Source organism: Humulus lupulus, chromosome 2 (genome assembly GCF_963169125.1).
Source record: "Humulus lupulus chromosome 2, drHumLupu1.1, whole genome shotgun sequence".
Lineage (NCBI taxonomy): Eukaryota > Viridiplantae > Streptophyta > Magnoliopsida > Rosales > Cannabaceae > Humulus > Humulus lupulus.
This window is the reverse complement of record NC_084794.1, coordinates 239,614,752-239,686,840: the sequence shown is the minus strand read 5'-3', so window position 1 is coordinate 239,686,840 and position 72,089 is coordinate 239,614,752. Positions and strand designations below refer to the sequence as shown.

Genomic DNA, 72,089 nt, shown 5'->3' with positions numbered 1-72,089 from the left:
TGGAGCGGCAATTCTCCCGGTCAAACTTTGAACATCCTTAATCTTTTCTGGCGATTTCATATCTATCAGGGCTTTGATCTTCTCGGGACTAGCTTCAATTCCTCTCGAGTTAACTATAAATCCCAAGAACTTCCCTGATCCTACTCCGAAGGAGCATTTGAGGGGATTCAGCTTCATCTAATATTTGTTCAAGAGGTTGAAGCACTCTTGCGAATCCTCTATATGCCCTTCTGCCTTCTTCGACTTAACAGGATTTCGTTGACATAGACCTCCATGTTTGCGCCGATCAGCTCTTTAAACATGTGGTTGACCTGTCGCTGGTAAGTCGCACCAGCGTTTTTCAAACCGAAGGGAATTACTTTGTAACAATAAAGCCATGTGTCAGTCCAAAAGCTAGTGTGATCCTCATCGGGGGGATGCATACTAATCTGATTATACCTGGAGTATGCATCCATAAAGGAGAGAATCTCATGCCCTGGAGTGGCATCAACCAGTTGGTCGATCCTAGGGAGTGGGAAACAATCCTTGGGGCAGGCTTTATTGAGGTCTGTGAAATCCACGCATTTTCACCATTTGCCATTCGGCTTGGGAACTAGCACGGGATTAGAGACCCACGATGGATAAAACGCCACCCTGATGAACCTATTCTCCTTCAACTTCTCGACTTCTTCTTTTAGGGCCTTTGATCTATCTTTATCGAGTAGCCTTCTTTTCTGTTGTACTGGTGGAAAACTCTTGTCGATGTTCAGGACATGGCTGATGACTGCAAGGTCTGTTCCAACCATGTCTTTGTGCGACCAGGCGAAGACTTCCTGATTCTTCCTCAAAAACTCCACCAGTGCTTGTTTTGTTTTTGTCTCTAAGTTTTTACCGACTTTCACAACCCTGGTCAGATTTTCTTCATCGAGTTGGACCTTTTCAAGGTCCTCGATGGGTCATATTTCTTCCTCAAAATCCCCAAAGCGAGGATCCAAGTCTCTATCCTCACTTTGGGCAACACCCTATTTGATGACATTATCACCTGACTGGGCCTGAGCATCAACTTCCATTCGCAACTCCTTTCTGGAAACATCTCTCGACACACATTTCTTTGCTTTGGTTATCGAGGCATTGTAGCCTTCCCTTGCTTCCCACTGATTTCCCAATACGCATCCTACCCCTGCGTCTGTTGGGAATTTTAGGGCAAGGTGCCATATTGAAGTGACGACTCGTAGGTCGACTAGAATTGGCCTCCCAATTACAGCATTGTATGTCGAAGGACAATCAATTACTATGAAAGTAGTGAGTAATGTCCTGTTAGCAGGTGCAGTACCTGCTGTAACTGAAAGCCTAATTGACCCAGTTGGGGTGAGCCCTTCACCGAAAAAACCATAGATGGTTTGGTTGCATGGCTCCAGGTCCTTGACGGGCAGCTTCATTCTCTTCAGTGAAGACTTGTATAGGATGTTGACCGAACTTCCTGTGTCGACCAACACTCTCTTCACCATCATGTTGGAAATTTGTACGTCTACGACCAGCGGATCGGAGTGTGGGAATCGTACGTGCTGGGCATCTTTTTCGAAGAAGGTTATCAAATCCTCCTCTGTTCGAGCCTTCTTCGGTGCTCGATCCTCCACACTCATCATCTCGATGTCCTAGTCGTGGCGTAGGGTTAAAGCGTATCGTTCCCTTGCCTTCCCACTGTCCCCTGCAAGATGTGGGCCTCCGCAAATGGTGAGTAAAGTGCCTGCCACAGGAGCTGGCTGTAAAGGTAGCGAGCGTTGACGTGCAGGCGCCTACTCATTGCCACCTTGAGCCTCTCACTGAGACCTTCCTGAGGCTCACACATATCTTCTTAGATGTCCCTGCCTAATCAGGAACTCAATCTCGTCTTTCAACTGGTTGCATTCGTTGGTGTCGTGCCCGTAGTCGTTGTGAAAACGACAGAACTTCGTCGTATCTCTCTTGGAGATATCTTTCCTATAGGTAAGTCGTTTATAAGGCACGCTGGAGCTGGTCGCCTAGTAGACTTCCGCTCGACTTTCGACAAGTGTCGTGTAGTTGGTGAATCTCGACTTGTATCGACTGCCTTTGGGGCGTTTATTCTCAAAAGCTGAAGGTCCATTGCTCGCCCATTTTCCACCATTCCTACCATTGCCATTCTCGTTTCCCTTTCCGTTGCCACTAGGCTTTTCCGACCCGTTGGCAGCCTTGGCGGGTTCTTCCTTTGGCCCCTTGTCTTTTGTTGGCGATTTCCCCTCATTGGCAATCGCATCCTCGAGCTTGATATATCGATCAACCCGATCCAAAAACTCTTGGGTACTTCTTACCCCATTCTTTCTGAGGCTACTCCAGAGGGGTGAATGGCGCCTAACCCCAAAAGTTAGGGCCATCATCTTACCTTCATCTCCTACTGTCTTGGCTCCACCTGCTGCTCGCATGAAGCGTTGGACATACTCCTTTAAGGGTTCTCCCTCCTTCTAGTGTATCTCGACCAGCTGGTTAGCCTCTGTGGGGTGTACACAACCCGCATAGAATTTTCCTTAAAATTCCTTTACGAACATCTCCCAAGATACTATACTAGCAGGAGGGAATTTAAAGAAACACTCCTGGGCGGTGTCAGATAATGTCGCTGGGAAGTTCCGGCAGTGGGCATCTTCCGACACTTTCTGTATATCCATTTGTATCTCAAACTTATTAGCGTGAGATACTGGGTCTCCGTACCCATCAAAGTTCGGCAATGTTGGAATCTTGAACTTACTGGGGGTTTCAACCGCAACAATCCTCTGTACAAAGGGAGAGCCCCTCCTCCTATCATACTCTATATGGGACGTCCGTCCCCCGACCAACTACTGTACTACCTGGTTCAGAGCATCAATCTGAGCTTGAACCGCTTCTAGGATCGCAGGGGCGACCGGTGCCGAGGGAGCGTACTCATCATGCCTTTCCCGACGGTCATTGAGTACATCCCTTAAATCTTCATCCCTACGTCTCTGCTCGCTAACTCCTAGCCGATCAAAGACATTCTGCTGCCTGGGTTGCCCCCCAGCGTTATGGCTAGTTGGCCTATTTTCTCTAGGCGGGGGGCTTCTGTCTCCACCTCTTTCCTCATTCCTCTGACCAGCATTTCCTCTACCAGAATCGGCTTCATTATAGTCATGGTCATCTCTAAAATGTGGCTGACTACGGCGTGACCGGCTATTTACGCTATATCCTCCTCGGGCTAGCATTTCTCAAGGGTCAGGGGGAGGCCTGCACTGGTCGTTGGGTCCCTGTGCATCGTTATGCCATGGGGGACCCCTAACCACAGAGCCTGACTCGATATTCCTTCTGTTGGCAGAAGGACGTTGTCCCCTGCTCAGTAGATTTGGATCTTCATCCCCTGGGCGTCTAGGGCTACGGGGCAGCTGCCCGGCCCTATTCTGCCTCGGGCACTGGGGATTGCCTTGACCAGCCTGAGATGGAGGCTGCTATAGGCAGCTGCTCTAGCCTTTGAGGGCTTGCTTGCTGGAGCGGAGGGCTAGGATTGGGACCTCTCTGAGGTGGCGCATTCGGTGGTTGATCTGGCTGAGAGGCTAGCGCAGCCTGACTCCGAGCCAATTATATGGCTGCTTCGAGAGCGGCCATGGCATCCCTGACGGTCCATGTCTGCCTGCCGCTCATTCAGCTCCTAGCGCTGGCATTCAATTTCCCTCTGTTGCATCGCCATTGTCTATGCGGCATTCTCCTGATTGTCCCTCAGATTAGCCAACTCGTCCTGCAACACTCCCAATGCTGCCCGCAGCATTTCAGAATCTAACTCCTCCTCTTCAAACTACAAATGTTGTTCATTCTCTGCCACATTTGGGGGAGGTTGGGATGATGCAGTGCCAGCGATCTATCCAGCCTTCTTGGATGTCTTCGCCATTAGATTTTCTTACAGTTTTTTATCAATCTCTCAATGAAAGCACTAGAATGTTGACCCTCGATTTGGCCAACGACACGGAGTCAAATATACAACAGGAAATGAGACGACAATTAAGAATTTAATCTAATGGAAAAGAAGAAAACACCAACAATTTATAGTGGTTCGGCCCCAAAGAATGGTAATGACCTACGTCCACTTAGTGCTATTATTAATATTGAGTCTCAAAGCCGTGATCAAAGAACTAGGGTTCTTAAGTTTCAAAAACTTTGGGAGAATTACAATAAAACGATGGATAATCGCACTATATCTCTCTCTCTCTCTCTCTCTCAATATTCAGGAAAAAGATTCAAAGATCAAAAGTCCCATCCTTAATCTAGTTCATGCATATTTATAGGCTCAAGGGGGGTTACATGGGCCATTGGGCCTTAACTCTCATTAATATCTGTGTATCAAGGTAATAAAGATGAAATAATAAATATAATTATTACAAGATCATAATCTTATAAGGGAATAAACTGAATCATACGACCAGTCTGGTCGTACCTAATAGCCAGTCTTAGTTAAGCAATGTGCATGTGGTCGATAACCGAACAGTACCTTTTTACTTCAACTCTGCCACGTGTCAACCACGTGTGAGAAATCTTTGCCATGACATCAACAGTCGTTTTTGGGTAAATAATATGAATTCCAATATTATAAATATTATTATAATAATATTTAATACAAAACTCGATATTTAATACTTATATTAATATAAATTTAAATATTGTAAAATAACATATAATACATAATCTTAATATTTATTATATAAATTATCATTTATATTTAAAAAAAGATTATCATATTATACATATATATAATTTTTAAAAATTATCAACAATGTTTTGCTTTAATTTAATTTTTTTATCTCATTCTTTTATATAATATTGTTTATTTGTTTGAAATTTGTATATATATGACAATAATACAATTTTAATAAATTTTATAAATAAAACTAATCAAACGTGCATTGTAAGTTGCTTGTATCTAGTATAAATGAAAAGATAAAGGAGGAAGATAATTTTTTTTGTTATTTTACCTTGCAAAGAATGTCGCACTCGATGAAATCCTTTTTGATCGAGCAGAACCATAGTGTGGTTACCATAAATCCTTCCCCATTAGTCACAAATATCCTTACTCTGCTGAAACCATTACAAATCTTTCCCAACTTACAATTGAAATCAAACAAAAACAATTAGCGATCTTTACAATTATGTACCTATAATATAAAATAATTACAAAAATCACCTACAAAATTTTATTTACAAAAATATATTTCCACGTTATTAAAAAAATACTGGATTCTAAAAGTAATATACGTGAATTTGAAACTTTCTTGAAATCATGATTTTCTCGTTTTTCTGGATTTAAAATAGTAACATTTTTGTTACTTAAAATGTTAATAATAATAAGTTACCAATTAGTTACTTTTTCATGAAAAAAATTATTTTTATAGCATATTTTTTTATATACATTTTGGTTACCTCCAATTATTCATTTTTTGAAACTTTTTTATCTTAAGACACTGATTAGTCATTTTGAAGTTATATTATGGTGTCTTATTACTTAAGAAAATTTTATGTTGCTGATTAGTCATTTTTTAGAAACTAATGAGTTAGATAAAATATAACAAATTACTATATAGATTATTATTAAAATTTACTTTTAGTATACCATATAGTAATTTTTTTCTATATTCTATTTAAAAGTTACCAAACAATATCCTAAAGAACCTATTTTAAAAAAGTTACTTGGAATATTTTTAAATAAATTTAACTTGTTTAGAATACAATATAATATCTTTTAAATGTAAAATAAGAATACAAATTTTAGTATATTAAATTTAGTTACTTTTTGGTCAACACAATATAAAAAAACAAACTAATATGATTGCTTTTTATTCTGGTCATCTTCTCCGGCGACAGCCAATAAACATATGCTTCCCACATATCAAAATGATCACTTTGAAGAGTAGGTCGCGATGGTACCACTTTTGAGCCTGACTGACTAGCAGTGTGGCTGAAATTTTATTTTTAAGTTTTGGAAAAGAGAGAGAAAAGAGAAATGTATAGATTTGAATAATGAGAAAAAAATTAAATTTTTTTTTAAGGTATAGATTATTTATATGTGATTTTTGAAAATAAAATTCAAATCATGTTGAATTTATGTTTAAAATGTGTAAATAATTATTTATATGTGATTTTTGTAAATAAAATTCAAATCATGTTGTATGATGTAATTAATCCAAACAATTAGTATATTTAAAGAAAATAGATTTTAGAGGATTAATTCGGTAGTCGTCTTTCGAGAAAAACAAAGTAGTTGTCGAAAATTATGTTTGTACATGGAGATGAGATTTCACTATAATTATAAATGGGAAATTTTACACTATATGTCCGATAACATACTTAATTATTTTAAAATGCCAACATAACTTACTCTCCCAAACATATATCATTTCTAATTTTTTGGACAAAAACACACCTAGCATTAAACACTCCCATCCCAGCCGAACTCTCTCATTTCTCTCTCTAAAGAATTTTCTCTCAACCTCTCAAACCCCTCACTTTCTCACTATCTCTCTCATGCGAAGCTCTCTCTCTCGTCACATCCGCCGTCGCCACCTTCTTCTCCATTGCCGACAACGGTAAGTAAGTCTTTATGGTTTTTTTTTAAAAAAAATTGAATCGTAATGTATAAAATAGATGAAATGGGTTTGATTTTTAATCTTTATTTTGCAAAAATGTAGCTTTAAATGGGTTTGATTCTATGTGCATCATTTTGGAAGATTATGTTTAAGTTTTGCAAAAAATTTGTGGGTCGATGTTCATTCGATTCCACATCGATGCAATTTCGATGCTTCATCGATGGTAATTCGATGACATACGATGCATGTGTATATTTTTAAATTATGGAAAAGTTTTTCATCGATGCGCAATCAATGCTCCATCGATAGTATTTCAATGGACCATTAAATGAAGGTGATAGTCAATCGATGGTATATCGATGTCATTTCGATGCTTGCATGGTTTTCATTTTTTTTTTTTTTTTGTATAAAATCGATAAAACTTTGATTATATGTCGATTGTGACTTTGATGCAATTTCGATTATAGTTCGATGGTATTTCGATGCTTTCTTGGTTTTAGTTATATTTTGATAAATCTATTAATTTTGATGCTATGTAGATGCCATTTCAATGGTTGTTCGAGCACATTAACTTGATGGTGATGCATCGAATTAGCGATGCTATGTCAATGCGATGTCGATGGATTTTATATGTTATCTACTTGAAAGATATTCGATGCTCCATCAATGCTATGTCGATGGTATATCGATAGTTTTTCGATGCTGATTCGAGGGTGGCTTAGTAAGTTGTTATTTCGATGTTTTTCGATGGTATATCGATAGTATTTCGATGCCATTTCGACGGAACATCGATGACAACAACAAACTGAGTATTTTTTGTAAATTCAACTAATTCTCTTTTCTTTTGGATATTTTGCAGATACCATCCAAACGTATCCCACCGCTTGAGATCCCTATAGAGGATCATTATGTCGGTCGTAGGACCTATAGGGGTTCTAGGAGGTTAACAAAATTGAAGAAAAGGTTTGAGGAGCATTGATTGTTGGGGAGGGTGAATGAGTCTGTTTTTGGACCATTCTTCACAGCCCCTACCATTTCGTTCTCTGGGGCATTGGTGCACACACTAATTTTGCAGAAGGTGAAGTCTCTGTGTGGCGATGAGGTGCACTTTTTTATGGTCCCAAACTTATGTAAGTTTGGGGTGCACGAGTTTTCCATTATCACTGGCCTGAGCTGCTCCTGTCCACCACTTGCCGCTGACATTCAACCTCACCTTACTTCCTCCTGCCTAGTTGATACATATTTCAGTGTGGAACCCGAGAAAGACATTAGGTTCAATATGTTGGAACAAGCTTTTAGTATGTGTGATGTACCTGATGATTTGTACAAGCTCGGTTTGGTTTACTTTGTGGAGGGGATACTATTGGCCACTGAGAACGACAATGCTATTTGGCGAGATTCATTGTTGATGGTCGAGGATTTAGATTATTTTCAAAAGTATCAGTGGGGATCCCTTTCATTCGATACAACTGTGAAACAATTCAGTAGAGATATGAAAGCGATTGGTGCTACAATACCTGCTAAGAAGGCGAAGAAGATCATTGAGGTGGAGTCTTCTAAGGGTGTTGGTGGAGGCAAAGTACACCTGCAAGGGGTATCCACCAGCCTTGCAATATTGGGCATACGAGATGATTCTTGATTTGTAGAAGGAATACGCCAAGCCCTGTGGATTCAAGTTCCCTGTGATGCTACAGTGGGAGAGCACAGGTCAGTCGAAGCATTTGCATTTAAAGGATGTACTTGCGAGGAGACATGTAAGTTATATTAAATTTAAATAATTCAAGAACTTTTGAATTATACTAATCAACTTGTGTCATTTCTAATTTGCTTGTATTGTTTTCATTATAGCTGTCATGCATTTCTATCCTAAGGCCTCGACCAGACGAGCGAGACTTCTTCGGCTCCATATATCAGAGGACAGAGGATGATGCTCCTAGGTATGCAATGCTGTAGGATATGATCCAGCCTGCACCAGAGGATGGAAGACCTTACGATCCTGAGGCAGAGGCTGCTGCGGTGGCTGAGATAGTCATGGAGGTTGGCATATTTGTGGAGGATGCCCCGATGGAGACTACTCCAGATACTAGTGCAGAACCTACTTCTGCTCCTGCTCCTGGGGCTTATGAGGTTGTGTTGGGTGAGATGGCCAGACTATCAGGTGCAGTGGACGAGGTTAAGACCACTCTAGGTATTGTCCTTAAGAATCAAGAAGTCATATTAAAGAAGCTGGCAACACTTGGTGGTATACCTACTCCTGCACCTACTCCACCAAAGGATGTAGAGTATGACATTCTCCCTACATGTTATGAGCCTCCTGTTGGAGAAGCCACACCTTCTCAACCAGTGCAGACGGTCTTAGGTACGACTAATCCATGAGATTTTACATGTTTTAAAGAGATTAAATACTAATTGCTCCTGTTACAGGTAAGCACACTAGACAGAGACCAGCAACCAAGAAACCAAAGTTCAAGGACCCAATTACGATCCATCCTTTAAAGGTGTTGGATCAAGATATGTTGACAACTTTTAACCGATGAGTACTCGGTGAGATTGACAACAACAGACCGAGGAAGTTGGAATGTTGTGATGGCACCCCTGTTTGGTTTCTGAAGTTGAAGGTGGCAAAAGAATGGTTGTCAGAAACTGAAAGTCTTTTATATTTGCAGTCAACGCATTCATCTCATTTTAACAATCCACTCTTCCTTAACGATACTCTATTTATTTGCAGCATCTCGACGCTGCGAATTATCTTATACGAAGACGTCTTTTTGAGTTACCGAAGACGTACCCCGTGAAAGCCACCATAGTTGATCATCATTTGCACAATATATTCCTGCTAGATATGAGGACTTCAAGACCAAAAGCAGGACTTACCAATGGGATGAGGACATTATTAATTTCATGAAAGGAGATGCTCAAAAATACAAGAAGCCTTGGGGTGATTGCAACGAGGTCTACTTCCACTGGTGCTTGGAAAATCGGCATTGGGTCCTTTGCAAAATAAATTTCATTGATTGGATGATCACTGTATTTGTCTCAGATCATTCCAAATTTAGCCATAATAAGTTGTCTGAGTTGATCGAGCCTTGGACTAGGATGCTTCAATCTTTACTCAACGATTCTGGTATGTTTAAAGGCACCCAGGTTGAAAATAGCTAGATCGAAGATCACCGTTCCAAACTTTGATTGGCGGCGCATGTCCACTGATATTGTCCCACAGTCTAGAACCAGGTATTTAGACACACTAACTTCAGTTTTTCATAACACTATTCTCCTTTAATTTTCAATACACTCACAAATGCGATTTCTTGGTTTCAGCGGAGATTGCGGCATATTCGCCATCAAGCACTTGGAGTTTATTCTTGGAGACATTCCTTTATCATATGCCATCAAGGACCACATTCAGTACTTCAGGGATAAATTATGTATCGACATCTTTTACGAGAATGTGTAGTCTTGACTTTTTCTATATGTTAGAACATTTATTTTAATTTCTCCTTAGTTCTGTATATAAACAATGTCATTTCGATTAACAAAATCCATTAATACACACATAAAAAGAAAAGATTAACAAAGTCCATTAATGCACAAATAAAAAGATTAACAAAGACCATTAGTACCCAAATAAAAAGTTTAACATCGATGCCATAAATTTCAAACACGAACTTTACAAGTTGCCCTATTATGGCCTAGGCCTCCACATATGTTGCACTTGCGTTCTACAAGCACTTTCTCTCCATTGGAAGGATGATGTTTCTTCTTAGGCCTACCTTGTTTCTTCTTTGGACGACCAACTGCATTTTTTGTGTGCAGGTGTTCTCACTTTTATTGTCATAATGTCATGTGGACCAATCCACTCTTCCTCGTTACCAATATGATATATAGATTCTGTGTAAGAGGACCTCCGTGTCTCAATTTTAAAGTAATCTGAACACAACGAATAAAAGTTCACTCCTCGCTTAAGGGATCCAGATAGTGCATGAACACATGGGATACCAATAAGCTGAAACACGCCACATGTGCATGTCTTATTTAGGAGGTCGACTTCACCATTCAGCTCACCATCTAACACATGGAACTCATGCCTCCCTATTTCATAAGGGATCAAGAATCGATCTTTCTCAGCCATATCCACCAAATCTTTCTCATAGGTCGGTGCAAGAGTTGTAGTTGTCTTCTCGCTAATTTCTCTCCTATCTCAGAACCAAGACTACAGTGTGAAGCGAATAAATTCGACAAATATAGTTATCGGAAAGTTCCTAGCGTCCCGGGTCTTATTGTTGAAACTTTCAGCGTAATTGCTTGTCATTATATTATACCTAGTATCCAGGAAAACTAACATTTAATAGTAATGTACATTTACAAGATTTCATAAATTAAAATACAACTCACAATGACATATTTATTTCCAGGAAAGTAAGCATAGGACCACTTATCAAAGCCCATGCCTTCTAGGTATTGAGCTATAGCTAGGTCTTTTGATTTGATTTTTTCGAAGTGAGCGTGGAACTCGGATTTCCTAAAAGCATATGCCACATTATACATCAACACATGACAATGATCAGTCTTGAATTTAGCAACCACATTCATACTGATGTGGTGGTAGCAAGCACCATAGCAGGCATCGGGGAAAATAGTTTCCAAGGCATGTGTAATACTTGCATGCCTGCCAAATACAAATGCCAAGTCCTCAACTTCCCCAATCGCTTCCTTTAGCTTTGACATGAAATACATCCAAAAATCATGATTCTCACTATCCACAATACCAAACACAACTGGATATAGATGGTTATTTGCATCTAGCGCGACTGCACATAACATCTACCCACTGTATTTTGTCTTTAAAATAGTGTCGTCCACACATAACATAGGACGACATGTACGAAACCCTCTTCTACTATCTCCGAGTGAGAAAAAGCAATATTTGAACCAACCCTCCTCAATGACAAAATTTTTCAACGTCCCGGGATTTTTTTATTTAAGCATGAACAGGTACGATGGTAACTTCTAGTAGGATTCTTCCAGTGTCCCTCTGACATAAGAAAGAGCCTTCTCTCGGCATCTCCAAGATTTTCCATATGACAACTCAATGCCATAATCATTCTTAATGTCTTCTCTTATGTTGATTGCCATGTAAGCATTCGATCCAGTTTGATATTTTTTCTTTATGCAATGACCAATAACCCAAGGTGCAGTTTGGCGATGGCCTTTATGTCGAAGGTCAAGTGAGCAAGTGTGTGATTAGTGCCCAAAAATGCATATTTGTTGATTTTAATTGTCGAAATATATTAAGTTTTAATTAATATTTTCATGAAATTAATATGATTTATTTTATAAATGAAAATATTTGATTACGATTTAATTTATTGTTATTTCGTAGGAATTAAAGATGCATTTTGTCATAAAGAAAAGAAAGAAGAAATAAAGAAATAAAGTTGAAGAAAGGAGGAAAAGTTGGCATTTTTGCAAAATTGAAGCCCAGAAATTCGGCCCAAAGCTTTCCCTTCTCTCCAGCAGCTCCCAGCCTGCCACACGTCCCAGGAGCAACCCAGTGCGCGCCATGTGTCCAGCTCCTTTCCTTCAACGTGACCAGCTCCTTCCTCCCTTCAATATTACTTCAGCCTTGACCCATGTACTCCTTCAATTCTCTCCAACGTAGCTTCACTCCAACACCACACGTTCCTCCTCTCTTCTCTTCAGCCTCATTCTAGCCTCAGCCCAGCTCTTCCAAACAAAGGCCCAAAGAGCCCAGCTGCCCAACAAAGTGAACAAGCCTAGTCCGAAGCAAGCCCAACGCCAGCAGCCCTCTTCCTTCAGCTCCCATGTTGACGTGGCATGCCCTCATTGGCTGAGAATGGGTCAAAACCCACTTCTGCCACAGCCACCTTCAACCCATATTTTGTGGGTACTGGGCCTTGCAAAATTACCATTTTGAGCTTTAAAGCTCATTTTTTTTTGTGCTTTTGAAAAAGGGCATTTTGACCATACACCAAAATAACTAGGTTAATATTTATAATAAGATTTGATTTTTCAAAATCATATTTTATTATTAATATTTCAGATTTATTTTGTAAACCCCAAATTGTTGTTTAATTTCTTTTTAGTCCTTTTCTCCATCTATAAATAGGGACACTTTCTTCACATTTGATATGTAATTTTTAGGTAGCAAAACTCTACCACATTTTAGTCTCATTTCTCATATTTTCTCTCTAGAATTTCATGAGAATGTCTAGCATAATAGGCTAACCTTCTTAGGAAGGTTAGGATGATCCTATATGCACTATGACTTTGTTTGGTATTTTTGATTCACCGTGTGCTTAAAGTTTATATATTTTAGTGATTTATTTTATTTCATCTCTACTTCTTCATCTTATTATCTATATTTATGTTTACTAATAGTATATAGATTTTGTCATGCACTTTCTATGTATTATCAAATTAGTGAAAATAATATAGATAATATCTTTATCATTTTCTCCATCTCACTCATATATATGTACTTTTGCTAAAATCTATATAGAATTAGTCATGCTCTTTCTATGTATTTTATAAATAGTAAAAGTAATATTTGTGTTAGATTTTATGTCCAATCTTTTATTGCATTATTGCCAATGGTATAATGTCATTTTTAGATTTCTCATAAGATTTATCTCATCATTCCATGGTAAAGAATAATAATCACTTGAATACATTTTTGTAAAATATATTTGTGCATCAATGTCAAATCTTCCAAATGAATAGTTGAGATGTGAACTTTTCATTTGTGTAACTTTTGTGAATCAAAGATCCAAATAAATAAGTATGCATATTGGTGACTCTTGATCATTCCTACTTGTCACTTATTGTTACATCACACTTTATTCTATCTTTATTTATAATCTTTAAATTTCAAAAAACAACAAAAATATCACTTGTTCTATTTTCCTCACATTATTTATCTCTAATATTTATTTATTGATTAACTTGTTTCTTTACCTCCTTGTGGAATCGACCGCCCATCTATAATACGACTACCGCTAAGTGGAAGTCACGTTTGGGCATTAAACAAATTTTGGCGCCGTTGCTGGGGAGGTAATAGTGAAAAAAAAAAGTTTTTCAATAAATTTTGCAAAACAGGTGAGTAATTCTATCATTTTCTTTTTGTGTATATTTCTCTATGATTTTTTTTAGATTTATCTTATTTACTCAAAAAAAAAAAGTAAAAAAAAATCACTATCATTTTTTTATTACTTATTTTTAGTTAGTTTGTCAATTTTTTTTTTTTTGTCATTGTTGTAAAAAAATTGCTATCATCAATTTTCTAGGATTTGTTAGTTTTTATTCTTAGTTTATTTTGTTATTATTTTTCTTTTGTTGGTTTTTTTTTCTTTTTTTTTCTCTTTTTATTTATTTTTGTTGGAAAAAAAAGGGCTTGTTGTGATGTATTTAGTTTTTTTTTCTTTTTAATTTAATTTTGGTAACTTATTTCTTTTTTTATGGTAATTTTGGTAACTCTTTGTGTGTTTATTTAGTCTCTTTTCTTTAGCTTATTTTACTTTATTTTATTTAGTTTTTTTTTTCTTGTAACTTATTTTATTTTATTTTTTTGTTATTTTTTTTTCTTCTTTCTCTATTTTTTTTATTATTGTTGAAAACAAAAATTAAAAAAAAAACTTGTGTGTGTATTTTTTTTTTTTTTTTTTTGGTATCTTATTTTATTCTATTTTTCTTTTTTTTTATTGTAGTAAAAAAAAATTAAAAAAAAACTTAAAAATATATATATATTGGTTGCTTAATTATTTGTTAGTTTAGTTTTAATTTATTTATTTTTCTTTTAATTATTGGTTCCTTAGTTTATTGGTTGCTTATATTTGGTTAGTTTAGTTTTGTTGGTAAAATATATATTTTGTTTAAATATTTTTTTTTTTGTGTTATTTTCTATTGTAAGATTTGTATCTTTATTTTATTTATTTATTTTCTATTTTTTTGTTACTAGTTTTTTTTTTAAGTTTTAGGTTTCAAATCTTAAAAAAAAATCATAAAATACAAAAAAAAAATTTTAACAAAAATAATAATAATAAAAACAAAGCTTGTTTTGTCAACATAAGCAATTTTTGCTTAAAGGCCAATTTGAGTAAAGTTTCATCCTTGCTTACTTAGTAACCTCGGGGAGTTCTAGTAAGTATTTGTTGTAAGAGGACCGCTTTTATGAATTGTGACCCCTCCACAATTATCTAGTAATCTCGGGGAGTTATAGATAAAGTGTGGGTTTTAAGTGGGACCGTTCTAAAATCCTCAAATCGACTTGGAAACAAGTAAAACCAAAAATAACAAACAAACAAACAAAAATCAAAAATCAAAAAATCAAAAAAACAAAAATCACAAAAGCCAAATAAAAAAAAATGAATGAAGAAGAAAAGAAACGTTTCGAGATGTATTTTCCCATGTATTATTCTTCATTCGGAAATAATCGTAATTCTAGTGCTACTGAGGGTACTGGCCATTTTAGGAGTGCATGCAAACTTAGTGTAAGAGAATACCGAGAACTTGAGGTCTTAGAAACTAAGCTTGAAAAAGAAAGTTACGAGGTTCCCGAGGTAGATTATGATGAACGTTATTGTGACTTTGAAATAGTCGACCATAGGAATCATAATTCTAGTTGGACCAACCCCGTAGTTTTTAGTTGGAAACCTGAGTACAACTACCATGCACCGCATCACATGAATTTTGAGCAAAATTTTCCTAACTTCCCACATGAACCTCCATATAATGTTTGCACTAATACGAATTCCTTAGAGGACACTTTACACACATTTATAGAGGAGCAAAGAGAATTCAATAGACAATTTGTGGAAGATTTTAGGGAAACTAGTACTCAACTTTCAGAATTGACCAACGCTATTATTTCACATAATTTAAATCAATTCCCGTCCCAACCTGAGGCTATAACTCCATCCCCTACTCCTAGTTCAAAACTCGATGAGGATGATGTTATTACCATTTGGAGTGAAACTCTTTCCAATACCAAAATTATTCCAACCACTCCAAAGAAAAATGGAAGCTATCATACTGATGTGATAGACTTAATCGTTGAGGAAATCATAAACATATTTGCAATGAAACTTTCACCCAATTTCCTTCACGATTTTGATACCAAACATTTTCTTTATCCTGAAAATGTTACTAACGCTTCTATTTTTGAGACGCAGGATAAAAGAAAATTCATTTTTGATACAGGATAGTACGCAATATATGCAGTTGGTAGACTTACCTGAGAGCGATGCTTTTGTCTACCAAAGACTGATCAAGTTTTATCTTTCCTTTTAGTGTGTTTTATTTTAATTTGTGTCTTTATTTTATGTTGCAAATTTTACTTTTTGGGGTTTTGTTTTTGTTGGTGATCATATTCCCTTTTTCTTGCACAATGCGCTTAACGTTAGACATTGAGAACAATGTCTCATTTAAAGTTGGGGGTAGTATGCATATTCATGCGTTGAAATATATTTTGATTACCATTTTGAAATTTTGAGTTAAATTTTTCAAATTCATGACAACAAAATCTTTGTGAGATAGTTTTTGCTATTTTTACTATTAGGAAGTAATTTTTTAGAGTAATTTCATGCACAACCAAACATTGAAAAAAATTGTTATCACATTCAATTGAGAAAAATCCCAAAGTTTAAAGCTTTTAATTTTTGTGAGAAGTGAGAATGAGAAAACAACTTTGAAAACTTCTATTGATCATTTGAGTTGGTAAAATTAATTTTTGGGATTTAAAACATGACTATTACTAGAGGGATATATTTTTGTTTTAAAGAGGCTTTGTTATATTTTATTTTTCCTTTTAATTTCTTGTATTGTTAATGTTGTCTCTTGTCAAAAGAAAAAAAAATTATAAAAAAAAATTAGAAAAAAAGAAGAAAAAGAAGAAATATATATAAAAAAAAAAGAATGAAAAAAAGGAAGAAAAAGAAAAGAACAAGAGCAACATTTTTCATCTTCATCTTTTGTACTTTTTCATTTCTTAAAAAAAAAATTGTCAACATTACTACATTTATTTTCAATTTATGTCATAAAAAAACAGAAAAAGAAAAAAAGAAAAAAAAAAGTTTTTGTATTGTTTATTTTTATCTAATTTTGTTTTGTTCTCTATTTTGGCTCTTGATATCATTTTGAAAAATCCTGAAGGTTCTTATGTTATTTAGATTCCAATTAATTGATTAGCCTATCTTTTGATCAATATTCGTTAACATTGTTTGTCCTAAAACGATAACATCCATTTTTTAGTGTTAATTGACTAATTTTCAACTCCAAGAGTGTCAACCTGTTGACGCCGTTTTTCGTCAACAGATAAAAGAAGAGAGCACGTAAACAATTAAAGACAATGGCCAAAAGAAACAAACGAATCAAACACACGGTTTTTTACGTGGTTCAGCAGTTAAATCTGCCTAGTCCACGAGTCTCTGTTATTAACCTCAAGATTATCTCTGAACAATTCTTTAGCATGAATTCTATAGAGTTTTCTCTCAAGGATCAGAACTTCGGTCCTTTACAATGGTGCATGGCTTCTCTATTTATAGAGAAGGATGCAGAATACTATCCCACATATTTTGGGTAGTTACTCTTTTGTGAATAAAAATAAATGGCTTTAAATGCCTTTAATCAGATAAAAAAGGAAACGTCCCTGATGACCAGGGAACGCATAACTGACTAAATAATATCCCACGATTCTTGGGGATTTACATCAATAAATGAGGATTACATCTCATGTTTACAATACTTGTAGATATTCAAGGTGGTTATAGCGTATCTCCAAGACTTTAGCATTTCAGGTTTCATGTCATTATGCGAGCCACTGACATCTCCCGAGCTAACGTTGCTTTCGAGATGGGATATCGAGCTCAAGACCCATGCTCCGAAGTTCCTGAAGATGAAGGTATTCTCGGAACTACCTTTCGAGATCGAGATCATTTCAAGATCACCGCATTCGAGATCATATATCATACTTTGCAGGCTCGACTTACAATCCTAGATCACTCTAATCCTCACGAGACCATTTGTTGCGAACTCAGCTTTCGAGGTCATATTTACTATGGCTCGAAATCTGGGTATAACATCTTGCCCCCTCAAAAGTATTTGTTCGAATCCTAAGAGAAGGAGACTTTTGAACTACTCTTTCTGGGAACCATACCGTCACACTCTTGAAAATGGACACGTGCCAGATGGGTATTGCTCACTTTAGGTACTTGAGTACCTTGGGAACACGCCCACGATCGTTCGTCTGACAACTTTTCGGCGCCATCTTGTCACCGATCCCCATCCATTCGATCTGTTGAGGATTTTAATCAACGCTCCTGATTAACTTAGTTTTTCCACCTATATATACAAGACCCCCCTCTTCGTCTTCTTCTTCACATTTGTTCATCATAAACAAGAAAAGAAAAACAACCAGAAAACCTGACTCTCTTAAGAAGCTTCTGTCCTGCGCATGTTTTCTCGACCCAAGAAACAAAGAAATCCTGGTCTGTTCGAGTCAGTGAGTTCTTTCTTGCAACCTCTTCTCCAATCGACGATTTCGCTGCAATCACCATCACTGTGTAAGTACGCCATTTTTGTTGTTCTTTTTATACTGTATTTGCTGTGTATGTTAGTTTACGTTCTTAGCATGATACGATAGGAGGTTTTGAACCGATAGGTTTTTATGCTTTCTGGATTTTCACTCTGGATGTTCGTCTCTGGTTTATACCCAGTTTCAACGTTTGAATGTGGTTCCTATTTTCTGGGTTTTGAAATTCTTAGGCAGCGTTTCTTGTACATTAAGCTTTCGGATAAAAACATGAGCTTTGACAAATGCACGAAACCCAAAAACGCTTTTCCTGGCTAACCGCCACTCTTCTTTCCCTTGAATTTCGGGATTTTCAAAAAGTTATCCATACTCCTTTTCTTTTTCGTGGAATACACGCCCCTGACACTTCAATAAAGGGTCTTAGTATTTAGTCTCGTTCCTAAATCTTCGAGCTCATTCCATCGAGCTCGTGACTCTTGCATACATGGCCCTCACCATTTTTTCTTTCTCGTTAGATGTCACAGAATCCGAAAAGACAGTGGGGGTCATTACGAGCAATCCCTTACGAGCCCAAATCTCCGAGCCCGGAATCGGTCTTTGCCCGGAACCAACGTCGAATAAAAGAATACGAGCTTGCGCGTGAGCAGGAGGACATTCGAGCCCACTATCGTCGTCAGATAGACGAGGTCATTGAAAAGAAGAGAAGAGTTCTTCGGGAAGCCATCTATCCGGAGCCCAACCCTGGACCTAGGCCAATTCCCCTCGACCTAGCGTTAAAAGTCACGGTTGCATACCACCCAGGGGAACTCCAGTTTTCCTTAATGGCGGAGCCTTCGTCTTCGCAGCCTAGGAGGGAGATGTTTGAAACCGAATTCTACCAGAGCTCGATTACCACCACCGACCAAATAACTGATATCTTGGCCCTCCATGGCCTTAGTTCGTTGGACACACTGAAGTGTCGAGCTCCGACAAGGCATGAACGGAGCTGTTTCGCTCCTGGGGGCCGCGATTCCAGTGTGAAATACGCGACCTAGAGCCAGGAACATATAAGGGCAGGAGCTTTGCTGCCCCTGAAGTCCTTTTTCAGAGACTTCATTGATTTCGTTGGGTTGGCTCCATTCCAACTCAACACCAACTCATACAGGGTGCTGTCTGCCCTGAGGTCCTTGTTCCACGAGCTAGGGTGGACAGGGCCTTCACCCCAAGAGATTTTATATCTCTTTTGTTTGAAGAGTAATCCCTCCCGAGCTCGGGGAGGAGATGGTTTTTACTATCTTTCGAGCTACCCCAAAGAGACAAAGATCTTTGAAGATCTTCCGAACCACCCTCCTGACTTCAAGAAGGCTTTTTTCTGGACAGACGGTCTGTCCCCGTCTCGACACCGTTCGTTCAGGCGGATTCGTAAGTGTTCTCGTTACTTTCTATTTTTAAGCTCAGAATTTTAGCCCTAAAATCCATATTTAGTTGAAGTGTACCTCGTCTTTTAGCTAACTTTCAGCGTCCCACCCCTGACAAAACAATGAAGGAGCACAGAGAGGCCCTGCTCCGACTCCCCTACAGCAGGAGGTCTCTCTCATTTCTATTACATGAGGACAAGCTACGAGCTTGTGGGTTGTTGGGACAGGGCCAGTCAACCTCTGACTGGTCCAGTAAAAAATATTAACGCTGGGAGGAAGTGCCACTGCCCACAGGCATCCTTCCTCCGAGGAGAGAAAGGAAAGCATCTCTCCCAATTCGCTCGAGAAGTCCGCGGTCGGGAAATGAGGCCAATGACGAAGCCTCGAGTTCGGACTCCGGTGGAGGTAAAACCCTTCCTACTTCGCGAATGTGGTCCCCCACTTTATTAAAACACAGGCCCAATAGACTAGTCTCGTGCCCACAGGATAGATACCACTTCTACATATGGAGTTGGGTAGATGACTGTGTCCATAGGTTTGATAGTGGGCTCGGGAAATATGATACCATGTACACCACGGACGAGGTGTGGAATGGGATAGCGGTGCAGTACGGGACCAATGACTATAGAGACCTCTCGAGGTTATCACCAACTTATAGGGAAGGTACTCCCCCCGCCTCTTCTGAAGACGAGGGAATTTCATGGTCCCCAAGCTCAAGCTCGGGGGAAAGTTCCAGTTAGGTTTTTTCTACCATCATTCTATACGTCTGTGATACTGAAGTAACTTGTACACCTCTTTTACTGACTCACTGTGTTGACTTGTGCAGGCGATATGGACTCCGACCTCGACGCCCTTATCGACAATGCGGGTGCCAAGAGGAGCAAACGCCCCAGGGCAGGGGGACTGAAAACCAGCCAGCCTGGGAAAGGCTCCAAGAGATCTAGGAAAACGCCTCCTCCTCCCCCACCGGCTTCGAGCTCTGCTGCTGCGTCGACTGGCCAGACTAACGCCCCCACGACGATGCCATCCTCGCAGGCCGTCGTCTCTGCGGTGGCACCGGCCTCGCAGGCTGGTGTCCCTGCCGTGGTCGAATCCCAACCTCCTGTGGCGGGTCAAACGTCTTCTGCTCAGCTCGCCAAGAGACCTTCTGCTTCTCGAGCTCAGAAGCTAACCATCTCCACCCATATGGACTCATATGTGGTGGATAACGCTGCCGGACCTCATGGATCTACGCTGATTTCGGACGTCATGTCCCGGATCGGCCAGAGCTACGGCAGTTTCGAGGCTCCTCAGTGGCAGTGCCTAACTGGCACCCGAGACCACACTGTCCTATACGAGATGAGTATCGAGCACACTGCCGCGGTAAGTATCCTTCTATATTCCTTTTGCTTACATTCATACTGTCTCGAGGCTAATGGTGGTTTCTTCCCTTTTTCAGGCTCTTGCTTTCACTGCCCAGCTCAATTACGAGCTGAACAACGAAATCCATTCGAGCAGGACTCTCGCCCAAGAGGAGAGGGACCTCCACCTTAGAGCGAATGATGATCTGAAGGCGGCGAATACTAAGCTCGAGGCAGTGGTTAAGGAGCGTGAGGAAATGGCCAAGGAGCTCAGAAAGCTTAAAACTGAACTCGAGGAGCAAAAGAAAGATAACATCCAACTTCGGGAGACCAATAAGAAGCTTGAGGAAGACAAGACCGCCACCTTCGACCTTATAGAGGATGTCAAATCTCGCCTTACTGCCGAGTACAAAGAAAAGAAGGAGACGGCGGTCGACTCAGCCATGTACCGGATGTGGGCTTATAACGAAGAGCTGGACACCAGCTTTTTGGGTCCCCTCGAGGCGCCGTTCCTTGAACAATGGAATGCTCGGCTCGAGAAGGAAGAGGCTGAACGGCTTGAGAAGGAGAAGGCTGAGCAGCTCGAGAAGAAAAGGCTGCTCCGGGTACCATTTTGGAGGAAGCTCAGGAGGATAGTCATGCTATTCGTCCCGAGGGGTCCGGTGCCACTGATGCTGAGAAGGCCAAGGAGACTCCTCTTCACTGAATCTGACCTCGGGGAGATCAGTTATCGGGGCTGCGTCCCCTTATGTAATTATTGTAATTTATGCCCATGGGGCTGATACAATTTCTTTTAACTAATTCTTTTACATGCTTTACATTTCTTGGCTCGAAATATTTTGCACATTTTTATAATTGATGAACCGGTTATGTTTATTTGTGCATACAAACATAGTATGGATTTAGGCTCGAAATTCGATGCATTCATGCATAGTTTATTCGAATTATCCGTTTCCGACCTCGTTACTTATCAAGGTCGGATATTACTTTAACCGTGAACTCGAAAGTACTTATATGGTATGTAATATGAATGATTTGGTTAATCTTTTTTAGGTACTTTTCCTCATCCTCAGTATTTTGGCTCCGAGGTTAAGAGTTCGAAACTATATTTCTAAGATATTCCAGCCTCGTTCTCGACATATTTCGTGATGGGTTTAGGCTTGCATTTATCATCGATCGATAATTTGGCTGGTTTGTTCCAAACCTGTTAAGCTTGCACATCTGGTTAACTCCAAACGTTTTAGGTTTTTGGTAGTTCGGTTATATCCGAACTATCTAAGCCCGCGTATTTGGTTATATCCAAATACTTCGTATGTTTTTGATAACTCAGTTAAGTCCGAACTATCTAAGCTCGCGTATTTGGTCATCTCGAAATACTTCATGTTTGATAATTCGGTTGTGTCCGAACTACCTAAGATCGCGTACTTGGTTATATCCAAATACTTCATGTTTAATAATTCGGTTGTGTCCGAACTACCTAAGATCGCGTACTTGGTTATATCCAAATACTTCATGTTTAATAATTCGGTTGTGTCCGAACTACCTGAGCTCGCGTATTTGGTCATCTCCAAATACTTCATGTTTGATAATTCGGTTGTGTCCGAACTACCTAAGATCGCGTACTTGGTTATATCCAAATACTTTATATATTTTTTATTTTTTAAGCTGGAGGTATGTATACTAATGATGCCCCCTTAATATCCTATGAGTGTGACCATAGGTTATTAAATTAAGAGAGTTTGCAAAAACAAAAATAAATTACATGTGAAACAAAGTTGACATTTTATTTGATGAAATTCAAAAACAAACTAACATAGATAGAAAATCATGGTTACAGGCAACAATTTTCCTATACTATTGATAATAAGGTCTAAGGTGTTCGCCATTCCATGCTCGTGGTATGAGGCTCCCATCTAAGCTCGCAAGTTTGTATACGCCAGGGCGGATGACTGATTCTATCTGGTATGGTCCTTCCCAGTTTGGCCCGAGTACTCCAGCTGCTGGATCTCGGGTTGCTAAGAATACGCGTCTCAATACCAGATCTCCTACTCCGAACTTTCGATCTCGAACCCTTTTATTGAAATATCTTGTGGTTCGTTGCTGGTAAGCAGCATTTCTCAGCTGAGCCTCCTCCCTTTTTTCTTCGATCAAGTCTAGGGTTTCCTCGAGCTAAGTATGATTGGAACTTTGGTCGTAAATCTGAGTTCGAATCGTTGGAATTTCGAGCTCAATGGGAAACATTGCCTCGCAGCCGTATGCTAGAGAAAATGGGGTATGCCCAGTTGATGTCCGAGCTGTAGTTCTATATCCCCAAAGGACTTGAGGTAATTCCTCAGGCCATCGTCCCTTTGCTTCTTCCAACTTTTTCTTCAAAGAACTTTTGAGAGTTTTATTAACGGCTTCGACCTGACCATTCGCCTGAGGGTGAGCCACTGACGAAAAGCTCTTTATTATACCGTTCTTGTTACAAAAGTTGGTAAATAAGTCGCAATCAAACTGGGTTCCGTTGTCAGACACAATCTTTCTTGACACTCCATATCGACATACGATGTTCTTTACCACGAAATCTAGGATCTTCTTCGAAGTTATGGTCGCCAATGGTTCAGCCTCCGTCCATTTTGTGAAGTAATCAACTACGACCACAACATACTTTACTCCTCCTTTGCCAGTTGGGAGCGAGCCTATGAGGTCGATGCCCCACACCGCAAAAGGCCATGGGGATGTCAACATGGTCAGTTCGGAAGGTGGAGCTCGGGGTATCGTGGCAAATCTCTGGCATTTGTCGCACTTTTTCACGTACTCGAAAGAGTCCGTTTTAATGGTTGGCCAGAAATATCCTTGGCGTATAACCTTCTTGGATAGGCTATGCCCCCCGGTATGGTCTCCGCAGAACCCTTCATGAATTTCTTCAATAATCTTCTTTGCCTCGGGAGGAGTTACACATCTGAGCAATGGCATGGAATACCCTCTTCTGTATAGCCTTCCATCCAGGATGGTGTAACGAGGAAGTTGATACATTAGTTTCCGAGCTTGATTTCGATCTTTTGGAAGAATTCCATTTTCGAGGTACTCAACTATCGGGCTCATCCAGGTCGGCTCTGTCTCGATCATACACACATCTTCCTCGTCAGGCTCAGTAATGCTGGGTGCTGACAGGTGTTCTACGGGTACAACATTCAGCTCCTCCTTTTCGGCGGAGGTGGCGAGCCGAGCTAAGGCATCTGCATTTGAGTTTTGTTCTCGGGGAACCTGTTCGATCGCATAAAACTCAAAAAACTCTAATGCGGACTTTGCCTTCTCCAGATAAGCTGCCATTTTTGTGCCACGAGCCTGGTATTCTCCCAAGATTTGATTAACCACGAGCTGGGAGTCGCTATAGCAATGTATATCTTTGGCCTTGAGCTCTTTTGCTATTCGTAGTCCCGCAAGTAAAGCCTCGTACTCAGCTTCATTATTAGATGCTTTAAAGCCGAACCTTAACGCAGAGTGAAATTTGCTCCCTGCAGGGGTGATCAGAATAACTCCTGCCCCCGCTCCATTTTCATTTGATGACCCGTCGACGTAAAGTTTCCACAGCTCGTGGGCCGTCGTTGTTACCTCGTCGTCGGCTATACCGGTGCACTCCACTATGAAATCCGCCAACGCTTGTGCCTTAATGGTCGTTCTCGGATGGTAGGTGATCTCGAACTGTCCGAGCTCAACAACCCACTTTAGGAGTCGACCAGACGCCTCTGGTTTAGACAAGACTTGCCTTAATGGTTGATCTGTCAGTACATGGATAGGATGTGCCTGAAAGTAAGGGCGGAGCTTGCGAGATGAGTGGATTAGACTGAGGGCGAGCTTCTCCATCAGTGGATATCTTGATTCTGCCCCCAGTAATCTTTTACTGATATAGTAGACGGGTTTCTATAATTTCTCTTCTTCTCGTACGAGCACCGCGCTTATCGCGTGTTCGGTAGTTAAGAGGTATAGGAACAGTACTTCCCCCGTCTCAGGCTTCGATAGGATGGGCGGTTCGGCTAAGTGCTTTTTGAGCTCTTGAAAGGCTAGCTCGCACTCATCTGTCCATTCGAACTTCTTACTTCCTTTTAATAAGTTGAAGAATGGGAGACCGCGGTCCGTTGACTTCGAGATGAACCTGCTCAAAGCTGCCATCCTGCCAGTCAAGCTTTGAACATCTTTATGTTTCCGAGGCGAAGGCATATCGATCAGGGCCTTTATTTTGTCGGGATTAGCCTCGATCCCACGAGAATTGACAATGAAACCCAGAAATTTTCCTGAAGACACCCCAAAAGTGCACTTCTGAGGATTCAACTTCATGTTGTACTTTCTGAGCACGCCAAAGCACTCTTCAAGGTCTTCAACATGGTTCTTGTTAAGTTGAGACTTTACAAGCATGTCATCAACATAAACTTCCATGTTGTTCCCTATTTGCTCTGAGAACATCATGTTTACGAGCCGCTGGTATGTGGCTCCGGCATTCTTGAGTCCGAATGGCATGACATTGTAGCAGTAGAGCCCTTTATCTATGATGAAGCTCGTATGCTCTTGGTCGGGGGCGTGCATGGGAATCTGGTTATATCCAAAATAGGCATCCATGAACGACATCAGACCATGCCCCGCCGTGGCGTCTACGAGCTGGTCAATTCTTGGCAGGGGAAAACAGTCTTTTGGGCAGGCCTTGTTGAGGTCCGAGTAGTCAATGCACGTTCTCCACGTCCCATTGGGCTTCGGGACCAACACTGGATTGGCCACCCAGTCAGGGTAAAAAGCGTCCCTTATGAAATTATTTGCTTTCAGCCTGTCCACTTCCTCCTTTAGCGCTTTCTTTCTGTCCTCATCCAGCTGCCTTCGCTTTTGCTGCTTCGGGGGAAAGCTTTTGTCTATATTCAATGCGTGGCTCGCTACATTAGGGCTTATTCCCACCATGTCAGAGTGTGACCACGCGAAGACATCCTGGTTTTTCTTCAGAAATCAAATTAATTGCTATTTTGATTCGTCTTGGAGGTGTTTTCCGACCTTCACCTTCTTTGAGGGATCAGCTTCCTCGAGTTGAACCTCTTCGAGCTCTTCCAAAGGTTGGAGGTCAACCTTTTCCTCAATCCTCGGATCGATCTCCTCATCAATTTCTAAAACTGTCCCATCTTTATTTTGTATGACAAGGAGTGCTTGAGCGCTCGTTTGTTTCTTTCCCTCAAGGAAATGCTGTAGCACTCCCTTCCTGCCAATTGATCTCCTTTCAATGTTCCGACCCCGCTCGGAGTTGGAAACTTAAGGGCTAGATGCCTTACAGATGAAACTGCCCCCAGCCCGACCAGGGCGGGTCTCCCGAGCAATACATTGTAGGCAGATGGTAACTCTACTACCACGAACTCCATCATCTTGGTCACCGAGACTGGATAGTCTCCCAAGGTCACAGGGAGTTCGATGGACCCCATACAGGCGGTTCCTTCTCCAGAAAAGCCGTACAAAGTGGTTGCACAAGCCTTCAGGTCGCGAAGGGAGAGTCCCATTTTCTCTAGTGTTGCTTTATAAAGAATGTTTACTGAGCTCCCATTGTCTATGAGAACTCGGCGCACTCTTTTGTTGGCAAGCTGCAGGGTGATGACAAGTGGATCATGATGAGGGAACTGGACATGGGAGGCATCTTCCTCGGTGAAGGTTATAGGCTGAGTTTCAACCCTTTGGCTTTTTGGTGCCCTTGGTTCGGGTTCATAAGGAGACCCGTCCCCTGTCTTCAGCTCATTCACATATCGCTTTTGAGCATTTATACCCCCTCCTGCGAGATGAGGACCTCCCGAGATGGTTATTACGTCCTCTCCATCTATCGGCAGAGGCCTGTCTTCTTCCCGAGATCGGGAGTTATTATTCTGTGCTGCTGGAAGCGCGGCTACTCTCTGGCTGGCAGTAGTCTGTCCAGTACTCTAGTTTTTGACATACTGACGGAAATAACCTCTCGAGATCAACCCTTCGATCTCGTCTTTCAGCTGTCGGCACTCATCAGTTGTGTGTCCGGTGTCCCTATGAAACCGGCAATACTTACTGGAATCCCTCTTGGACTTTTGATTCCTCATAGGGTCCGGACGCCTGAAGGGGACCTGGTTTTCATTAGCCAAGTATATATTTTCCCGAGACTCGTTGAGCTCGGTGTGTACTTTATATATGGAGTAATACCTTTCTCCTTTCTTTTTCTTTCCCCCTTCAGCCTCGGGGTTATTTCCCTCGCTCTTTTTCCTCTTACAGGGATTCTCTGAGGTAGGCTGTGAAGTTACTAGATCAGCCGAGGTTGAGGCAGAGTTAATGTTTATCGTTGTAGTTTCGGTTTGCGAGGTTGCTTTTAGTGTTGACCTCGCCTCCTCTACATTGACAAATCTCTGCGCCCGCTTGTTAAACTCGGTTATTGACCTCACCGATTTTCCTTGCATGTCATCCCAAAGGGCACTTCCAGGCAACACACCAGCTCGGATAGCCATCAAATGCCCACTGTCGTCCACATCTCGTGGTCGGGCGACCTCTAGATTAAATCTTGTCAGGTAGCTTTTCAGTGTTTCGCCTGGCTGTTGCCGGACGTTAGTCAAAGTGGACGCCTCTGGTCTGACTCCCATCATAGCCTGAAACTGCTTCTTGAAGTCTCTAGACAATTGATCCCACGAAGTTATCGAGTGTCTCTTGTACTTCTCGAACCAACTCTTGGCAGGTCCGGCCAATGATGTCGGAAACAACATGCACCTGAGCTCGTAACCTACGCTACTGGCTCTCATAATAGTGTTGAATGTACTTAGGTGGCTACATGGGTCGGTTTTTCCTTCAAACGCTGGGACGTGAGGAATCCGGAACCCTTGAGGAAACTGAGTGTTAGAAATATTGGGAGCAAACGGCTCGAGCTCCTCATCAGAGTCCTCGTACCGACCACTCCCTCGTTCATTCTTCAAAAGCCTAAAGGCTTTTTCGAGCTGATCAATCCTTTCTTGGACTGGGTCCTTAGGTGGTGCCTGGAATTGAAAGTCATTAATCGCGATCCCAGGCTCGCGTCTCCATGAGGGATCTCTACGCCCATTCAGATGATTCCTTAGATCCGGATTTGTCTGATCTCCTTTCCCCCTGCTATGATTCTAATGATTTCGCAAGTCAGGATGTCTCTTGTGATTTCCGGTATTTTTACGACCCCGGTCGTGTTTACTGACAGACCTAGTTTCTCCGGACTCATCACTGGTGAAACTCATTGATCGGTCATTTCGTGGTGGATCCTTTCTACGTCGCCTTGTCTCCGCAGTGCGAGATCGGGACGTCTGACTTCTCTCAGATGGCGCGCCTCTCCGCTCCTGGAACGTTTCCCTGTTTCCTTGTCTTTCCCCCGCACGCCCTTGATCCTGATCTCGAACAGGTTGAGCGTTTCTGCGGGGAGGTGAAGGATATCTTATGGGAGACAGAGGGAACCGTATTGGTGACGGTGGTTGTCATCCTTGCCTCGGCCTAGAGGGTCCAGAATTTGCCCGAGATGGGCCAGTTTCGTTCGGTGCACTACCAGGAACCTGAGTCCGAGCCTCGGCAGGAGCTCGGTTGTTCTCAGTTCCTGCAGGCACTCCCACAGGTGGATTAGGCGGGACCCGAGCTCGGGTACTCCTCTGAGGCCTAGAAGGAGCAGATGGCTCTGCTGGTGCTGGAGGTTGTGCCGGCCTCCTTGTGGCAGCATTTTTTCGTGGACGTCCACGGGGCCTCCGAGGAGGAACGTGCACGTCCCTTGGAGGAGGGACTTGGTCTTCGCGCGGAGGCGAGGGCTGAGCCACCTGCGCCTCTATGGCTATCCTAGTCAACTCCTCGTTACGTTTGTTGGCTTCTGCCAACAACTGTTTCAGCTGCCGATTCTCCAATTCTACAATAGGGACATAACGTTCAGGGTTATAGTACATGTCCTTATCCCTTGGTTGTGGAGGTGGTCCCCGGGAATCAGAGGACCCACTCCTTTCATCAGCGTCCGGGTTCTCCATTGGCTGTTTTCCAGGACGCCTTGGGTAATTTTCTTCAGGAGTGTTTTGATTGTTTGCAGCCATGAATCTCTCAGGGATGGATGCTTGAGGCTCTCAATGAAAGCACCAAACTGTTGACGCCGTTTTTTGTCAACAGATAAAAGAAGAGAGCACGTAAACAATTAAAGACAATGGCCAAAAGAAACAAACGAATCAAACACACGGTTTTTTACGTGGTTCAGCAGTTAAATCTGCCTAGTCCACGAGTCTCTGTTATTAACCTCAAGATTATCTCTGAACAATTCTTTAGCATGAATTCTACAGAGTTTTCTCTCAAGGATCAGAACTTCGGTCCTTTACAATGGTGCATGGCTTCTCTATTTATAGAGAAGGATGCAGAATACTATCCCACATATTTTGGGTAGTTACTCTTTTGTGAATAAAAATAAATGGCTTTAAATGCCTTTAATCAGATAAAAAAGGAAACGTCCCTGATGACCAGGGAACGCATAACTGACTAAATAATATCCCACGATTCTTGGGGATTTACATCAATAAATGAGGATTACATCTCATGTTTACAATACTTGTAGATATTCAAGGTGGTTATAGCGTATCTCCAAGACTTTAGCATTTCAGGTTTCATGTCATTATGCGAGCCACTGACATCTCCCGAGCTAACATTGCTTTCGAGATGGGATATCGAGCTCAAGACCCATGCTCCGAAGTTCCTGAAGATGAAGGTATTCTCGGAACTACCTTTCGAGATCGAGATCATTTCAAGATCACCGCATTCGAGATCATATATCATACTTTGCAGGCTCGACTTATAATCCTAGATCACTCTAATCCTCGCGAGACCATTTGTTGCGAACTCAGCTTTCGAGGTCATATTTACTATGGCTCGAAATCTGGGTATAACACAACCATCTCCCATCAAAATACTTTCAATACCTTTGTGAGGATTTGGAGTTGAGACTTTATTCTTTGGTGATTTTTCAATATTGTTTGTGTTAATTTTGGAAAGAACGATATGGTTTGGTGCACACATATAAAACTCTTGAATTACAACTTTGATAGTTTTCAATAGCATTTTCTAAATTCTTACTAAACATTTTGTTAAATAATTTTGCATAATTTAGCTCATTAATTCATCTTGGTAATAATTTTTACCCGCTTGAATTGCTAGGGACTAGCAATAAGCTAGTTGGGGGTTGTGATTAGTGCCCAAAAATGTATATTTGTTGATTTTAATTGTCAAAATATATTAAGTTTTAATTAATATTTTCATAGAATTAATATGATTTATTTTATAAATGAAAATATTTGATTACAATTTAATTTATTGTTATTTTGTAGGAATTAAAGATGCATTTTGTCATAAAGAAAAGAAAGAAGAAATAAAGTTGAAGAAAGGAGGAAAAGTTGGCACTTTTGCAAAATTGAAGCCCAGAAATTCGGCCCAAAGCTTTCCCTTCTCTCCAGCAGCCACTTGTCGCGCTCCCAGCCTGCCACGCGTCCCAAGAGCAACCCAGTGCGCGCCATGTGTCCAGCTCCTTTCCTTCAACGTGACCAGCTCCTTCCTCCCTTCAATATTACTTCAGCCTTGACCCATGTACTCCTTCAATTCTCTCCAATGTAGCTTCACTCCAACACCACACGTTCCTCCTCTCTTCTCTTCAGCCTCATTCCAGTCTGAGCCCAGCTCTTCCAAACAAAGGCCCAAAGAGCCCAGCTGCCCAACAAAGTGAACAAGCCTAGTCCGAAGCAAGCCCAACGCCAGCAGCCCTCTTCCTTCAGCTCCCATGTTGACGTGGCATGCCCTCATTGGCTGAGAATGGGTCAAAACCCACTTCTGCCACAGCCACCTTCAACCCATCTTTTGTGGGTACTGGGCCTTGCAAAATTACCATTTTGAGCTTTAAAGCTCTTTTTTTTTTGTGCTTTTGAAAAAGGGCATTTTGACCATACACCAAAATAACTAGGTTAATATTTATAATAAGATTTGATTTTTCAAAATCATATTTTATTATTAATATTTCAGATTTATTTTGTAAACCCCAAATTGTTGTTTAATTTCTTTTTAGTCATTTTCTCCATCTATAAATAGGGACACTTTCTTCACATTTGATATGTAATTTTTAGGTAGCAAAACTCTACCAAATTTTAGTCTCATTTCTCATATTTTCTCTCTAGAATTTCATGAGAATGTCTAGCATAATAGGCTAATCTTCTTAGGAAGGTTAGGATGATCCTATATCCACTATGACTTTGTTTGGTATTTTTGATTCACCGTGTGCTTAAAGTTTATATATTTTAGTGATTTATTTTATTTCATCTCTACTTCTTCATCTTATTATCTATATTTATGTTTACTAATAGTATATAGATTTTGTCATGCACTTTCTATGTATTATCAAATTAGTGAAAATAATATAGATAATATCTTTATCATTTTCTCCATCTCACTCATATATATGTACTTTTGCTAAAATCTATATAGAATTAGTCATGCTCTTTCTATGTATTTTATAAATAGTAAAAGTAATATTTGTGTTAGATTTTATGTCCAATCTTTTATTGCATTATTGCCAATGGTATAATGTCATTTTTAGATTTCTCATAAGATTTATCTCATCATTCCATGGTAAAGAATAATAATCACTTGAATACATTTTTGTAAAATATATTTGTGCATCAATGTCAAATATTCCAAATGAATAGTTGAGATGTGAACTTTTCATTTGTGTAACTTTTGTGAATCAAAGATCCAAATAAATAAGTATGCATATTGGTGACTCTTGATCATTCCTACTTGTTACCTATTGTTACATCACACTTTATTATATCTTTATTTATAATCTTTAAATTTCAAAAAACAACAAAAATATCACTTGTTCTATTTTCCTCACATTATTTATCTATAATATTTATTTATTGATTAACTTGTTTCTTTACCTCCTTGTGTTATCGACCACCCATCTATACTACGACTACCGCTAAGTGGAAGTCACGTTTGGGCGTTAAACAGTGTGTTTATTGGTGATACGAGTTATCTCGAACATATCAGATTTAGGAATTCTCTTCCCCCTCAATCTCCACCCACAATTAGGATCCTTGCAAGTGATATACCAAACTTCAGTACCTGACTTCTTCACCACAAACTCGAAGTTCTGCTTCATTGCATACAAGTGTGCCTTCGTCTTCAACTCTAACTTGTTCTCAAAATCCTTCCCAACTTCTATTACTCCATAACTCACTCCAGATAACGTGGGGATGACATAAGAGGGGCATGGGATATCTTCAACAGTATATGCTGGAGAACTCCATCTATTTCTATCGTCTTGTGTAGTTGACGAATTCTCTCTAAGTCAGCAGTCAGTAGTCCTCCGTCCTTGGCTTTCTTAACGTCTTGGCAAGGGTCGTACATTTAAATTATCTACCGGAACCATAGGTAGCATAGACAACAGATCCTCGAAGTTATCATCAGAACTACTGCACCCCTCAACTCTTTCATCATCATCACCAAAATGGGCAACTAGATCGTCATTGACATAAGGCTCATACTCATACTCATACTCATCATCATGCGGGAGATTTGTTGGGGGAAAAAAAGTTTCATTATGACTAAGACCTCCCATGCATACACTTGTCCCAGGAGCTGTTTATGGAACAGCCATGTAGGATTGATTATGATTTTCCATATTAACACTCGCTCTAGGAGATGGATCAAGAAGAGCAATGTTCTTTGCAATCGAACTAACGCATAAAGGAACCCGATGTCTTAAGGAATTCGAATTGTCAAGAATAAGAGCACTAACTCCTTCATCATCTGTGATTTCAATGGGATCTACGCTAAAATCATTGCATGTAAATGCCACTTCCAACTTTAAGTCAAACAATGACCTATCCACTTTCAGCTTTGCATACAACTTCTCCAATAATTCTATGTAACCAACATCAATTGGTACGTGTATTATAGTGTTCAAACCAGCTTTGAAATTCCATTTTCTCATTGTCGTTCCCAAACACCGTTGTAAGAAACAATTTATATTAACTCTGGAACCTGCAAATTTACAAAAAAAAAGCATAAGAAAATTAAAAAAATAAAGTGTAATCGATGATGAATCGATGCCTATGAAAATCTGTATTGTAATTCAACATTGATGCCACATCGATGACATTTCAATGCATAATCGATGCTGATGGTTGCCATTTGTACGCGATTCTATTTCGATGGTATATCGATGCTGAACCAAATCAACATATATGGCATCGATTCATCATCGATATTATATCGAACATAACATCTAAATTATATGTTCTCCCCAACATCGAAATTTCATCGATGTACCATCGATATGGCATCGATGTACCATCGAAATGTCATCGATGAATAATCGATGCTGATGGTTGCCATCTGTACACAATTCCATTTCGATGGTGTATCGATGTCATATCGATGCTGAACCAAATCAACATATATGGCATCGATTCAACATCGATATACCATTGATATTATATCGCAAATAACATCTAAATTAGATGTTCGCCCCAGCATTGACATTCCATCGATGTATCATCGAAATGCAATCGATGTACCATCGAAATGCCATCGATTTACCATCGATTTTGGAATGGCGCCCACATATTTCCAGATCCGAAGAACAGATCAAAAAATGCAGAAAAAATACCACACTTAACAGCTGAACAATTGGAATCTAATATCTAACCATGACATTTTATATTCACAAGTAGATGGAATGAAATGATACTTACCTATGATTTTTTTTCTCTTAAAAAACGCCAAGAATGACAGTTTCTTCACTTGAAATGAAACTTCCAGATCCAAGCAGTCCAATTTCTTCACCGATTTCAATATATTCGACAATGGGTTGCTGTGAAAATGGCTGTAAATGATGGATGAGAGAGAGAGAGAGATAGAGAGAAATGTGTGAAGTGTTAAATTTTACTAATAAGGGTATTTTTGTCCAAAATAGGGGAAGAGACATTAGTGGAAGAAGTTTTATGATGGCATGTTAAAAAATTTAACTATATTATATGATGCATATAGTGTAAAATTTCCCTTATAAATAAATACAACGGTTCCAGAAGTTGATTCCAGTTATTTTGTATCCATTTACATCTGTTTAAAAAATTCAAAGTGAGTTAATATATTAAATGAAGGGTGATATCTAACTAAATTTCAATTTAATAACATTTTTTTAAGGAGATATAATGCTTATAACCAATACAATATGTATATTTAAGGTGATATAAGGATTCTAACCAATACAATGGTTTGCGAATTTGGTAATTGTTACGTTTTAAAATTGGTATAAAAGAGTACATATAAAAGGAATAAAAATGAAAAAGATTCTGTTATAGTAAGTAATAGAAGAAGTATATTCTCATATATGATGCTAATTAACTAGTGTGGTAGAAATTGTTAAAATGAACAGAAAATTACAAATAAATCGTTAAAAACAACAAATTTCCGTCTAATAGGCATTTATTATATATAATAAATATAAAGATAAAGATATAATTCAAATAAAATTCAAATAAAGTAGCACACTGTTTATCAAAATATATTTAGAAGTAACATTACATGCCAAGAGTAGAGATCTAAGACACAAGAAAACAAAAACTTCGACAAAAGAAAGAAGAAACAACCAAATAATGCTTGCCTAATTAAGAGAAGCTCATTCTCCATGGCGATCAGTTATGGCATTCTGATTTCTACGAATGGGAAGCAGAACAAGAGATGCCCATGTTACCAGATACACCAATTTTTTGAGTCTGAACCTTTCAATTATTCGTCCAACCAAGAGGTAATTCATTACTTGTGTATTAGGGACAGGAATGTACCTCACGATCAAACCGATTGGCAAAGTTGAGAATGCAATGCCAATACATAAACTCCATTGTGGCCAATTTAACTTCGTTGTGTCTGTAATGAGCTTTAGAATCTCCACAAATAATATTTGAAGTACAATTATAAACACAGCAGTCACCAAAAAGAGTTCGTTCGCTAGAATCTTTTCAAAGACATTCTTTGTTTCTAGCTTCCTTGCGTTGATCTGATTAAAGACTTGACAAAACACGTACAAATTGAAAATAAAGGTAACATCTACCTGATAATCATACCCATTCCATTCTGGCATTTGAAAGAGGACAATTGTTTGAAACAAAGCTTGTGGCAAGATGTTTCTCAACATGATGTTGGTGACAAGGGGATCTTCGGTGTGCACGGGTGGCTTCTTAATGAGTTCTTTTGTAGGCTTTTCAGTGGAAAATGCAAGACAAGCAAGTGTATCGGTAATCAATCCCACCCATAGCAGTTGTATAGTTGATAGTGTGACCTTTTGGAGTACAACCAGTCCAACATTGTTAGATAAAAGAGCAGCAGAACTTACAATTAGCTGGAATTGAATAAATTTTTGTATGTTGCGGTAAACACATCTTCCCCACTTCAAAAGCTTAATGATGGAGCGAAAATCGCCATCTGATATGACAATGTTAGAGTGTTCCTCGATGATTGCTGTGCCTTCTTTCCCCATGTAGATTCCGATATGAGCTTCTTTCATTGCAGATGAATCATTTGTACCATGCACAACAACTCCAACCACGTTACCATTACCTTTCAAACATTCAAACATTCAACCATTAAGCGTTTATCCTCTGGAGATGAGTTTTCCATGACACAAATCTTATTAACTTTCTCCTTTCTCTCTTCTAGAGTGAAGTTTCTAAACTCGGCAGCTTTTACAACTTCTCCACTATGATGTTCAAGTATTCCACACTCTTCGGCTATAGCTTTTGCACCGCAAATATTGTCACCAGTGATCATTATGAGTTTTACTCCAGCATTATGCAAATCTTTCACCACATTCTTCAACTCAGGACGACATCGATCTTCAATACCCACAATTCCTAATAGGATCATATCATCTTTTAACACATTTGCTTTGGCATCATCTTGAACTTCTTTATGTGCAAAAGCAATGCACTTAAGCTTGTTGGCAGCCATACGTTGAATATTTTGCTCTAGTTTCAATTTTAGATCGTGATCAATTTTGTTAACACTTCCAGAAGCATCATAGTACCAAGAACACACTTGTAAAATTAATTGTGCTGCTCCATTCAAGTGTACTTGGATTGTCTTATTATCTGCCTTTCTCTTTGCAAGGATCCAATTTTCGTTCTTCTCTGTAGTGAAGGCCTCAATTTGATGAATGTTAAAATTTGTCTTTATATACTCTCTATCCATTTCCAAATCTCCCAAAGCCCACGAGTTAATTGCTTTTTCTATTGGACTGATTGAGAGAATATTAAGAGCAATTCCTTCTTGTAATAGTCTTTTAACTTCCAGAGCAATTGATGAGTACATATCTTGAACCATGAAATCATTGCCTAGCAAAAAATCGGTGACCTTCATCTGATTAATTGTTGTTTTGTTAATACAAATAGTGTCGCAAAGCTCATAGTCTCTAAAGCAGAGAGCTTACGCACCATTACATTTTGAGCCTTCGATTTCTTCATTGCATAAGCACGAGTAAGTGTCAGTGTGAGTCTATTACGGGCTCTCAGCAAGCCCAGGTGGTTGCAGCCCAGAAGCACAACCCAATAGCACTGAATGAACGGTTGCTAAAAGACAAAGCCCAGGAATGGATAGATCAAGCCACAATACGAGAAGGAGAGGGCAGTGAAGTACACGAACAGTCGAAGGACCCTTCAGGAGAAAACGAACCCATTGAAGAGCAGCGGGCGCGTGAGAGAAGGAAGCGAGTGAGACCTCGATGGCTGGACGAGTTTGTTAGGATGGAGCGGCAGTGAGGCCTTGGAGAGGAGTGAGGAATTGTTGAGATTTCTTGTAATTTCTGATTCTGTTAATCGTTTGGGTATATGTTAATTGTATTGAGACAATGGGAATTATTATTGAGAAATCAAAGCTTTTAGCTGCTGGGAGTTTTGCACTGACTCGAAGAGTGCTTAATTTTACTGTATTAGTGGTGCTTTCATTGCTTCTACTCATCATGAAGAATGAAGAAATCGCTGCTCTGCTTCAATCCATGGAGCTTAGCTTCAAGCAGTACTCAGATGAACAAATGGAGAAACAGTTTCAGAAATTTTCCACTCTGTTGAATCAACATGCAACCCAGACTGAAGAACGTTTCGCCGCCATTCCATCTCCGCATGGACCACCGTTGGAAGGAACTAGCAGTATTCGGGGGGACGGCACGAAGGGGTCAAGTGAGCAATTCACAGTGGCGCAAAGTCACGGAGACATGCATTCCATTCTCAAAACTCTGAGAGTGAAGGTTCCACGTTTCGACGGTTCGAACGTGGAGGACTGGATTTACAAGATCACTAAGTTTTTTGACTTGCATAAGGTGGACAATGAGATGAGGCTGGCTGTTGTCCCTTTCCATTTAGATGGAGCACCATCCACTTGGTTTCAATGGGTGGAAAAGGGGGGTTCAATCACCGATTGGGATTCTTTTTTACAAGCTTTGGTTCAGCGCTTTGGCACTTCGATCTACGACGATCCTTTGGGGCGTATCTCGAAATTGACTCAGACGGGCCGAGTATCACAGTACCGAGCTGAGTTTGAAGCATTGATGCCGCGTATTACGGGGGTAGCTGATGCGATGTTTCTCAACTTCTTTGTGTGGGGTCTGAAGCTGGAAATTCGCAGGGAACTTCTCCTTGCTAAACCGGTGGACTTAGCCGATGCAATGGCTAAGGCTCAACTATTCGAAGATCACCATGATGATCTGGGTTTTCGTCAGCGTCCGGAGATGAGCAAACAGGGATGGCAACCACGAACATACAGCACTCAACCAACGCAACACACCACGCCAACATATGCTCCGAAAACAATCGCCCCATATCCAAACACATTTGGCTCGGGTTCTCAACCCCCAGCGAGTACGCCTTCCCTACCGATCAAGCGATTATCCCCAGCAGAACTTAAAGAACGCAGAGACAAAGGATTATGTTTCACGTGCGACGAGAAATTCAGTTATGGGCATAAGTGTAAAAATAGGATGTTGATTTTGTGTGCTCAGGATGAGGAGGAAACGAATTTGGAAACTGAAAGTACAGACCAGGACGGGCATCAATCTGAGGAGGCTGAAGTAAGTCTAAACACTTTATCTAATTCATTGAACCCGCGGATCTTCCGTATTATGGCCAAACACGGCACTGAAACATTGGAGGTCCTTATAGACACCGGTAGCAACAATAATATCATACAAGCATCCTTGGCCGAGCGGTTGGCTTTGAAGTGGGAAGACACAACTCGTTTCAAAGTTTACATGGGCAATGGCAATTTCTTAGTGTGTTCGAAGATCTGTATTGGAGTGGAATTGCTTATGCAGGGACACCAATTCGTGGTAGATTTGTACGTTCTACCAATTTGTGGGCTGGATATTGTTTTAGGAATGCAGTGGTTGCAATCCTTGGGACCGTGTCTTCATGACCATAAGAACTTAACCATGGAGTTTCAGTGGCAAGGCAGCACGGTTAAGTTGGAGGGGTCCAAAACAGCTGCTCCAAATCAGCTTACATTTACACAATTTCATGCCCTCATTAGAGAAGGTGACATTAAAGATGTATACAGACTGATGGCATTACAGAAGGAAGATCCGCCAGCTTTGACAGACCTCCAAACCGTGGAATCACAATTTCCTAGCGAAGGTTTCGGCCTTCTTACCGAGTTTCAAGCTGTGTTCGCCGAGCCCACATCTCTTCCGCCATATAGAAGCATCGACCATCGAATTTTTTTGCAACCCGGTTCGAACCTAGTGAAGGTGCGGCCATACAGATACCCCCACTTTCAGAAAGACGTTATGGAGCAGTTGGTTAAGGAGATGATTTCGTTTGGTTTCATACGCCCAAGCACCATCCCATATTCATCTCTGGTCCTATTGGTCAAGAAGAAAGATGGTCTGTGGAGGTTTTGTGTGGATTACCGAGCTCTCAACGGCATAACAATCAAAGATCGCTTTCCCATTCCGAATATCGATGAGCTATTAGATGAATTGGGTCACGCAAAGGTATTCTCAAAACTAGATCTCCGGGCAGGCTACCACCAAATCCGGATGGACCCTAGAGATATCCACAAGACCGCCTTCCGCACCCATGAAGGACACTACGAGTTCGTCGTGATGCCGTTTGGGCTTACAAATGCCCCATCCACATTTTAGGCCACAATGAATCGGCTATTCAGTCCCTTTCTGCGACGGTTTGTCATCGTTTTTTTTTATGATATTCTTATATACAGCCGTAACATTTCAGATCATGTTTTCCATTTGCGAATGGTCTTACAACTTTTACAGGATAATAGCTTCTATGCCAAAGTTACCAAATGCAGTTTTTTTCAATCCACTATAGACTATCTGGGTCACTTGGTCTCGGCAAAAGGAGTTAGCGTGGATCCTTCTAAAATAGCAGCAATGTGCGACTGGCCTACACCAACTTCGGTTAAACAACTGCGTGGGTTTTTAGGCTTGACTGGCTATTACCGCAGGTTTGTCGCTCATTACGCATCTGTTGCAGCGCCTCTGACAGATTTGCTTAAGAAAGACAGCTTCCAGTGGTCCTCAGAAGCCTCCCAAGCATTTGAGAAGCTCAAAGCGGCCATGACCTCAACACCGGTGTTACAGCTACCAGATTTTTCCCAGGATTTTATTGTGGAGACAGATGCTTCCAACATTGGCATCGGTGGGGTTTTGATGCAGAACGGCCACCCAATTGCATTCTTTAGTAAAAAAATTGGGACCACAGTTTGCAGGGGCTTCGACGTACAGCAGAGAGATGAGAGCCATTATGGAGGCAGTGACAAAGTGGCGCCAATATCTGTTGGGCAGACCTTTCATTATTCGCACAGATCATAGAAGTCTCAAGGAGTTGTGGACACAAGTGATACAAACGCCTGAACAACAACACTTTCTGCGCAAGTTGCTGGGTTTTACTTTCACCATTGAATACAAAACTGGCCGAGAAAATACAGTGGCAGATGCATTATCCAGAAAATACGAAGGTGCTCCTTCGTTGTTGCAAATGGCTGTAAGTACAGGGTGCTTCGATTTTTTGGAGGAACTACGGCAAGAGAACACAACTTGCCCGGATCTTCACTTATTACACAGTGACTTTCAGCAGGGAAAATTGGATACAACGGTCTATTCAGTCCACGAAGGCTTGCTGCGTTTTCATCATAAGATTATGGTCAGTATCCACTCGAATCTAAAAACAAAGTTGCTGTTAGAATTTCATGCTTCACCAGTTGGGGGTCATGCAGGAGTTACACGAACTTATGTGCGTTTAGGGGCCAATTTTTACTGGAAAGGCATGAGAAAGGATGTCAAACAGTTTGTTCGTTCATGTTCGGTGTGCCAAACAGTGAAGTATTCAACGACAGCCCCCTATGGCCTGCTGCAACCGCTACCGATTCCGGAGCGAGTTTGGGAAGACTTGGCGATGGACTTTATTGTGGGTTTGCCCAACTCATGTGGACTTACGAATATTTTGGTGGTCATCGATAGGTTGACAAAATATGCCCACTTTGGAGCGCTGCCTAACAATTATTCAGCCACCACAGTCGCTGAACTTTTCACTCACATGGTTATTAAACTACATGGACTGCCCCGGACAATTGTTTCTGACCGAGACCCGGAGTTTACAAGCTCTTTTTGGACAAAATTATTTGAGTTGATGGGCACCAAACTCAAGATGAGTTCCGCATACGATCCCGAAACAGATGGCCAAACTGAAGTGACGAACAGGTATGTGGAGCAATATTTGCGGGCGTTTACGGCTGATTTTCCAAAAAAATGGAGCAAGTTCTTGTCATGGGCAGAGTATCACTACAATACCAGTCACCATTCATCCATTGACATGACTCCGTTTCAGGCGGTATACGGCAGACTTCCTCCGTCCATCCCAGCTTATACACGCGGGGCAACAACAATTCATGCGGTGGAAGAAGATCTCTTAACTCGGGATGAAATTTTGATCACTTTAAAACAGAAACTACAGCAAGCACAACTTAGAATGAGGCAGCAGGCAAACAAGAAGAGGAAGGACGTTGAGTTTACAGTGGGGGAACTTGTGTTGGTTAAACTACAGCCATACCGATAGTCAACCGTTGCTAAACGTTTGAATCCTAAACTCTCTCGTCGATACTTTGGGCCATTTCCCATCCTCGCCAGAATCGGAACCGTGGCATACAAGCTCGGACTGCCGCCAACAAGCCGCATTCACCCTACATTTCATGTCTCCTTGCTCAAGAAATATTATGGTGCTTCCCCACAACAGTGTTACCCCTTGCCCGAATTAGCTATAGCTAATAATCCACTCATGCTACCTGTGGCCATCTTGTCATCTCGCATCATAGTAAAGCAGGGTCACCCAACAAAACAAGTGTTAGTCCAGTGGTCGTTGAGCATGTTGGAAGAAGCAACCTGGGAAGATTTTGATTCTTTTTGTCAAATCTATAACTTGCCGGACCTTGCGAACAAGGTCCAATTCGAGGAGGGGAGTAGTATTACGGGCTCTCAGCAAGCCCAGGTGGTTGCGGCCCAAAAGCACAGCCCAATAGCACTGAATGAACGGTTGCTAAAAGACAAAGCCCAGGAATGGATAGATCAAGCCACAATACGAGAAGGAGAGGGCAGTGAAGTACACGAACAGTCGAAGGACCCTTCAGGAGAAAACGAACCCATTGAAGAGCAGCGGGTGCGTGAGAGAAGAAAGCGAGTGAGACCTCGATGGCTGGACGAGTTTGTTAGGATGGAGCGGCAGTGAGGCCTTGGAGAGGAGTGAGGAATTGTTCAGATTTCTTGTAATTTCTGATTCTGTTAATCGTTTGGGTATATGTTAATTGTATTGAGACAATGGGAATTATTATTGAGAAATCAAAGCTTTTAGCTACTGGGAGTTTTGCACTGACTCGAAGAGTGCTTAATTTTACTGTATTAGAGTCGCAAAGGATCTGTAATATTCACTGCAGATGTTATTAATGTCACCACAATGCCCACTATTTTATTTGCTTTGGCCATACCGGTCGCTTGTTTTTTGAGTCTGTTCTCGTCCGTGGTTGTAAAGGATAAACCTCTGGAAACAGCAAATATAAAACCTACAATAGTCAATATATAACCAATCCAATCTGTTGCTGAATCCAGACCTTCGAGTCCAGCTTCTAAAGATGGTGTTTCTGTCGATTTGTGGTGGATGATATTTTCTTTTTGTTCCCGCCTTGCATTCATGCCAACTGAAGTAACAAGCATCCAAGCAGAACCATCAACTACTTTAGTGCCAGAAAACATAAAGATGTCATTATTTATCACATCCAACTCCACAGGGTCATCCTTATCTTCTTTGGAGCAGTTAGTTTTGCGGCCCTCTAAGTTTAAAGAGGACGACTCTATTAACAATCCATTGGCTGGAACTGTATCCCCGTAACTTAAACGAACAACATCTCCAACTACAATGTCAGCAACTGCAATTTTCTGGCTACTTCCACCTCTCACAACTTCAATATTAATTTTATAACCATCCTCTAGTAACTTCTGGAATACTTTGGCATGCCAATAATCGCTAATGGCAATAAATATAACAGCCACAAAAACTCCGACCATTATGCTTGCACCATCTTTCGAACCTTTTTTCGGCCCATCTACTTTAATTCCTAAACCAAGAGAGACTGAGCCACAAATTATGAGAATAAGGATTTTGAATTTTAGCAAGGCTCGCCACAAAAATTGGAGGAAAGTTTTTCTAGGTGGATTCTCAGGAGTGTTAACACGGAAAACTCCACGTCTAAGAGCAATGTCTTCTTCCACGTCATGAATTCCATTGAGTAATCACTTCTGAGAGCTCTAGCTATACCATCAACACCTCCTAAATCTTCAAGATGGGCACGATCTTTGTCTTCAATGAGTTTGTTGAGAGCCTCTTGACTAATCTCAAACTTTCCAAAATCAACGACAGTGTCATTGGAAGAACACACAATTTCTTCGTAGCTCCTTTTTTTCACGTAATTAATGAATCTAAAAGCAGAGGCATAAGTAGTGACAGCAACTCGCAAATCGTTGGTAGCATTATATGTCTCTTTACTAGAGGTATTGCTGCTATTTTCATCTAATAATTCAGTATGCTCTGATATTTCTCGTTCGAGAGAATTGCTACTTGACATGGTTCTCAGCAGTAACTACAAGCAAGGTAAGAACGCTTCTTATACCTTAGAATGTCATATTTTGGCAGTGTGATTTCTGGTAAAAAAAAGTAAAGTATTCAAAAGATTAATCACCTCTTGCCCAAAAAATACTAACAAAAATAAGGCAAATCATTACAGTTGTACATTTAACTTAAAAGTCAGATTTTTATTTTGTTTTTTTTTTCTTTTTCTTTTTGGCAAAAGTGTGACAGCATTTTTAAACACTAATAGAATGTGGAAATTTTTATTTTACTGATAACAATTTTTAGTTTTTTTATTGGCATTTTTTATCTTAAAATCGTACTTTAGCTAAAACTTAATCTGCGAATGATGAAAATGAGGGAATTGAGTATTTTACGATAAAAAAAGGTCCAAAATAACTCTTTCATCATGATTAAATTCTACAATTTATGTGTGTTGTCCGTGTATATCAAGTGACATGTGGCAATGATTAAAGGTAATTGGAACTCTGCGGAAGTAGTTAACGTTCTCTAGAGTCGTTTTATGGATCCGCGCACGTCAGGTAAGAGCTAGCCCACGTCATGGTCCACCACCAAGGGAAGATTAAGTCATCAGGTGAACGTTACCACCCGAGGATCTTATCAAAAGATAAGGCTCCTAGCCTCATAGCGACATCACTAATATCACAACTTCCCCTCCAGGCACATGAGAGGTTTTCTCCAGACCTAGAGGATGATTGACAGGTGTCAAACACAATGATTTTGTACCACAAGCAGCTTTCTGTCACCTGTCATATAAATCGTGGTGTCGATTCCGTACAAGCAGCAAAGAAATTATCTCACGATACCGCCTGACATGGAAAACGTGGAGTTACCCAATGTTTTCTCCAATAAAGTAGTGGGTTAGAATTTCTCCTATTGGGCCCACCAACTCATTTATTAGCAGAATGTCGTTTATTTTAAAATTAAACTCTCATTAAGAGAGGATGATTGTAATTAGCTCTCATATTTAGTAGCTTAATTTCCCCCACTCATCTATAAATAGGGCTAGGGCACATTTTGTAATGGATCTGATTTCTAGATTTCAGTGTGAGCAAAAACGCTGCCTGAAAACCCTAAGAGAGCTTGAATCACTACAACAAATTTGATATACAATGACTCCCTACAATGTCTTACACCATTGGTGTAAGACATTAAAACTTATCAGGGGTTTTAAATGTCTAATGGTGTAAGACATTGAAAGTGTATATTAATGGCTACAATTAGAAGACATTGAAAATGGTGGAAGACGTTGGAAATAGGCTGGGGTAGTGTTTATGGGTACATCCAACGTCTCCCACTAGGAGACGTGGGACACGTGTCCCAGTGGGAGACGTTGGATGTGCTCCCTTCATATATGACCAAATGTGCTTTGTCTTCCTCACATATCACCAACCCGAGAGCATGCAAACCAGAGGAGAGAATTGGGGCTGCGTTATTTTAGGGTTCTAAGGTATGTTTTTATTTTATTTTATTGATTTTTAGTTAATTATTTTGTAAATAAATCATAGGTTTTGCATTAGGATGAGTAATACACATGATTTTGTGTTAGTTTTACATTTTTATGCATTTTTCTATATACATTGTATGTTTTTATGGTTTTTCCATGGAAGTTTTTAGGGATTTATGATTTTTTAGTTTTTTTTTAATTTAACCTATTACATTGTATAGATTTCATTAGAGTATATATGTTCATGATTTTTTTAAATTTTTATCATTTTTTATTTCGAAATTTAGATATATTTTTGTATATTTGAATTTTTTTTTTTTAAATTGTAACTATTTTGTTATATATATAGTTATGTTAAAATAAATTTATTAAATAATTTATAAAATAGAAATATATGAAAATTTTTATGTTTTTGTTTATTATTAAGTTTTTAGGTTATGAAATTTTATATTGATTTTTTGTTGAGGTTATAATTAGCGGCACATTGGGATTTTTTTTATTTGTTTACCAATATCATTTACTATTATTAGATATTTAGTGATATTTGTTTAGTAATGTTTAACATATTAATTAATTTAATTTCATAGGTTGTGATTTTTGTGGTGAGATTTTAGAGAGTATTTTGCATCAAAATTCCAATATCAATCACACATTTGAGGTAATTAAGTTTCTAAAATTACAATAATACGTTATATATTGCTAGATATTTAGTGATGTTTTATTTATTATTTATTAATTTAATTTTATTGGTTTGTGGATTTAATAGCGAATTTGATTATTAAGTGAAGTAACTTTGCTAACTTTTGGATTAAAGATTGCAAGAGGTACATATATATTCTCTTACTTCTACTTTTAATATTATTAAACAAATGTTAGAGGAGTTTGAATATCTTAAATATTCATCCATAGTGAAGTAGGTTCTGAGATTAAAATTGTGTGCTGCGGTGATAACGGAAGGTTGAGAACTTGTGTGCATTAGTGAAGTAGGTTCTGATAAATTTGACTGTGTGCTGCGGAGCTATAAGGAAGAAACTTATTGTATGTTGTTTGAATTGTTTGTTTTGCTATTCACATGCAGATGGTTAGGTCACTATTATAGGGGAAATGCTGCCCGATTTTATCTAGGATAATAAACAATTAGTTTTATATAGACATTCTATAAGGAAGAAACTTATTGTATGTTGTTTGAATTGTTTGTTTTGATATTCACATGCAGATGGTTAGGTCACTATTATAGGGGAAATGCTGCCCGATTTTATCTAGGATAATAAAAAATTAGTTTTATATAGACATACAACTTTATCACGTGCTTATTTAGTGTTGTTTCTTTTCTTTTCCATAGACATAGGAGAATATATGGATAAACAGTGGATGTCAGTGAATAGGTTATCTGCGGAATATAGGAACGGGGTCGATTTGTTCTTAAGGTTTTGTTCGGAAAACGTGAAAGACCCAAATTTTACTTATTGTCCATGTCTTAAGTGTGGAAATGTTAAAAAGATGGATCTTAAAAAGATTAAAGAACACTTATATTTCAATGGGATCGACAAGAGTTACACAATTTGGTATTACCATGGGGAGATAGCTCTGATTGCTCCAACTCTGCCAAGTAGACCAAAAGGAGTGAGGAGGAATATAGTGGAGGAGAACTGGGATCCATTAGATGAAATGATTGACGACGCACATTATGGATCAGGAGTAGACCCAAATAAGTTTGAGACACTCCTTAATGATGCCGAGAAACCAATTTACCCTGGTTGTACAAGATTTACAAAATTATCTGAACTTCTTAGGTTGTACAATCTAAAAGCTAAACATGGCTGGAGTGATAAAAGCATTACTGAGTTATTTGGTTTCTTGAAGGAGTTATTGCCTGAAGTTAATGAAATTCCAATTTCATTTTATGAGGCAAAGAAGATGTTATGCTCATTAGGCATGCAGTACGAAAAAATTCATGCATGTCCTAATGATTGCATATTATATCGAAATAGTTTTGCAGACGTAAAATCGTGTCCTACTTGTGGTGAGTCACGATGGCAAAAGAAAAGAAATGGTGATGATGTCAAGGAAGGAGTACCTGCCAAAGTTTTGTGGTACCTTCCGCCAATTCCTCGTTTCATCCGATTGTTTAGAAATGTCGAACATGCTAAAAGTTTGTCGTGGCATGCTAATGAAAGAATAAAGGATGGTAAATTAAGACATCCAGCTGACACCCTTGCTTGGAAGAGAGTTGATTTGAAGTGGCCTTCTTTTGAAAATGAATCTCGTAATATTCGTCTAGGTCTTTCGACTGACGGGTTTAATCCACACGCATCCCTTAGCAGTAAGTATAGTTGTTGGCCTGTTATGCTTGTTATTTACAATCTACCCCCATGGTTGTGTATGAAGAGAAAGTTTACGATTTTGACCTTGTTGATATCAGGACCTAAACAACCTGGTAATGATATTGACGTCTATCTAGCTCCTCTTATAGATGACTTGAAAACTTTGTGGGAAGAAGGGGTTAAGGTTTATGATGCGTATAGGCAGGAAGAATTTAATCTTAGAGCAGTCTTATTGTGGACAATTAATGACTTTCCTGCTTATGGAAATTTATCTGGGTTTAGTGTGAAAGGATATAAAGCTTGCCCCGTTTGTCAAGAAAAAACATGTTCTGAATACTTGAAAAACTCTCGGAAAATATGTTATATGGGACATAGGAAGTTCTTGCCTAATACGCATAAACTTTGGACTTGGAAGAAGGCATTCAATGGTAAACAAGAGTTTGAAGAGGCTCCTGAGCCATTGAATGGGATCCAAGTACTTGAGAAGATGTCTAAAATTGTGTTCAAGTTAGGGAAGCCCAAAGTTCGTACACCTACAAAGATGAAACATAGTCGCAAGGCCAAGGTTGTGGAGGAGCCAAAAGGGTGTTATAAAAAGAAATATGTTTTCTTCGAACTTGAATATTGGCCTTTCTTACATATACGTCATAATTTAGATGTTATGCACATAGAGAAAAATGTATGTGATAGTTTGATTGGCACTTTGTTGAATATTCCTGGGAAAACTAAGGATGGAATTAAGGCTAGACAAGACTTGGTTGCAATGGGTATAAGGGATGAATTGACTCCAAAACCAGATAAGAGACGAACATATTTACCTCCTGCAGCTTACACTCTTACTAAAGAGGAAAGAATGGAAATTTGCAGATGTTTGTTTAATATAAAAGTTCCAGACGGATATTCCTCAAATATAAGGTCATTGGTAGACATGAAAAGTTGTATTCTGACTGGCATGAAATCTCACGATTGTCATATTCTAATGCAACATTTGCTACCAATGGCCATTCGATCTGTGTTGCCTAGGAGAGTTCGAGATGTAATCACAAGGTTATGCTTGTTTTTCAAGTCACTGTGTTGTAAGGTGATTGATCCGCTAAAGTTACCTAAGTTAAGAGATGAAATTGTTGAGGTATTGTGTGAGTTGGAGAAATATTTCCCGCCGACATTTTTTGATATAATGATCCATTTGACAGTTCACTTGGTTAGAGAACTAAGATATTGTGGTCCAGTTTATTTAAGATGGATGTATCCATTTGAGCGATATATGAAGATTCTTAAGGGGTATGTTAGGAATAGAAGTCGGCCGGAAGGATGCATCGTCGAATGTTATATTGCAGAAGAGGCAGTTGAATTTTGTTCTGAATACATGACTGGTGTACAGAAAATTGGGTTAAATGATGTTGAAAATGTTGAGATTCAGAGTCGTCGTGGTAGCGTTGTATGCACAGTAAGTCGAGATCTTCTAGATGAAGCGCATCGTCTTGTGTTGCAGAATATAAATGAAATTCAACCTTATATCGAGTGAGTTATATTCATATAATACATTAAGTTTAAGTTGTGTAATTTCGTATATTCAATTGTTTAACAACATATTTATAATTGAAGGGAACATTTTAATTGGATAAAGACCAAATTTCCATCCAAGTCAATGAACTCAAAATGGTTACAAGACGAACATTATCGAACTTTTAGTAGTTGGATAGAACAAAAGGTAAATTGTGTTGATTATTGAAAGTTGTCATTAATTAGTACTTAATTACAAGATGACATTTTTGGTTGTTTTTGGTATGTTGATTTGATAGGTTGTGTCAGAATTACAAAACACATCAAATAAGGTTTCAGACATTGTTAAGTGGATTTCTCGAGGACCTTCAGTTAATGTCATCAAGTTTTCATCATACATGATTAACGGTACTCTATTTAACATTAGGGAGCGCGATAACAACAGAAACACACAAAACAGTGGTGTTAGCCTTGTTGCTAAAACTGTGCAAGTCTCTAGTGCAAAAGATAAAAATCCAGTTGAATGTGATATGACTTTTTATGGAGTAGTTAATGAAATTTGGGAGTTAGATTATATCACAACTCGAGTACCTGTTTTCTTTTGTGATTGGGTGAAAATTGACAGCGGCATAATATATGAAGATTTTGGTTTCACATTAGTTAATCTAAATTTAATTGGGCACAAATTTGATCGATTTATATTAGCTTCACAAGCGAAACAAGTATTTTATGTGAATGATCCTTCAGACAACCAATGGTCAATTGTTCTTCCAACGCAAACAAGAGAATGGAACATTAAAGATGGTGATTTACATGATATACCTCTCGAAGAAGAACTTGTCACATTCACCGCAATAGAAGATAATGACGAAGTTGATGATGATTGTATTTGTTTCCGTGAAAATGGTGAAGGATTGTGGGTTGATGATAATGGGTCTTGAGGTACCATTTAATAGGTTTCATATGTTTATGATATGTGAAATTCTTAGTTGTTATCACAATGTGTTTCATCTTTTGATTATGAGTGTCCAAAATTGTTATAATAATGATATTTATGTTTCACAGATGGAGGCTGATCCTTTTGGTGGTAGTTCTGATGAGGGAGAGCAACGCCCTCATTCTCAGTCAGTGGAGCAAGAAAATAAATCTGTGAGAGGACGTACATGGATGTCTAGAAACACCAAAAAAAGGAGTGAAGGACATCTTACTCCTGTTGAATACAATGAGTATGGTCAACTAGTAGGTGGATCCAGAAGTAATGTTTCATCACAGCTTGGATTAGTTGTTCGAGCAACTGTGTCCATCAACATTAACAGTTGGAAAGATGTTAGTGTGGTGGATAAAAATAAAATATGGGACACAATGAAGGTATATTTTTATTAATTATATTTCATTTAATGTTTTTAAAATATATATTATTTTGATAATATGCTTCTTATTACTTTCAAACTTGCAGAAAACTTATGATTTGGACCCCAAACAAAAGCAACTGATGTTGAAGGATGTGGGAAAGTACTTTCAAAATTGGAAGACTAATCTTACTAGGGTACACGTTTACGACGCTTTGAAAAAATACCCAAATGAGTTCCCGCCAGCTTTGCCATTTGGATTTGAGAATGTCATAACTCCGGATGAATTGTTAACGTTTGTGAACTCAAGATTAACTCCCGAGTGGCAAAGAAAGAGAGAGGAGATGCAAAATTATCGAGCACTGAATAAATACAATCACAACCTCTCTAGAGGAGGCTATGTGCGTATTGAAGAGATGTTAATGGAACAAAGTGGGAAAAGTCTGACTGAACTTGATAGGGCAGACTTATGGAGCATGGGTCGTCGGAATGCAAAAGGAGAGCTCATTGGAGAGGCCTCTGAGATTCAAAAAAATATTGTAAGGGCTCATATTTAATAATGTTGATATGTCAAATTATTAGCTTATATATATATAACTTTCTGTGAATATTGTTTCACAGGATCATTACCGGCAACTCCAAGCTGAGGGTAAATGGGCACCTGATGGCCCTGATGATGTGCTGACGAGGGCGTTGGGCACTCTTGAGCCTCGAGGACGTGTTAGGGCTGGAGGACACGGTGTGTCCCGCTCAGTATACTGGAATACTCCAACACCTACCTCAACGAAAAATAAATCAAAAGCCACTTCTTCGAATGACGACATTAGAAAGGAATTTGAAGAAAGATTTCGAAAACAATAAGAAGAGCATCGTCAACAAGCACAACGCCTAGAAGAGAACCTTCAGCAACAAGATGAGCTCTTGAGAAAATTATTGGCCCAACAGAGCGGGTCAGGATCTAACGTTGGAGTCCCACCAGTGCCATCATCATACTATGTGCCCGACCCACCAGTGCCACCAGCGCAGGCGTCCTACTATACTCCAGACCCAGTAATGCCTCAAGCAGAACACTACATTGTTGCACTACAACCGCTTTTGCAAGAGGTAATTAAATTTTCTTGAATATTCTGAAACCAAATAAATTTCTTTACTGCTTCAACATGATTATTTGTATATAATATGTTTCTTACGCATGGCCGAGCATGCCAATTAGCAATTGGTTCGGTTTCAAACATTGTTGCATCAGGTACACTCATTGAAAGAGAGGCAGGCAACAACTTCCAAGTTATGATTACGAGTGTTGTTAAGCCAACTTGTCCTCTCCCTTTTGCATATCCTGATTTGGACATGTACATAGTTGCTCAGGCCATTGGGACGCCAATAGCGTGGCCTAAGGATTTTGTCATTATATCTGAAGATGTAACTCATGAGGTGATGCCATGTTTTTACATAATTATCTTTACAATTCTATATTTGTTTGTAATTTTTTTAATTGTTGATATAATTGTATACAGACTCCCTCTACAAGTAGGACCAAATCACAACGACCAAGAGCTCCATCAACACAACAACCTCGAGAAAGAAGATGACAATAAACTCCTCCAACACAATTGGCCCACACTCCATTGGAACGATTACAGAATATCGTATCTCATTGGGATGATGGCAAGTGTGTCAATCTAGGCATAGAGTCTGAAGTTTTTGATCAGGATATGTCTCACTGTTATATATTTAAGGATGACATACTTCAGTTTGCTCGAAAGGAGAAGATTGGACAAGCAGTACTCGTCAGCTACATGAGGTATATATCTCACAAATAAGTTTGTTCATTTAATTTTCTAATTTGATTTATTCATTCATATAACAATTTTTCATATTTTTGTATTAGGTTCATTTACAGATATGTGGTACAACAAGGTCGCCAAAATAAGTTTTTATTTGTCAATCCTAATATCGTCGCCACTCAAGGGAGTTCATTCGACGATCGTGTTCAGAATCTGTTCAGACGTTGCAATGACGTAAAATCAAAAGAACAAGTTATGCTTGTCCCTTGGAACCATGGGTAAGTTTAAAAAGTTGTCATTTTTCCGACCCATATCAATAATTTCTTTGTTTAACATTTGAGCTATAATTTTTTTGTTTTTCTTATACAGTGAGCATTGGATGTTGCTTATTTTGGCACCATATGCATATCATGTTTATTGTTGTGATCCGGTGAATTCAGAGCTAAATAACCGTGAGGAGATTGTATCAGTGATCGTCAACGCTTTCAATCTTTTTTTCTCTATGAATCTTCCTGATGTCGAGATCCCTGATACTCTACGCATTAAGCAACCTCAGGTAAGTAACTTTAGCAGAAATTTTTGAACATTTATAATAATTAAGTAGAATAATATGTATGTATTTTTTAAAAAGTTTCAATTTAATAATAAATAACTCATATTTTTAAATAATTAGTGTCCACACCAACTGGGAAATGTGGCATGTGGATACTACTTAATGAGGATGTTGAAGGATTTGATTGAACATGCGAGTCCTGGACATTACTTAAGAACGGTATTATTAATTAAAATTTACAAATTATTTTCGAAACTATAAATGTAATCAAATAATTAATTAATATATTTTACTTTATATTTCTTGCAGCTAACAAGCACATCATATACAGAGGCATAAATTGATGAGTTGCGACAAGAATGGGCGACATATATGTTGCCGATAATCCAAAGTTACCGACCTCGTTGATAGTTTTTTTTTTAATTTTTTAACTCTTTCTTCATACACAATGCAATATTTGTTCATTTTGAATATTTCTAACAAATATTGTATTTCTTGTATATATCTAACAAATATATTTTTTTCTTTCAATTTAATTGATTATTAAATTAATTTAAATTTAGATTAAAATAATTTTAATTTAAATTAATATTATTTCAATTTAATTGATTATTAAATTAATTTAAATTTAGATTAAAATAATTTCAATTTAAATTAAAATAATTTCAATTTAAATTAATATTATTTCAATTTAATTAATTATTAAATCAAATTAAAATAATATTAATTATAAATTTATTTAATTTATTTTTTTTAAATGTGGGAGACGTGGAAAGTCAAACGTTGACTTTCCACCTCTCCCATTGGGAGACGTAGGAAGTGACTCACCTCTCCTAATGGGAGACGTGTTTGACTTTCCACCTCTCCCAGTGGGAGACGTGGGAAGTGAGGCACGTCTCCCAATGGGAGACATGGGATATATACCTACAATGACCCTAGCAACAACGTCTCACTAAGTGGGAGACATTGTAGACTTCCAATGTCTCCCAATTAAAGTCATAAAACCTCTATTTTGTTGTAGTGAATCTTGTAAGCTATTCATCATTCTAATACAAGTGACTCGTAGAATATGGTTAATTAATAACCTGGAGCACGTAAAATATGTGTTCTTATTTCATTTCTTCTAAATATTTCTATTAATTAGTTGTTAGTAAAAAAGCCAATCAATATTTTGGTGCCCTAACCTTAGTTGACTTAAAAGAAAATCTCATTTTTATTTTCACTACTACAAACTATCTATATATATATATATGTATATTTATATAAAGGAGAGCACCAAATGGTGTGAAACTTTAAAATTGCTCCAAAACACTCTTTCTATTTTCTAATTTTTTCACATTTTTAAATTCTTCTTTTTCAAATTTATGATTATTAGTATATAATATAATTAAAAAATAAATTATAACTCAAAATGGTTACGAACTAATATATTCAAATTTTGGATATTTATATTCAAATTCAAATTCAACTTGATATTATTTATAGTTTTTTTCTTTCTCTTCTCTCCGTCATTTTGCATCCCATCATTCCATTAAGCTCCATAATGAATTTCTGATACCAGAAATGCATGAATAGCTCTATTTATCTACGATGCGGGGATATTAGTGAAGACCAAAGTCAGCATGGTTAATAACTACTTAGTTATGTTTGCTGTAGTTAGTTAGATAACAAAGTCTTGTAACAACTTCTTGTTTAGCAGCTTAATCTTCTTGTAATTGTTCTGTTAATCTTTCTATCTACTGTACTCTATATAAACCTTGCCTTTCTTTTCATTTGAGGTGTGGTTCATTTTCATTTCAATACAATCAATTCACTCATTCAACTTTCATCTACATTATATCTCTCTTTTCATTTCTTTGATCTTGCCTTTGTCTCAACATGGTACCAGAGCCACCAGAATCCAATGCTTCCGCAACCCAGTCCACAACTCCGGCGATCCCCTCCACTTTGACCACCATTCTCATGTTGCTTCACCTTTGGTTGGATCGCAACAACTACAATTTCTGGAAATCCTTGGTTCTTGTTGCTGCTCGAGCCCATGGTCTCGATGGTTACCTTCTCGACACCACCACCAAGCCATCAACCACCAGCTCAAGTAATGTTTCTAACCCTGAACTCACTCAGTGGATTAGATATGATAATTACCTCATGAGTTGGCTGATGAATTCCGTTTCTAATTCGATGCTTGGCCACATTGTTAATTGTACAACCTCGGCTGAGATCTGGACTATATTTAAGAAACTCTTCACCACCAAATCGAAGGCTCGTCTGATGCAGCTAAGGTTCTTTCTTCAAACCACCAAGAAAGGATCTCTCTCGATTGATGAATACATCTTGAAAATGAAGAACTTTGCCGACACTCTTACATCAGCTAGAGAACCAGTTAAAGAAGATGACCTAATCATGTACATTATCAGTGGTCTTGGCCCAGACTTTGAAGCCATTGTTGTTCATCTTACTTGCCGAGATGATTCCATCACTCTTCAAGAAGCTCAATACCTACTCCAAAGTCATGAAATCCGTATAGAGCAGCACCCAACTCCTTCTCTTGATTCCATTCAAGCAAACTTTGCCAATATGTCCACTCGTGGTCGTGGTACTGGTAGAGGTCAAAGAGGAAATTTTAGAGGCAATAGGGGAGGAGGCAGAGGCAACCCCAATATTCTTAGACGTGGTTCAAGACCCATTTGCCAACTTTATGGAAGAACAGGCCACACAGTTCAGAAATGCTTTCACAGATTCGACATAAACTTTCATGGTCCAGACAACAACTCCACTCAATTTTCCTCTCCTGCAGCTGATCCCACCCCTCAAGCTCTCATTGCTAAACAACATCTTGATACCTCCCATGATGCCTGGTTTCTTGACAGTGGCGCCACGCACCACCTAACCTCAGATGCTCAAAATCTTGCATCAAGAACTGATATAAAGGCAAGGCCAAGGTTGTTGTAGGTAATGGATCTTCCCTTCCTATTGCTAATATTGGTTCAAACTCTATTTCTACTAGCAATTGTTATAAATGTTTAGTGCTTAAAGATGTCTTACATGTACCAACGATAACCAAAAACCTTCTAAGCATCTCCCAATTTACTAAGGACAACAATGTTATTCTTGAGTTTGACTCTCTTTCCTCTCTTATTAAGGACAAGACCACGAAGGAAGTTCTTCTTCAGGGTTCCCTCCGTGATGCTCTTTACAAACTTGATGTCAATCAATCCAATTTTCAAAAATCAGCTCAGTCCAAATGCTTTCTGTTGTTCTCAGACCAGTCCAAGTCAGCTTCAACTTCATCACAGTCTGCTAGTTTACTTTGTACAAAAGAGCCAAATGTTGTAAATCTTTGGCATTGTAGGCTTGGTCATCCAACCAAGCCAATTCTAAATCGTGTTTTGTCCAATGTAAATCCCACAATTAAATGCAATAAAGCTCATTTTTATGATGCATGTCAATATGGCAAACTACATAGTTTTTCTTTTCCCACATCAGTTCCAAAAACAACTTCAAGTTTCCAACTTGTTCACTCTGATGTTTGGGGTCCATCCTTTTATAGTTCCATGGATGGTTACAAGTATTATGTTAGTTTCATTGATGATTTCACCAAACTTATTTGGATCTTTCCCATGAAATGCAAGTCTGAAGTACCCAATATATTTTCTCAGTTCAACTTATATGTTGAGAGATTATTCAATACCAAAATAAAATCTATCCAAACTGACTGGGGAGGGCAATACAGGAAATTACAACCTATTGTTAAAAATCTAGGCATTGTGTTTAGACACCCTTGTCCCCATACCCATCAGCAACAAGGCAGGGCTGAGCGCAAACATAGACATGTCGTTGATATGGGACTTACTTTACTTGCTCAAGCCCAAATGCCATTGAAATTATGGTGGGAATCTTTTGTTTCTACAGCATACTTAATAGATCGACTTCCAACACCAACATTACAAAACATTTTACCTTTTCAAAGACTTTTTCATCAAACCCGTGATTACAATTTTTATAAAGTTTTTGGGTGTTCTTGTTTCCCTCTACTTGTCATATAACACTCATAAAGTCTCTTTTCGGACCACCAAATGTCTATTCTTGGGGTATAGCCTAGCACATAGGGTTATAGGTGTCTTCATCCTAATGGGAGGGTCTACATTGCTAGGAGTGTTACCTTTAATGAGCTAGAATTTCCTTATATGTCTTTATTTGAGTCAAACTCAGTACCTCCTTCTCCAGTAGCTAATACATATACTCACACTACTTTTCCTCTTCCCAATGTCCCTATACCAGCTGTGTCACCTGTCCTTATCACTCCAACACAACAAAACAGCTCACCACCAGCCCCAAGTACCACTTCTATCCCAATCAGACCTGACCCTCACCTATCCGAGCCTACTGTCCTACCCACAAATGACCAAATACTTCAATCATCTCCTCCCTCACCTCCTATGTCAGACCTACTACCCCAACAACCAGACATAGACTGAACTCAAGCCTTTCTACCTATACCAGACTCACTTTCTAGTCTACTCGTACCTCCCACCAAAAACCAACATAAAATGACCACCAGATCAAAATCTAACATCTTTAAGCCTAAGGCTCTTATAACTTTACACAAGAGTTTATCTTTGGAACCAAAGATAGTGAAGCAAGCTTTGAAAGACCCTCTTTGGACACAAGCAATGAAGGATGAGTATGCTGCATTAATGAACAAAAAAACGTGGACTCTTGTTCCTCCATCTCCAAACATGCCTATTGTTAACAACAAATGGATATTTCGAGTTAAATATAGGACAGATGGATCTGTGGAACGCTACAAAGAATGCTTGGCAACAAAAGGTTTTGAACAGACTCCGGGGATAGACTTCTTCGAAACATACAGTCCTATAGTGAAGCCTTAGACTATCAGAGTCATATTCACCATTGATGTTGCCTACAATTGGGAGATACAACAAATTGATGTTAACTATGCTTTCCTTAATGGACAGCTTCAAGAAACCGTGTACATGTACCAACCTCAGGGATTTCACAACTCAGATTTTCCTCAACATGTCTGCAAGTTGAATAAAGCCTTGTATGGCTTAAAACAAGAACCTAGAGCTTGGTTTGACAAGCTGAAAAGTTCCTTGCTGCAATGGGGCTTCACCAACTCAAAATCAGATACTTCTTTGTTTTTCACAAGAAAGAAAGGTAAACTCATTCTTGTCCTAGTCTATGTCGATGATATTCTCATCACATGAGAAGATAGAGCAATGGTCCATCGGTTGATCACTGATCTTCACCTTCAGTATGCTCTTAAAGTACTTGGGCCAGTCAACTACTTCTTGGGTTTCGAAGTTTTTAGAAATGAGTCTAGCCTTTATCTAACTCAGAGAAAATACACAAGAGATCTTCTAGACAAAACTAACATGTCTGATGCAAAGCCAATCCCTACTCCCATGTGTACAATATCACAGTTGTCTCTTGATCAAGGTGCTCCTCTTGCAGATCCATCCCTTTACAAAAGTGTCATTAGTGCTCTCCAGTATCTGACATGAACAAGACCAGATATTGCCTTCTCTATAAATAAGTTGAGTCAGTTTTTGAAGGCCCCTACTACTGATCATTGGAACGCATGCAAAAGAGTACTCATATACATGGCTGGCACTACACACTACGGGTTATGTTTCAAGACATCTCACAATCTCTTCATCAATGGCTTTACTGATGCAGATTGGGCAGCTTTATTGATGATAGGCGCTCTACTTCGATAAGATTATTTATGTTTTTTATTATTTTAAATTTTTTTAAATAATTTTTCTCTTCAGGCCATTGAAGAAATTTGTAGAGATATCGGCCGACCATCAAAGAAATTCGCAGGAATTGGAAGATATGAGAATCCACCAAATGGCTAGCATTTTGCTCTTCTAGCTCACTTTTAATCTCTTTCTCCGTATACTATAGATCTCTCGCACCATCATCATCCTTGATTTCAATTTTGTTGCCGCTAGCCTTAGTTGTTGACGATGACTTGTCGGAATTTATGGGATTTGAGATGTTGAAGTCTTGATGAGCATATATTTTATCTTTTTATTATTTAACTTCTTGTTATTGAAGCAACTTTCTATTTTTAAAATAAATAAATTTTTATTTTTATTTTTATATTTAGAATAATACAAAAGAAAAAATTGTCGAACAAGCCTTATCATGATTCTAAAAATCAATTAAAAATAATTCTATACCTGAAAATAGAACAACTAAAACACGCAAAAAAAAAAAATCAAAAGACATGCACGCTATTATTTTTTAATATGTTTATTTAAAAAAAAAATTGATTCCCTTGACTTGTCCTGATGTTTCAACCTAAAGCTCTCGTCTTTGAAATATATGGACGTTTAAAATGAATTGACAAAAGTAAAATGAAAGATCTAATAATATTAGACAAAATAATGCTGATAATCTTAAAATAGAACTGACAAAAGAATAATTCAGATGTCTCTGTCCTTGCAATATATAGATCGTAGCTATGAGAAATTTGTGTAAAAATGATGAAAATAAAATTAGCATTAATTACCTTAATTGAAGTGTGTGACTGTGAGTTACAAGCTTGAAGCACTACTTCGAAATTGGAAAACTAATTGGACTAAGCGACTTGTTTCTTTGAAGATGGAGGATACGGCAGTGAAACCACAGATCTAGCTCACAAAGCTGCAATTTCTTTTTTGCTTTTTGGTGGTGAATTCTGTAAAATGAAACGTGAATCACATAGGTAATGATTGCACAGATAAAAAACAAAAAAGTTATAGCATTTAAAGAAAAAGCGCGTTTGAATTCCGCCCAACGGCCCAGTGTCTTTTTGTAGTGAAACCCGCCCTCTCATTTAAATACTTAATTCATTTTCTTTTTTACCACTAAAATACTTTTCTCCCACTTTTTTTAGCAATTATATTATCTGACCGTTAAGGGTCACCCAAACATGACACCAGATAAAATGTCAAGAAAATTTTGTAAAATAGTAAATGTAAACTTACATATTTTTTTTTTACAACCTATAAATATTATTTTTTATTTTTTTATAAATTTTTGTATATATATATATAAGTGTGATATTATTATATTTAATTATTTTATTTTTTAAAATAAATAAAATATTTTTAAAAAATATAATATTTAAATGATGTATAGAAAAAATAGAGAGGTATGATGTAAAAGTTTGAGGTAAATTATAAAAAAGAATGTTTTGATAATGTATTTTGTAATATAGAGTAAAACACTCACAGTTTTAGTCTAGATCATTTATTTTTAATATTTATTTGAAAAATATTTAAATATTAAAAAAATTAAATAAACATAATTAAAATTCAATTTAAAAAAATAAAAAATATAAATTAATTTAAAATATAAATAAAATCTTTGGTGCTTCTAGGGTGCTCCTCCTAAAAATAGGCATATCGGTACATTCCTTGCTTTTTGATACCAGGATGATTTTCGGCGAATTCTTTTTATAACCGTATATATTATAATTATTTAGAGCATCCTGTAAATTTTTGGAAAATTCTGAAAAGTTTATTTCAAATAGTTTATTGCACACGTGACTGATTTTTCTTATGCGCGTGAAATATAACATGTTTGAACCATATTTTCCATATTATAAATTATTCGGAATTTCTTAAAAGTTTACAGATACTTTAAATAACTACAATATACACGATCATAAAAAAATTACACTGAAAATCATTCCAGTACCGAAAATAGAAAATGGTGCACCGATGCTCCGAAAAACATGAGTACACTCTAGAATTTCCCAAAATCTTTAACCTAACATAAAAAAATTTAAAAGACAAAACTTAATCATATAAAACGTAGAGTAAGTCCCCCTAAATTCTGAAAGTTTATTGGTTGACATATTGAGAGGCACACATTATATCCTGGGGTGTGGCACATAAAGTTATTTATTTTATGTAAAATTAATGGGGTTATTTTATTTCTTCTTCTTTTTTGTCGTAAATACTTAAACAATAGGATTTAGGATTAGGGATTGATCGACATCCCTATTTTTGAAGGATTTTTTTAGAAGATAATTAACACTTGCACCTTGAAATGGAAGAGCAGCTGCAATTGTAAGGATTGGAGTGGCTGTGGAGCAATCGTAACCTCCCTTCGATTGAACCCATCCAATGTGCTCACCTCCATCGTTTGCTTCCACAGTACGACGACGAGCTCACCATCATGATTATGACGTAGATCTGACAAACTCCACTAAGAGCAGCTCCAATGCTGAGGTCAAACAAGTTGCTCTCTGACAGGCTATAAAATTAATTGATGGCTTAGCATTGGAGTAAAGAGTAGCTTGACAATTTTGAAGGAGCCGTTGCCTCTGCTATTTTTTTATAAATTATACATATATATATATATTATATGTAGTAAATGTTAGAATTTTATATGGACTAATATAATTACAAACATAATTCCATTATCACAATCATTTTCTAGAGTGCCTACGAATAGTTAAAGACCATAATGGGATGGTTAATATTAATCTAATTGCAATTGAGGCACATGGTAGCACCCTAAAGACTATAGGTTGGCCCATTAAACCATAATCCACCATATCTAATAATATAAGCACAATAGGCTCAATATACCCCTTAGGGTAAGAAGGCATACGAGACATATATATAGAACATATGTGTTGTTGGGTAATGTGTGATGTATGTGGTTTTGGTAAGGGTTGCTTTCCATAAGTTCTCTCTTGCATTGTTTTTATAATATTGTTTTGTGTAGATCGTGAGATATTCAAGGATGAACATTGGAGACTCAATGTCAGGTATGTTTCATCTCTATATATTCAATTAAATGCTCTAAATAAAATGTGTTCCTGGATTATTGTATGAGCATGTAATGTTGATTTGAATCTGATTTATAGATTTAATGCTCATAATATTGTTTTACATTTTAACAATTGGTATCATGAGCAAGGTCATTTGATTTTAGGGCTTGAAATTTTGATATATACCCAATTTTTCAAAATCTAATTTTTCACATGAAATTTCGAATATCATTGTTGGGCTCTGTAGAAAATTAGTATATTAATCATCAATGGGTTCAGACCATTTTTTGACAAAATTTTGGGGAATTTTTTGAGTGTTTTTCGGCCATGGATACCCATTTTTTTTTCCAAAAACTTTCATAGATAAATGTATATATGTTTGTTGGTTTTGAGAGTTTTTTAATCCAAATGGAGGCCGGAAAGTGATAGAGGATGAGACGTGGAGCAAAACCCCTCAAACGGAGTCCGATTTGGTGGCCGGAGATGGCCTATCCGACCGGGTCACGAACCGGGTCGCGTAGACCCGAGTAGCAGACCCACGGGTCAAATTTGGGTGACAGGGACGATAAAAACGACATGTCATTCGTACGGACATGAGCCTTCTTCTGCGTCGAATTTTTGTATAAAAAACGACAAGTCATTTTTTGAAACGACACGTCGTTTTGGCATGTGAGGGTCGTTTTTATAGTGACAAACGACAAGTCGTTTTTGGTAAACTACAAGTCTTTTTTGGTAAACTACATGTCGTTTTCTAAAACGTTTTTTTAAAAAAAAAAAAACTTTTTTTTGGCGCGTGGGGGCGCGTGAGGGATCTTTTTTGGCCAAATTTTTACCATTTCACTCCTATTCTTATATCCTACTATTTGTATATGTTTATGCACAAGATTAATCCATGAATTGTATTCATAATTGTATTTGTATTTAATCTTTTGTGGCATGAATCTTATTATATATTGTCAACAATTATTGTTTATTTTCTTGCTTGTCGTAAGAATAAGCATGTGAATTGTTTAGTAAAGAGGAACATTTAAATAATTATTTATTTATATTTTGTGTTTTTCCTCCAAAATTACATTAAGATCTAAATAAGTAATTAATTATCCTATTGATAATAATTGCTTGGTAAGGATGCTTAATATGGTGAAGAAAATTTATTAAACATTATGAATCACAATTTATTTATCCTTTCGATAGTAAATTAATGTATTTGATTATAATGTTTAAAAGATTGTTCTTACCTGTGTATGAGTTCTATTTTGTATATTTGTCTAAGAACTCTAGCATACATAATGATCATTTGTTATTTTGCGATCATATATTGATGAGAAAAGAGCACAAATGACATAGTTTATCATAACATGTATTTTATAGTTATTGCTCTTGTTTCTCATTCAGCTGTAAGCATTCCTAGATCTCCTGCCGTCTTGACGCTGAATGCAACCAACCACAAGCAGTGGATTGAAAATATCACGATGAACTTGACCTTCATGAAAATGGACTTGGCCTTGAGAATTGATGCACCATCTAAGCCTGCTGATGATGCTACTGAGAAGGATAAGAAATCTTACGAGGATTGGGAACACTCCAATCGTTGTTGTTTGATGCTTATGAGATATCACATGGACGAATACATTCGTGATAGTATTCCCAAGTCTGAAAATGCAAAGGATTTTCTTGCTGCCATTAAGGAAAAGTATAAGAAATTCTCAAAGAATGAGAAGAATGAACACTTGAACATGCTGCATCACACTGTTTACGATGGTTCAGGTGACATTAGGGCTCACATTGACAAGCTCATGGGCCACTATCATAAACTTAAGGCCATGGATATGGACCTTGGTGAGGATTACATGGTGTGGTTGGTGATGGAGAACATTCCATCTCAGTTTGATTCAATCAGATCAAGCTACAATGCTCAGAAGGAGCAATGGACTGTTGGGGAGATGTCTGCTATTCTTGCCAAGGAAGAGGAGGACATGAGAAAAGGTAGGGCAAGAAGTATCTCCATGGTTTGTTTAGAATCCAATATTATTGATGTGCCCTCAAATTATTGGTGGTTAGATACTGGAGCCACAATTCATGTTATGAATTCCTTGCAGGCAGTGACAAGTCGAAGAAGACCGAGTAGTCTGGAGCAGAATGTGTACATGGGAGACGATACAAAAGTCCAAATCAAATTTTTGGGGACAGTTAGATTGCAGTTGAATACATGACATTTTTTGGAGTTACAGGATGCTTCTTACATACCCTCTTTTAGGAGGAATTGAATTTCTGTATCTATTTTGGATAGGCTTCGATATAGTTTTTTTTTTGGAACTGGAAAACTCACTTTGTATCGTGACTCTCTTTTGGTTGGAAATGGAACTTTATGTGGAAATTTATATAAACTTGATTTGCATGATGTTGCTTCTGTTTCTTCTACTTCTTGTCTTAATGCTGTTGTAGGCTCTAAACGTGCAAGATTCGATTTGAAATCTTCTATGTTGTGGCACAAACGTTTAGGCCATATCTCCAAAGATATAATGCAAAGGTTGGTGAAAGATGAGGTTCTTCAAGAACTAGATTTTTCAGATTTTACTGCCTGTGTTGATTGTATTAAAGGAAAGTTAACGGCCAAAGCTAGAAAGAGCAAGTCAGACAGGTGCACAGATGTATTGGAGCTTATTCATACTGATATTTGTGGGCCTTTTGTTCCACCTGCTATGGGTGGTTATAGATACTTTATCACCTTTATTGATGATTTTTCCCGGTATGGTCATGTTGAGCTCATTCGTGAAAAATCTGAATCTTTGGATGCTTTTAAGATTTTCAAGACGAATGTTGAGCTTCAAAAGGGAAAGAAGATTAAAACTGTCAACTCTGATAGAGGTGGAGAGTATTATGGACGTTATGATGAAACTGGAAGGAACCTCGGGCCTTTTGCCAAATGCTTGCAGGAATGTGGTATTGATGCAAGATATACAATGCCAGGGACACCCCAACAGAATGGAATTGCTGAAAGGAGAAATCGCACACTTCTTGACATGGTGCGCTGTATGTTGATTCATTCTAGCTTGCCAGAATTTTTATGGGGTGAGGCATTAAGAACTGCTGCTTATATCTTGAATCAAGTACCTAGTAAGTCTGTCCCAAAGACACCATATGAGTTGTGGTCGGGTAAGAAACCAAGTTTGCGTCATTTTCATGTTTGGGGATGTAAAGCTGAAGTAAGGCCCTATAACCCACAATCTAAGAAACTTGATCTGAAAACTATTAGTGGCTACTTTGTAGGTTACACTATTGGATCGAGGGGTTCCAGGTTCTATTGTCCTTCTCACACCACCAGAGTGATAGAATCAGATAGAGCTGTCTATTTTGAAGAAGAATTTGGTTCCAAGTCAAGGGTCAAGAGAAATTGTATTCAGGGAAGAACGTGTTTATGTCCCTGTACCTGTTGCTTCCGCTTCCGCTCCTGTTAATGACCCTGTGATTGAACAGATTCCGGTAGAAACTCATGATGAACCTCAAAATCAAGACCAAGGTGAAAATCTTGATATTGGGGATGATGAAGCTATGGTGAGAAGATCACATAGAACCCGCAGGTCTGCTATTCCTAATGACTACCTTGTCTATTTACAGGAACATGAGTTTGATGTAGGAGACACTTTTGAGCCAGTTACCTATCAAGAAGCTATGAATAGTCCTCAATCTGTATTGTGGATGGATGCAATGAAAGATTATTTGAATTCTATGTCACAAAATGAAGTTTGGGAGTTAGTTGAATTACCCAAAGGTTGCAGACCCATTGGATGCAAATGGGTGTATAAGATCAAACGTGACTCGAATGGGCAAGTGGAAAGGTATAAGGCTAGGCTTGTGGCTAAAGGCTATAGCTAGAGAGAAAGTATTGATTTCAAAGAAACATTTTCACCTGTTTCCACCAAAGATTCGTTGCGAATTATTATGGCTATAGTTGCTCATTTTGATCTAGAACTCAATCAAATGGATGTGAGGACTGCCTTCTTGAATGGAGATTTATTTGAAGATGTTTACATGACTCAACCTATTGGTTTTGAGAAGTCTGGCAAAGAACACATGGTTTGCAAGCTCAAACAGTCTATCTATGGGCTTAAACAAGCATCAAGGCAGTGGTATCTCAAGTTCGATATGATTGTCACTGCAAATGGCTTCAAGGAGAATGTAGTAGATCAATGTATATACATGAAGGTCAGTGGGAGCAGCTTCATTTTTCTAGTATTGTATGTTGACGACATCCTGCTTGCACCTAATAATTCTGATCTATTGTCTGAGACAAAACAACTTTTGTTTATCCATTTTGATATGAAGGATCTTGGTGAGGCTTCCTATGTGCTTGGGATTCAGATTCTTCGGGATAGGGCTAATGGTATTCTTCATTTGTCTCAGAAGACTTACATTGATCGGATCTTGAAAAGATTCAATATGCATGCATGTTCTCCTGGGAAGGCACCAATAGTGAAGGGTGATAAGTTCTCAAAGGCCCAATGTCCTCAAAATGATAAAGAAAGAGATGAAATGAAAGTCATTCCTTATGCGTCATTGGTTGGTAGCTTGATGTATGCTCAAGTATGCACACGCCCTAATATTGCTTTTGTTGTCAGCGTGTTGGGTAGATACTTGAGTGATCCTGGTCTTAGCCATTGGAAAGCAGCTAAGAAAGTCATGAGGTATCTTCAGGGTACAAAGGATCATATGTTGACTTATCGGCGAGCTGACACTCTTGATATAGTTGGGTTTAGTGACGCCGATTATGCAGGATGCGTGGATGATAAAAAGTCCACTTCAGGCTACATTTATATGATGGCTGGAGGAGCTGTTTCATGGAAAAGTGTCAAGCAGAAACTCACAGCTTCTTCTACGATGGAGGCAGAGTATGTGGCGTGTTATGAGGCTACTTGTTAAGCAATATGGCTGCGGAATTTCATTTCAGCATTGAGTGTTGTAGACTCTATTTCGAGCCCGTTGAAATTGTATTGTGACAACTTCGCAGCAGTAGCTTTCTCTAAGAACACTAGGAGTACTTCTCGCTCAAAGCATATTGATATAAAGTACTATTTTGTTAAAGAGAAAGTCGCTGAGTCCCTCATTTCTATTGAGTACACGCCTACCACTAGCATGTTGGCAGACCCACTAACGAAAGGCTTACCTATATGTGTGTTTTCAGAACACGTTGCCCGAATGGGATTGTCAGGAGCCTAGCTTGTTGAGCTCAGTGGGAGTTTTGTTATTTATGTATTGAACATGCTAGTATTTTGTATGGATTGCTTATAGCTTGTGTTTTATTCTGAACATGCAAAATGATAATTGAAGCCACTTCTTCTTGTTGCTATTACGTATATATGTTTATATATGTATATTCTATTGTTCAACAAAGTGACAGGTACAAAAGAAGATGAATGCACATAGTCTCAATCAATTGTACCTCATGCATGTTTGGTTTGATAGTTAATGGTTGTTATGATATTTAAATGTCTACAGGGCCAAGTCATATGTAATATTTGTATCCTATCGGTATAATATTATGTATGATTTATTTGATTACCATATATGTGTTAGACAATATTATGGTGGTTTGATTATATTGTCCAAGTGGGAGAATGTTAGAATTTTATATGGACTAATATAATTACAAACATAATTCCATTATCACAATCATTTTCTAGAGTGCCTACGAATAGTTAAAGACCATAATGGGATGGTTAATATTAATCTAATTGCAATTGAGGCACATGGTAGCACCCTAAAGACTATAGGTTGGCCCATTAAACCATAGTCCACCATATCTAATAATATAAGCACAATAGGCCCAATATACCCCTTAGGGTAAGAAGGCATACGAGACATATATATAGAACATATGTGTTGTTGGGTAATGTGTGATGTATGTGGTTTTGGTAAGGGTTGCTTTCCATAAGTTCTCTCTTGCATTGTTTTTCTAATATTGTTTTGTGTAGATCGTGAGATATTCAAGGATGAACATTGGAGACTCAATGTCAGGTATGTTTCATCTCTATATATTCAATTAAATGCTCTAAATAAAATGTGTTCCTGGATTATTGTATGAGCATGTCATGTTGATTTGAATCTGATTTATAGATTTAATGCTCATAATATTGTTTTACATTTTAACTTATTACCGTTGACATAAAAAACAGTATAAATTATTACTGTTTATATTATTATCAATATATTAAAAAAAATTCTTCTATAAATATTCTTCTATTTCATTCAATTTTCACACTATTTCATATATTTTTCTTCCAAATTATTAATATCACAAAATTTCTTTTCTTACTAATGGATTCACAAAATTCTCTAAATACTAATACCCAAAATCCAAATTTTCAATTAGTATTTTTTTAATTATGTTAGATTGATTAATTATGATTATGTCATTTTATAAGCTCCTTTAAATTTTTTCTAATTTAAATTTTATGTAATATTTATTTATATTAATATATAGATTTAAAAAATTTAGTTTGACAATATTTATAATTACAAAATTATATATTAAATAATAATGTGTGGGGTCATAGTTGACAATTTTTTGGGTGGCTTACCATTAGATCATTTTTATGAAAAAAAATTGCCAAAAGTAATATGGATGAAAGAGAAAATAAAAAATTATATTTTAGAATCATTTGAATATATTAAGCAACTAATAGGGTAGCCACTATTAAAGTTGCTCTAACAAAAACATCTCTATTGTTGCAGAGATTAAACTTCTATATTTTATTTTCTATTTTGTCTTCAATATAAATTTTAGAGTCGCCTCATCTCTCTTTTCCCTCCCGAAATGATATAAAATAAAATCAAAACGCATGACCTCGTCAAATCGCCTTCCAACACTTGGGTTCGTTTATCATCCCACCATGATTTGTTTTTTTAATAAACATGTCAATGTATTCAAAAGACCTCATAAAACGAGGTTAGGTAGTTACAAAAAAAAAAGTTAAAAATGCCTGAGGGAAGTCTAATATAGATAAATCACCAAACAATTTCTTAAAACTTGAAAAGCTTTTTTTCATTCGAATTATGATTTTTCTTCAGCTTCTTTGTGTCTTACTCTTACTGGACAAGACAACTAAGACAAACAAGTAAGAGTTAGGAGTTATAAGTGGTATGGGCTAGTAAAGCCTTTGGAGTAATTAACCATTCAAGAGGATAAAGAAAAAGATTTGTGTTCTGGTCTGGTTACATGTTTTTCAAAGCTTCAGTTTAGGTGAGACATATGAGGAAGGAGACAGTCTTCAAAAGTTTTTTATTAAATGTTTAATTTTTAAATTAAAGAAACAGTTGCCGAGATATGCCCAGACTTGATTCTTTTTCAGACCAATAGGTTAAGGACACGTCATTAACATCTTTTGACTTTTGTTCAACCAATTGCTCAGGACAATTAGAAAAAGCAAAATAAAGCCATTAAATATACAACCTCATATTTTAACATGTTTCCTCATTATGATACATTATGATAGGCCGCTATCCAAAATTTGTTATTTTTAAAAAGTTTTATATAAAAGGGAATATACTTATTTGGTATCCTATGTTTTTACAAAATATCATTTTGGTACCCTCTATTTTTAATAATGCTCATATGGTATCCTCTATTTTAAAATCGTATATATTTGGTACCCTAAACTCATATTTGATAAATAAAATTTTATCAATTTAATCAAACTGCTGTCAATTATGTAAGTTACAAATTTAAATTTAATTACATAATTACATATAACTGATGACAGTTTGATCATATTGACAAAATTTTATCTATCAAATCTGAGTTTAGGGTACCAAATATGTACGATTTTAAAATACAGGGTACATATGAGCATTATTGAAAACAGAGGGTACCAAAATGATATTTTGCAAAAACAAAGGGTACCAAATGAGTATATTCCCTAAATAATATTTTTTTAAATTTTGGGACTGGTCTGGCCGACTTGTGACCAGAGTCAGACCTGATTATGTCAACCAATAACAAGGCAGAATTTAGGAGTGCACCCATGTGTCCATTTTGGGGGTGCACTCGATAATTTAGCTAAAAAGTATACTTAAATAATAAAGATTAATTAACTTTATTTGTAATGTATTAAAGAAAATGAAAACAAATTAATAAGAAATAATTTTTTTTGGTTGATGAAATATGCATGGATGTTCATCAAACCGCCCATACCGCACCATAATTTGCGATTTGGAACATTTCGTGGTGCGATTGTGGTTTGTATTTTTGCCAAATCGCTCGGTGTGGTGCGATTTGTGGTTTTGAATTTTACAAATGTGATTCAAACCGCATCGCATCGCATCGTTATCCACATTAATTTTTACTGCATTAATCCAAACCTTTACTTCTATATCACATTTTTTTATTTGTTATTCGTTTATTGTATTTTTATTATTTTGCAAAAAAATTATTAGTTTTTTGTATATTTATTGTTTTGTTAAACACTCTTTAATTATAAGTTTTATTTTGAATATTTATTAATTATAATGTTTAATTGTTATATTATTTGGCGATAGGTAAAAACCGCCCATAACGCACCGCACCGTGTTGCATTTTTGCAGTGCGGTTTAAGGTCTATGCGACAGGGTTTGGAAAATTGCTCAAACCGCTTCGGCTTAGTGGGATGAGGGTGCTCCCTCAATTGTAGATTCAACTTTATTAATTGATCTTCCTTTCCTGGTTAGTTTTGTGATTGGGGGTGTTCGCGGTGCGGGCGATGTGGTTTTTGACAATTTATTAGACCACACCGCATATGAACAACCCTGTTTGTGGATTTAGGCATAAAATTGAACCCTTTAAATCCAATCAAGCTAGCCTTTGTCTTGATCTCGGAGACTAATGAATCCAGGACACCAATTGTAGTAGAAGAACAATTTAACAACCAAATGGCAACACCGCAGTCCAATGCTATGGTGCAATTTTCCCAACTTTTAGTTTTAGCCATATCAACACCATGTTTATTGGTGATGCTCAGCAACCAAGGGGCTAAAGGTTCGTCTATGAACACATTCTTGGCTGCCAGAACTTCTCCATTATGATTTTGAACTACAATGTCATTGTTGCACCAACCATTATACTCGTCTACCATTGCATCCATGTTGAGCAGCATCTCTCATTTGTCAGGTGGTTCCCATTTTACATTTGACACTCTTCTTATTTGTGATTGAAGCATGGTATTCTTGTAGATAGATCATTGTCCATTCCAGAAGAATGTTACAATTAGGATTCTTTTGACCGTGGACCTCATTATTCCTCGCATACAAGGACTGCCAAGCCACCATAACAAAGAGCTTGAATCTGTCTTTAGGCAGTGTCTTCGCAATTTTAGAATTAAATGCCACCACATCTTCACCATCCATTCACTTCCATAGTTTCGTAATGCAACTCTCGTGCCACATCTGCTTGCAGTTTTTTATTGTTGAGTAGCTTTTTTGCTAACAACTAATTAAAAGAAAAGTTTAGAAGAAATGTAATAAGAACACAGATTTTACGTGGTTGAGGTTATTAATTAACCCTAGTCCATGAGTCACTTGTAATAGGATGATGAAGAACTTGCAAGATTCAAGCTCTCTTAGGGTTTTAGGCATCGTTTGTGCTCACACTGAAAACTATCCATTACAAAGTATGCCCTAGCCCTATTTAAAGATGGCAGGGGAAATTACACTCCTAAATATGGGGGCTAATTACAATCATCCTCTCTCAATGAGGGTTTAATTACAAAATAAATGGCATTCTACCAATAAATGAGCTGGTGGGCTCAATACGAGGAATTCCAGCCCACTACTTTATTGGGGGAAAACGTTCCTGATAGTGTCAGGAGGGTAGTTTGCATGTTTTCCCATATCAGGCGGCGTCTTGAGACATCCTCTTCGCCGCTTGTACGAAATCGACACCATGATATGCATAGTAGTTGGTGTTAGAAAGTTGTTTGTTGCCGAGGACCACTGTGCGGGACACTTGACAATTGTCCTCCATGTCTGGAGAAAGGTTCTCATGTGCTTGGAGGGGAAATGATATTAGTGATGTCACTGTGAGGCTTGGATTCTTATTTCATGATAAGATCCTTGGGTGGTAACGTTCACTCGGAGGTTTAATCTTCCGGTGGTGGTGGACCATGACGTGGGTTAGCTCTTATCTCTTGCGGATCTATAAACTGGCTCCGGAGAACGTTAACCAGCTCCCATGGAGTTCCAATTACCTTTAATCAATGTCACATGTCACCTGGTGAAAGTGGATAACATTCCCCCCCCCCCCCCCCCCCAAGTCTTCACTTGATCTCGTAGACAGTGGAGACTTAAACAAGAAGGATCTTTTCTAGGGAACTCATCCTTGGGTCGAAACCATTGGGTATCCTTGAGACCTATCAATTCAAAAAAAAAAAAAAGGATGCCACGTGTTGGCTTCCCATTGCTTGGTCCACCAATGTATGTCATTTATTGAGGGGTATTTTCCGTACCCAAGATGTCCTTTCACCTTTTCGAGTATGAGTTGTACCTTGATTTTTGCGACCATTGGATCACGCTCGAGTACCTACTCCCTAGGTGATCAATGGATGGGGATTGAGTTGCTTTTTACCCATGTCTAAGGGTATATATATTCAAAAAATTTCCTCTTACACATTTCATTTTGCATTCGAAAATTTCCAGTTGGAAAGCCAAAAGTTCCCATTTATCAAGAACTCATTTTTCAATCCCAAAGTTCTTCATTGACCCTGGAGGTTGGAGAAGACATTGGTATTTCTGGGTGAATCAAACCCATCATCTCCACGTTTGAACTTGGCTCAGCACTTACAGGCACTACATATTGAGTAAGTATTCTCCCCTAATTCTCTATTTTTTTGTTTTTCAAATTTATAGGTATTTGATTTCTTGTTTTAGGCCACTACATTCATTAGGAATAGAGGTAGTTTTTGCCTCATTATAGCCTTGTTATGGGCTCGTGTTGATGTCGAAAAGCAATTGTAAGTGGCCATTTTGAATTATTGTTACCAAATCAGTTTCTGGGAAAATCCTAGATTCCGGTACTCCGGTTGTATTCTTGAGTTTCCAGTGGTGTTTTTCGGTGACTTCTTTTTCTCTAGGAAACACCTCTCTTAGAGAATTTTTTTCTCCCTTTTTTCTTTATCCCTGAATAGTTGTTTTAGGGTATTCTTATGTTCTGACCATTTTTCTTTGGGTCAAAACACTAACTGCTTAGTTTTGTTTCAAGTGTCTGAGGAGTTTCAGGAACTACACCAACACAGATTTTAAGCCTTTAACAACGA

General features: G+C 38.2%; 4 protein-coding genes across 4 annotated transcripts; 2 read left to right on the top strand and 2 right to left on the bottom strand.

Annotated features, from left to right (window-relative positions):
* Window positions 1-34,526: 34,526 nt before the first annotated feature.
* LOC133815297 (putative calcium-transporting ATPase 13, plasma membrane-type) lies at window positions 34,527-35,411 on the bottom strand. The gene has a single exon (XM_062248153.1). It carries the CDS (start codon window positions 35,409-35,411, stop codon window positions 34,527-34,529), a length of 885 nt encoding a protein of 294 aa, XP_062104137.1.
* A 56-nt stretch (window positions 35,412-35,467) lies between these two features.
* Window positions 35,468-36,262, bottom strand: LOC133815296 (calcium-transporting ATPase 12, plasma membrane-type-like). The gene has a single exon (XM_062248152.1). The coding sequence runs from the start codon at window positions 36,260-36,262 to the stop codon at window positions 35,468-35,470; it is 795 nt and encodes a 264-aa protein (XP_062104136.1).
* A 487-nt stretch (window positions 36,263-36,749) lies between these two features.
* Window positions 36,750-39,035, top strand: LOC133815295 (uncharacterized). Its single transcript, XM_062248151.1, has one exon. It carries the CDS (start codon window positions 36,750-36,752, stop codon window positions 39,033-39,035), a length of 2,286 nt encoding a protein of 761 aa, XP_062104135.1.
* A 6-nt stretch (window positions 39,036-39,041) lies between these two features.
* Window positions 39,042-39,725, top strand: LOC133815294 (uncharacterized mitochondrial protein AtMg00860-like). Its single transcript, XM_062248150.1, has one exon. It carries the CDS (start codon window positions 39,042-39,044, stop codon window positions 39,723-39,725), a length of 684 nt encoding a protein of 227 aa, XP_062104134.1.
* The last annotated feature ends 32,364 nt before the right edge of the window (window positions 39,726-72,089 follow it).

Coding starts and splice junctions, on each gene's coding strand:
- LOC133815296 (XM_062248152.1), bottom strand. CDS start 36,262: ATGAAGGTCACCGATTTTTTGCTAGGCAATGATTTCATGGTTCAAGAT.
- LOC133815297 (XM_062248153.1), bottom strand. CDS start 35,411: ATGAAAGAAGCTCATATCGGAATCTACATGGGGAAAGAAGGCACAGCA.
- LOC133815294 (XM_062248150.1), top strand. CDS start 39,042: ATGAATCGGCTATTCAGTCCCTTTCTGCGACGGTTTGTCATCGTTTTT.
- LOC133815295 (XM_062248151.1), top strand. CDS start 36,750: ATGGGAATTATTATTGAGAAATCAAAGCTTTTAGCTGCTGGGAGTTTT.